Raw genomic sequence first — 72,089 nt, 5'->3', positions numbered from 1 at the left:
CGAAATGGGTATGTAGGCAGTCTTGGGACGGAGTTGTCCCTAGTACTCAGGCGTTCGTGGGTGGGGTCTAGGTTTGGTAAGAAGAAGGATTGAGTAGAATCCTAATTTGGAAGATAAGTGTAATTAAAAAGGAAAAAGTAATTCAATGCATACTCGAAAGGAATTCCGTATGGATTCGCTTGACTTCCCGAGGCTTTAAGCCAAATTCCAAGGTGGAATTCAAGCTTGTATTATGTTATTTAATTACTCCTAAGGACGACAACCTCGATGCACTCCTATTAGAAGAGTGTGGTACTTAGTGAGTGCCTCGGGACCCGAATGGTCCCGATGAGTCTAAGTCTCTAGCTAGAGCACCCACTATCCTAATTGGATAGATGCCTACCTCATATGGGTAGATGCCTATCCCGTATTGGATAGATGAAACCTCCTGTCCCGGATGGACAAATGCCTAACCTGTATGGTTAGATGCTCATCCCGAATGGATGAATTCCTAATCCTAATGGATGGATGCCTAGAGTATGCGATTGAATCAAACACAACTGATTAAATTAAACAAAACAAAAAAGAATGGTCAAATTTTGTTGGGTTAAACAAGGTGGGTTATTACGTGGTTATATTTTATAATTTGTGTTATGGGTTGAGCCAACCTTGAAATATAAGGTGATGATTTGTATAAATATATGTAATATTCATTTGAAAGATGTATCTGCATTGTATCTATGAGTGCGTGATCGAATAAATGTGCGAGCAAGTGTTTTGATCCTTCAGAAGTGTGAAGAAGAGTTGCAGATTAGACTGTGTTTAACCGGAACTGTATCCAGGAATTAGGAGATGTTATTTACTCAGTTCATAATTCTTTGGATATAATCCAATCTTTCTATAAGACAATGAGTCTTCCTCAGGGTTGTAGCCCTTCTTGTTTTGTGACTTGAGCAATGAGCTCTAGGCAGTGTGCTTGAATGCATGTTCATTCCCCTTATGTAATATTTATATACTTCTAACAAAGTATATTAATATTGTGGGTCTCAATCCCACTGTGGTTTTTCCCTTAACCGAGTTTCCATGTAAAAATCTTGGTGTTGTGGTGTTGTGAATACCTGCTTTATGTTTTTACATCTTTTCTTTCTTCATATGTGTTATGTGGTTATATGATTAGTTTAATAAGTTAAAGATTGTGGAACATTGATTCACCCCCTCTTCTCAATGTTCCTTGATTCCAAAAATTGGTATTAGAGCCTAGTTCCTCAGAAGGAGCCTAATAGCTTGAGGGAGGTCCGAGAAGGTATGCCAATGAAGTTCGGTAGTTTGAAACAACAACTTGTTGTTGCTCTTGATGATCTTGATTAGTCTAAAGCTCAAGTTTGGGAATTAAAAGGGAAACTAAAGGATGCTGAGAATTCCATTCAGTCACTGAAGGATCAGTTAAACAAATCTAGAGAAAAGAGAGAAAGGAACTTTTTGATCAACTAAAGCAGAAAGAAAGTCATAGCATGGATGATGAAGCCTTGAAGGAGAAGATAGAAGAATGTGAGAAGCTTTTTGAAGACAATGTTGTCCTAAGGCATGAGATGGAATCTATAGTGATGAAGCTGACCAGGGAGACTGAGGCTAGAAAGAATAATGAAGAGAAACTTACTCAATCCTTGAATGATAGATCTAATGAATGTTGTAGACTTAATTATGAGAATGATCAGTTGAAGCTTGAACTGCTACAATCCAAGAACAATGAACAAGAGCTTGAAAGGAAGATTATTATTCTTAGGGATGAACTTGCTATTGCAAATGAATATAAGGAGAAGTTCAAGATTAGCTCGACTAAACTTGATGTAATGCTTGAAAGACAAAAGAGTGGAGATGACAAGCAAGGTCTTGGATTTGGGAAAGGTGAAATCTCTAGATCTAGTCAAGGCAATACAAAATCAATACAACAAAAGAATAATTCAAGAAGGCCATCGGTAAGGCAAACTAATGCTCATAAGTTCAGTGGTAACTATTTTGTTTGTAATAAATTTCGTCATATGGCTAGTCGATGCAAAAATAGAGTGAATCATAATGGTCCATCCTACTCCGGTCAATGTTTTAAATGCAATAAGTATGGTCACAAGGTAATTGAGTGCAGAAGTGTGATGAACAACTTTAAAAATTGGAAACGTCAGATGCCATGCATGTGGTAGATTTGGACATGTTGCTAATCAGTGTAGATCAAGAGAAAATCAGATGAACTTCAAGCCTATGCAAGGAAATGTTGTTTTATATGCTTGCAATAAACCTGGTCACATTGCAAGATATTATAGAAATAGAAATGTGAATAGGAGAAGTCCGGAAGACAAGAGCAAGAATGTGAAGGCAAATGAGAAAGGTAAAGTGAATTTTGAAGAGATCAAATATCAGATGAAGAAGACATGGTTAAGAAGAGCGATAATGATGTAGGGAATGGGTTCGCACCAGATTCTGGTGTTGGAACTACATCTGGTAATTGAGCTAAGGCATCCAGCCTTGGGGGAAGTTTTCATGAAAACCTTATGAACCCCCTCTTTGAGATCTATGTCTGATTCCAGTAGGTTGCAAAAGTTGTATTTGATGATTGATAATGTATCTGAAGGATTATCAGAAGTGTTTGAACAAATTTGAGGGTCCACGAAATATTTTTGTGCGATTCAAGGTTTCCAAAAGGTTTAGGACATAATGTATTCAATGTGTAAGAAAGTTAAGTGTGTAGAAGATATAGAGGTACTCTTACTTCTCACTTCTCATTTTTCTTTCTGAAGAGATGCATCTGAGTAAGTCTTGTGAGATTTCCAAGCAATCAAGTTTGTGAAGGTGATTTAGTTGAGGAACCCTAATCCAACATATTAGGTATTTTGTGAATTTGATATTTCTGAGTAAGACGATCTCCAGTTGTGGAAGATGTCAAGGAAGCCAGGTAGAAGGAAGAGCAAGTTGAGGTAGTCAATATTGAGGTATCTCGTGTTGCTGAAGGTGTTTCTTTTGTTTCTATAGAAGGAAAGTTTTTTTGGGGTGGCTGATAGTTCTGATACTTAATATAAGTACAGATCCAATAGCCAACAAGATGAGAGGGGGGGGGGGTGAATCATACAAACTTAATCATCCATAAAAACATCATATTCAACCTCGGTAACATATATATCAGTCATATAACCAAAAATTGTCAAACATGCAAACTCAAAAGCATATGAACAATATAAACCTCATAACACCAGATCTAACGTGGAAACCCAAATTGGGAAAAACCACTGTGGGATTTTGGACCCACTAAGAAATATACTCTTCTAGAGTATGCTCGGTTAAAAGAAAATCCTATTAAAGATTACAAACACATTGCTAGATGTGACCCGATTAAGGGATTTCCCTCAGATCTCTTAGGATCTTCACTTTGTTAGAAGTGACCTTGTCAAAGGATTTCAAACACTCAATCAGAATGTCACCTTGCTAGATCATTTACATATAAGACTGTTAAGTCCACTCGGTTAAGAGATTTCCTATCACTTTCAGAAAATAACAGTAATAAAAATCTATCTACAACTTCACATCTAAAATGCTAAAGTAGATTCCTATTTGTTCAATATAATCTAGACATAGAACTAATCTTGTCTATCTGCTGGGCATCTACACTCTGTTATTCTAATAGGTCTTCAAGCTTCTATGCTCAGTGATCACTATGTAGCATCCCTGTGCATACACTTGCCCGCATACATTGTTTATCAACAATTTCCTATTTATAAACAATCTTCTAACCGCTTAATCTCCTTGATCACATTTCCCATGATCAATCATAGCCATCAGATCTTCAATCTTGTCCAAGTTCAATGTATCTTTCGATCTGAAAATGTTTTACCCCGCCTTGGAACTTGCATTTTCACCTTGGAACTTGTGTTAGGGTATTGCGGTTCAATCTAAGCCGTAGATCTTCATGTCGACTTTCCATTGCCTTAGATTTGTTAACAAACTTCTTCCACGGCTTACCAATCATTGATCCGCTCCAGCTCATTAGCTTCTTTCATTAAATATCACATGTAAACATTTAATGCATTCTGTTATAGCTTGGTTACAACTCAGTGAATACTAAACTTCACTCGGTAGACATTCTACCTTCATTAACCGACAGCGATAACCTTAGGGTTTACTGACTAGGTTCCTTAGGGTTTACCAACTAGGTTTTTTGCCTGATAACATAGTGTAGTATTAACCTTTACATTTTCCAACATATGTATGATGTTAAAACAATCTAAAACATCATGATCTCATCATTGTCTGACTCGGTAGTAGTTGCCCATTGAATAACTTATCCCCTTATTCATCATATTCTTTCCTGTGTCTTTTACCGACTTCTTTATAATCTTCATATCATACTTCTCAAGATATGGCAACATCATACTGAAATAGTAAATCAATTTCTTGACATCAATGACAAAATAATAATATCAAGATAGTAAAACATCTTTAATCAGTTATGTCCATAATCATCAACAACCTTCTCAATATCCTTATTGAAATGTCAACAATCTTTCATTGTCTGTTATACTGTAATATTGCCAACAGTGGTGATGAGTTTGAGGTAGTGGATTTTGTTGAGGATACTTTGATCCTCTAGATCACTCTAGAGATGGAACTCCTATGGAGTCTGAGGCCAATGTTGAATTGACGATGGAGCAGAGGAGATTGAAGGCATGACACCTATTCCGAAGGACTAGAGACACTATAGGGGCAGTGAGAGAGTTCATGGAAAAGGACCAGTAAGAATCATTGAGTTGAAAAATCTTATCAGTTTGATAAGTGCTCTTTTTTAGTCTCTTGTGAAGACTACAGAGGTTCAAATATGGAAAGGAGTTAACTGCAAATGGATTCAGTAAATTGATGAGTATGATTTGCTAATAATAGAGATTTGTTATTCTCATAAATCTTCATGGGATTATCTTCAAAGCATGTTTGTCATATGAGGATTTAGAGAAGTAGGTTATGATATTTGGAAAGTAGTTAGTAGATTTATTTTGGAGTGTCTGAAGTAGTTGGGATAACAATTTGAGTTCTTTTGCAGATGAATTCAAAATTTGTTGAGTCAGTTTATGTAGCCATTATGTGTGCCAAAGAAAGAGAAATCAGTGTTATGGTTCAGATTTTTCAGTTTTTCAAGAAGGATAGAGAGAGAGAGAGAGAGAGAGAGAGAGATACGTTGGATATTGTTGAGTTGTGTGCGTGATCTAAGGGGGAGTAGTCAGTGTTGTGGTTTAGGTGTTCAGATTTGTGAATTTGTCTCTTTGGCATTGCTATAAAAGGGGGAGAGAAGCATGTGAAAAGTTGCTATATCCTGTGCAAATCTGAGATGTTGTCATCAATGCCAAAGGGGGAGATTGTTGGATATTGGTGAGAATTTTGCTGGAGTTTGTGTTGTCATTGATGTCAACATATTCTTTTGTGTGTTTTAGTGTTGCAGTCAGATTAAGTAAGTTGGTTTGATCAGTGTGTTGCAGTTGAGTTGTTGTGGTTTAAAGGGTTTTGAGATGAGTATCTCTATTTGATAAAGCAGAAGTTTATGTGGTTTGCATGGTGATTTGATTGAGTTGTGAGGTTCAATATTGAGGTTGGTTTTTTAGTTTTTTGTGTTATTTGGTGTTCTAGTTGTTGCTCCACATTGATCCAGAATTTTAATATCTTTGTTTGCGGATTTAGCAGTGTGTTTGGGATGTTCTTATGTGTCCTCAGTTCACATGGTTCATTATTTGGAAGTCTACAAGTCTATCTTTCGGTTTGGTAGCTAGTTGAGTTGATGTTCTTGAGGTTCGGTATAATGATGATAAAGATTCTAGTAAGCATGATGTTTCGATTGTTGTTGTGGTTGTTTATGGTCTTTGTCTGCCAGTCTCTTGCTGGCTCTGTGTTGTCCTTTTTCCTAGCTGTTGTGTTTTCTGCTGGTCTTTTGCAACTTTTCTGTCTTTGTCCTATTTTCTCTTGGTTCTTTCATGCCTATCTTTTCATATTGTAAGCGGGTTTCGGGTCCCTTAAAACCTGATTTTCCTTAATAAAAAACATATGAATATTACCTAAGACAATGCAAATCAATGAAATCACAAAGATTATGCCATCACATGTCCAATAGGGTTTGAATCTCCATTCTTCCTATCTCCATTGATCTTGCTTGATATATTTGCTCTCATATTTTCTGTGTGCACAAGAGCTCAACAAAGAACAAAAATATGGTTGCAAGTAGGCTTGATCGCATATGAAAGTTTGAATGCTAGAATGCTTGGGAGCTTAGAATGCATAGGAGCATTGATAATGAAAGAAGCATCTCCTTATATAGAAGACACTATAAGAAATTGAGGGATAAGATTGAGAGGTGTAAAAGATAAATGGTCGGCTAGGATTGGAGGGTAGGTAGAAGAAATAAGAAAATAATAAGAGGGTAGGTAGTGTAGGAATTAAGAGATGAATGGCATGTGTCATGGGTAGAAAAGGTTAATGAATTAATTAAACAAATAAAGATTTATTTAATTAATAGAGGAAGTGGGTCAATTAAATAAATGAAATATTTATTTAATTTAGGAAAAGGGTAATTTAAATAAATAAATGTATTTATTTAAATGAGAAATAAGGCTAGAAGAGGATAAATGAATTAATTAAATAAATAAAGATTTATTTAATTAATAGAAGAATTAGGCTAAAATAATTAAATAAATAAAAATATTTATTTAATTAGATAGGACAATTTTAGGTGTCTACAGTGGTAATTCATGATTCTTGTGGATGTTTCTAGATTGTGTTCTATTTGTGTTGTTGGTCTGCAGTGATCGTTGTGTTCATTGTTGGTTATTTCTCCAATATGTTTGTGTTATGCAACATTCTTGGTGATTGGATGATTGTAGCGTGTTGAGGATGTTTGAGGCATGTTTGTTGATGGTGTTGCATGTTCAAGAAGTTGATTTGGGTCCAAACTATGTCTTAGCTGACATTGTTTTGGTCCACATATTGTTTTTGTAGCGTGTGTGGTTATATTTTATAATTTGTGTTATGGGTTGAGCCGACCTTGAAATATAGGTTGATGATTTCTATAAATATATGTAATATTCATTTGAAAGATGTATCTGCAAGTGTGTGATCGATTAAATGTGCGAGCAAGTGTTTTGATCCTTCGAAAGTGTAAAGAAGAGTTGCAGATCAAACTGTGCTTAACCAGAACTGTATCCAGGCATTAGGAGATTCTATTTACTCAGATCATAATTCACCGGATGTAATCCAATCTTTTTTAAGATAGTGAGTCTTCCTTAGGGTTGTAGACCTTCTTGTTTTGTGATTTGAGCAGTGAGCTCTAGGTAGTGTGCATGAATGCATGTGCATTCCCCTTATGTAATATTTCTATACTTCTAACATAGTATATTAATATTGTGGGTCTCAATCCCACCGTGGTTTTTCCCTTAACTGGGTTTCCACAAAAAAATCTTGGTGTTGTGATGTTGTGAGTACCCGCTTTATGTTTATGCATCTTTTCTTTCTTCATATGTGCTATGTGGTTATATGATCAGTTTAATAAAGTTAAACATTGTTCTTCTTGTAACATCGCCAAATTTAGTCCCTTTCATGTTTTCCAAATATTATACATTACAATTATTCTCTCAATACATATTCTCATTCAAACATATGAAACATAGAAAGAATATATAATCAATTTAAGGTATGAAGAAAACATCATAGACACCCTCTTATTTTTGTTTATTGGAGTCATTTTAGTCTTTCCTTTTTATTTGTTTGTGACATTGTGTGAAAGAAAAAAATTGATTCTTCTTTGTATCTAATTTTTTCAGATTTATTGTCTCTCAGGGGAGAGGACCCAGTACCTAAGTGTGTTCCAATGTTTGTGATAGCATTTGTTGATTTAATATCCAATTTTTTCAACAACTTTACACCAATAGTTGTGAATTTGAAATTGTTATTGCTGATGATTACTGCCCATGATTGAATGAAATGTATCCTTTAGTTGTAAAAAACAACCCATCATGTGATGCCACATCAGCTACATAAGTATGGGTCTCCCTTTTGCATGACCATTGGTCTCACCTTTCTTTGGATTTTTTTGGACACCTTGGCAATGAGCATGCTAATGTGGCCCTAAAAATTTATAATAAGGGAACTTTCCAAGTAAGTTGCTATAAAAATTTGGGAATGATTTGAAATTTCCACATATGATTTTGAGAAGTGTGAAGCCAGAGTACTCAACTTCTAGGTCCTCTCCCCTAGCTAAGAAACTCACCACCAACTCTTGTGTGTTGATATATCTTGAAATATTTTGCCAAATAATTCATGGGCCATATGTATGCTTTTACTTCTTAAAGATATTTTTTCAAACATTTTGTTTGCATATCCTATAGATAGATATTTCTTTGAGGGCCATGTTATCAAACAATTTGTAGGTATGGTTAATGTTTTCATATTTTACATGCATATCTTCTAGCGCATGTTTATAACTACATCTAAAACAAATCTAATTTCAAATGTACATGATGACTTTTGCCTCTTTCAAAATTTGTATGAGCACAAGTTATGAGGGTGCTAACAAGGGTCAATGAGTTATAGTTTTACAATTATCAAATGCATGCATTGATGTAACAATTTCTATGACCATTTTATTCAATCCATTCTGTATGTAATATGTAATCATTGGAATCCAAGATCCCACATTTCAACAAAGTGCTATGTGAAACGGTTTATGTATAATATTGTGTTTGCACATTTTGTATGCATGATTGTTGGGATGTGTAGATCCAATATCTAATAAAACTTCCATTTTAAATTATGTTGAAGTAGATTTTAACGAACCATTCTAAATCTATAATATGTTCAAGTACGGAGGATGCTAGGCACCAGTTGAGGGAACTAGTTTTATACTTGGAAATTTTTTATTTAACCATTCTCAAAACATTCTTAGGACATCAACATTTTATCAACATGTTATGAATGAAATTATCTACCCTCGTATGCTTTGATTTATGCTTGTTTAAAGTTTGTAATTTAACACAACCAAGAAGAATCTTAGAAAAGGTGATGGAATTCAATTGTATAGGTGTTGATTGTAGTTGCATAAATTTCAAAGAATTTGAATAAATCTATTTTGTGTGTCATATAATCCATGTGTTCCATGAGATCACATTTTTGAGGTATGATTTGTCTATTATTTCACATTCTTTATATATGATTGATGAGCACTTGCAACTACAATATGTGATTAAAATGTTTCTAGTTATTTTTTTCAATATATCCACATTGTAGATATTTAAAATTTCTCATGTCCTAATAGCACATTGAACATCACAATCTAAATACTACTTTTGACACCATCATTAGCCCCTCCTAACCACATTTACATTATCATAACACTAATTGATCAGATAGATTATATTTATTTAATTAACTAGAATCAACCCTTTAACATTCTCTCCATTATCAAATTAATCAAGTGAATTCTATTTAATTAATCCATCACCCACTAACCCACAATATTTGTCTAGATTAATTAAACATATGGTATCTCACCAAAAATAAAACTAGCTTTACATATTAACCATCTATTAAAATAATACTCTAGATCAATCAATTTGAACCCTCCAACTTGCCACTTTTCTTCCACCAATCATTTAACAACCCTTTTCTTGCTCAAACTCAGCCCTCCATCACCATGATTAGTGCCAATCATTTATCTATTATCTTTTTTTTGGATTATAAATAGAGCAAGCTAACTAAAAAATATCTTCAAGGGTCACCTTATCACACGCCAACAAAAAAAAAGACCCATATAATACTGCTACAACTATACAAAATGTTGCAGTCAAAAGTCCCTAAATTGGTTGTAAACTGAAATGCATTGGACTAGATGGTTGATTGCTTAACAGATAGGTCCCACTAAACACAATATGATCCCGCTATAACTCTAGGAACAAACTCTTTTCCTTTATCTTTAGTTCCTACTTTTTTTTATCGTAGATGTTTTGTTATTCCATCATCTCCATGTGGAAAGTATGGTTCTCACATTGTTGTATGCCCAAGTATGACTATACCTCCTCTCCTATCTATTCATTATGAATGTACCTTCTCCAAGTAGCTTCGTGAGAATCACATTTGAGTTTCACCTACACCTATCATAGTACCTATCACCTACACAACAATAATGGAATATGTGAGTTTCTTATTAAACTCGTCCCCTAAACTTCTCATCATTCCTTGCCTTAAATCTTCAGTAGATAAAGATAACCAAAACATATTGTGATATTTATCAAGAAATTATATAGGACGAGTAAGAATTTCCAGCCAATTAGCATAATTATTAATATTCAAATTAAGAAAACTAGCACAAAAAAAAACCAAATTTCCTTTGCATACAAGCACTCCAAAAAAAAATGTCTAATGTTCTCAGGCTTTCTACAAATGGAGCACAAGTCAATTTCAATGTCTTTCATTTTATAAGATAACCACTACAAAATGAACAACCACCTAAAACAAGCTTTCTTAGGTTCAAGCATATTAGGCTAGACTGATTTAAAATGTTTTTACCACTTCTTTAATCTAAGTTAATATTTCATTTATTATTTATATAATCAGACATATTGCTATCATTAACAAGTATTTTATAAACATCTTTAATCTTAACATTGCATAACAGGGATCCATATTCCCATCGAAAGTTTTTAAATTGCTCAATATCATTAATGCAAACAAGAGGATAACGAAAATAGTTACATGCATCTCTTAAGGGGATTATGTTCTCCAATTAGTCCACGGTAAGTCGTATTTATTACTAAGAGAAGCCTAGTTAATAAGTTGTCCATTTTATATAATGTCATTGAAATATTATACACCTTTTTGGTTCCACTTATTGGTTGATAAATCTTAAGGAGTGTAAGGGGCTTACCTCTATGCTCAAGGTTCCACCAAATGGACCTTTGCCCAATAATGTTATTTTTATCATTCTACAAGATGTTATAACTAATGATTTTATTTTTTTTATCAACTCCCACTCTTTCCAAAGGCTCATATAAACTAAGCATCCTGTAGGAGCAATATCACATTTAACAAAGAGTAGATCACTAATAGACAATGTTTTCCACCTCTTAGCATGTCTAGGAACAAACATCAATATATTGTTTCTCACAAGAACCTTCCAATGTTCTTTACCCTCAAGAGCTCTGACAATCCATTTCATAGCAAGTGCATTGTCATACTTCCTTAGATCTTTCAATCCCAAACCCTCATAATTCTTGTCCATGCAATACCACTCCCACTTAACCCAATGCGTCTTCCTCTTTCCTTTGCTATCAGACCATAGGAAGCATCTAATTCTTTTTTGGATTTCGTTAATTTGATAATTGTTGTAGAGTAAAACAATTGCATGATATAAACTATAAATAGACATAATTTTTTGGCAAATCTACAATGTGCTTCTAGGGATAGATGTTGTTTGTTCCATCCGTCAAGTTTTTTTCACAATTTTGATGTTTATTTAAGACCACATTTCTTTAAAATTTAGATTGATAGAAAATGGTATCCCAAGATACCTTACCTGCTTATTGAGTCCTCCCCACTGAAAGCCCACTTAATTGAACTAGCCTCGGTGGTCTTCACTCTAGCCCAACATAATGGATTTAGCATTCGATAGTTTAACCCCTGAGGCTAAACATAAAAGCTCAAGTTTTTGCATCAAATTGATGACATTTAGAATTTTTCAGTTCCACAAAGATGGTAGTACCATCTACAAACTACATGTTTAGCAGACCATTATTATCAAGCAAAGTATGCCTTTGATTCTTGGGATGCTCTCTTCTTCTCTTAACAAATAATGGAAAACATCTGAAGCAATCATAAACAAGGCATATGCTAATGGACACCCTTGTCTTATGGATATTTCAAGGCTAAAAGTTTCAATCTTGATAGCATTGACCTCAACTTGGGCCACTATATCACAAAGAAGAGTATTAACCATACTACAAAATCCTTTAGGGAAACCAAAGGCCTCCAAGGTCATCCTAAGGAATGAACATTCCACTCTATCATACACTTTTTCAAAGTCAATTAGTAATATAGCAACATTCTGATTAGATTGTCTAGTCCATTCCATAGCTTCCCAACGAGTAGTCAGATTCTTTAAGATGCATCTACCCTTTATGAAGAATGTTTGAGTATTGTTAATGAGCTTAGGAAGGATGCCTACCAACCCGTTGACTATCATCTTAGCCAAGATTTTGTATGAGATGTTCAAGAGAGTAATTAGTCTCTAACTCTCACTAAAGTCTTTTCCCCTTCCTTAGGGAGTAATTTGATGGCCCCATTATTATTCTTCTTTCCCTAAGACCCTCTATTAAGGACTTATTTATACACTTGCAATGGGTCCTCATAAACCCACTCAATGTTGCCTTGTAAAATTTAATAGAGAAGCCATTATCTCCTAGGGTTTTTGATAGGGTTGCTAGGCAAGTGCTCAAAAGGCCAATTTTGGTCAAGAAGTTACAATAGGAAACAAAAGTATTGTTTATGTCTACTCCTTATGTTTGAAAATATCAAGTTTAGTTACAATAGTCAAGTCTCTCTACAAGTCTTCACCAACAACCTCCCTTTTTGGTGGAAACTCACACCCTTGCTCAAACTTTCTCCAATTTCTCACTCCACCCATCTACACATTTCTCAATCCCTGGCTTACTGGACATTCAACTTATTGCTTTTAGTGTGCATTAGGTAATTCCAACATGGTCATGTAGAGAAACAAGGTCTTCTCAAGGTTTGATGATCACAACTTAGTTTAAGGCCCATAGCCTTTAGCTTACTCAACTCACCAACCAAGGGTCAAAACCTAAAAAAGGGATTACACATTGTCCAACATCCTATATGACACTTGTTTCACTATTTTAGGATGATCTCACAAAGTTCCATGAGTCCCAAAGTCCTCCTTGCAATCGGGTTCTTGTAAAGTGTGTGTTATGCAGTCAAAAGGGCTACTAGCTCGTGGAGGGGTAATTGACACTTTTTTGCTTGTCCTGCTCTACGATGGGTCTCTCATCCAACAACCTTCATTTGGATGGTATTTTTAAGGTATATTCTAGTGGATTTTCATGGTTTAGGCCACTGTTAGTGCAAAATGAGGACTCTCCACTATTTGTGGCATAATTGTAGGGTTTGGTAGGGTTCAGACCAAAGAACATAGAGAAATCTTCCCAACTCCACTAATCAAGCCTCCAAATTGGCTTAGAACTTCTGCCACACCAAAATGAAACCTTCCCTTGCTACTTCCCTGCAATCATTAGACCAAACACTTGGCAAATAACTGGAAAAACATGTATATGACTGTCATAACCCTGTCACTGTTAGTTCACTGTTAAGTCTGCACTTTTAAAACATTAATACTTCACTCCAAACACTTCATGGCATGGAAAAACATCAAGACACTCATAAAATTCCCTGTAACACTGATTTTGAAGAGTTTTCAAAATTTGAAAGGTATTTGAAGAACTTGCTGCACACAATATCAATAAATTCACAAAAACAGTGAACTCACTGTTTTGCTTACAAACTGAGTATGCCTAGTAGAAACAAGTTGCTCTAACCAACCAAGGTGATTATCAACACCATTGGCCATATGACCAGACCTCTGTCTCATACATTTGTTCACTCCAAATTACTTTTGGGTGCAAATTTTGAGTTTTTGATCATGCTACTAGCCGAGTAATCAATACTTGCCTAGTATTCACTCAAATCCTTCTTCCAAACACCGTTCTGGCACAAGATGAAGCATATGTACACTATATACATGTGTACCAATTTGACTAGATCCATTTTGAGGGATCCCAGACCTGGATCGGTCAAGTAGTGGAATTTTGTAACCTCAAACCCTTGACAGGGTAGAGAACACACAAAAGTGAAATAATTTTGTACAATCAATTTGCCAAAGGAAACCAGAACAAAAATCACTTAGAGAGAATTATACAACTACTATGCACACTTTCCAAGAGGTACAGTATGGACTAGAGTGCTACAGTACAAACTGTTACTCCAAGGAAGAAAAAAAAGTCATAAAAGCCAAAATTTCATGATTTCTATTAAGTTTCTCTTGTTCATACAATCACCAACCTTTATTAAGGAAAAGGGAGGCATTTTTATAGTGTTCCCAATTAGTTACCAAGCCCTTTATAGACATGAGGCTTCCACAACTGTATTTTACCAGAAAAACCCAAAAATGACAACTTTGACAACTTTTGCAAGCCCAAATGACAACATTTCTTGCTCCAAAAGACATTTTTTACAATATAACCTTATCAACTTGTCTAAAAACCTTAGAAATTCTTAAAAACACTTATCAAACATGTTTCAATGCTTTGGAAAGCATTAGAAGACCTTTTTGGCAATTTTGCACATTTTTGCCAAAAATTGTCAACTCAAAGCCTGAAAGGCAAAACTTGACCTCTTGAGCCCAAAATGAGATCAAAACCACTAGACAAGACACACAACAACCTAAAACAAAATTATAAACTTGACACAAGACATTACAAACATGAAAGCATTAAATACTCGAAAAGGAGAGTTTTGCTCAACTAGGTGCTCCTGCACCATACTCCCCCAAAAACAAAGAAGTCATGTGACTCCTTGAGGCAGCAAAGAAGAAAGGATGCCAAACTTTTGAAAGTTAGTTTTAGGTATCCATGTGGCCTTTGAGATAGGCTTATCCTTCCATTTGATGAGATGCTCCATGTAGGTGTGATTCCTTGTCTTTTTGAGAATCCTGGAGTCTAGAACCTGTTCTACTTGGGGAATAGAAAGAGAAGGGAGAGATAGATCAGAAAGGGATTGTGCAACATCTGAAACTCTTTGAATCTCCTTAGGTGGCTTCCCTTTGAAATCAATCAAATCCGCAACATTAAAAATGGGAGACAAAGAAACATCAGTAGGCAAATCAACTTTGTAAGCATTAGACCCATACTTAGCCAAGATTTTGCAAGGGCCTATTCTCCTCATCTGAAGTTTGCTTGGAACTCCCTTTTGTAGCCTTTCCTTGTTCAAATGAACCATCACATAATCTCCTATGGAAAATTGAACATCTCTCTTTGTAGCATCCACTCTTGCCTTGACTTTTTGGGAGGTATCTTGAAGAGCTTTTCTCACTTGCTCATGAACCTCCTTCATGGATTGAGCCATGTCATCTGCTATTCCACTCTTAGGCTACAAATTAGTGATATCCCTCAACTCCATTATACCCCTTGGATGCATACCATAAAAAACTTCAAAAGGGCTTTTACCTGTAGACTGGTTGACACTATCATTGTAGGCATATTTAGCTTGATGAATGAGCTGATCCCAACTCTGCCCATATTCCTTTGTCAAGCACCTAAGCATGTTTCCAAGTGACCTGTTCACAACTTCAGTTTGGCCATCAGTTTGTGGATGATAAGCTGAACCAAAAGAGAGATTAGTACCCAATCTCTTCCACGATGTTTTCCAGAAATGACCAAGAAACTTAACATCCCTATCTGAAACAATGCTAGTAGGCAAACCATTAATTCTAACAACTTCTTTGAAAAATAAGTAAGCAATATGAATTGCATCATGTGTTGTCTTACAAGGAATAAAATGAGCCATTTTGCGAAATCTGTCAACTACTACAAAGATGTTATCAAATCATGCTTGAGTTCTAGGTAATCCTACCACAAAATCCATACTAATGCAATCCCAAGGCCTATGTGGAATGGGAAGAGGCTGATATAAACCAACATTGGAGGAATTACCTTTTTCTTTCTGACATACCAAAGACTGCTCCACATACCTCCTAATGTCTCTCTGCATCTTGGGCCAATAATAGAACCTTTGAACCAACTCTAAGGTCTTTTTGAGACCGAAATGTCCACTTAAGTACCCATTGTGATTCTCTTGAATGAGGTTCTCCCTCATAGAACCTTTTGGAACACATAAATGTCCACCCCTGAATAACAAACCATCCTGCAAAGTGAAATCAGCATATGCACCATGGAAATTATTCTCAAAATCTTGACAAACTTTATAAGCTTCAGCAAAATCATCATCAGTAGGATACATATCTTTAAAACTATCAATACCAATGCACTGTACTTGAATCTCATGAATAGTTAACAACCTTCTACTCAAAGCATCTACTACTTTATTCAACTAACCCTTCTTATGCTTAAGAGTAAAAGTGTAAGCTTGCAAGTACTCTACCCATTTAACATGCCTATGATTCAGTTTATCCTGTGAGTTCAATAAACTTAGTGCCTAATTATCTGTGTATACAACAAACTCTTTAGGAAGGAAATAGTGTCTCCATTTCCTAAGTGCCTATACTAATGCATAGAGTTCTAAATCATAGGAAGAGTACTTTTTCTTGGCATCATTCAACTTCTCACTAAAGACTACAATTTGTCTATTTTCCTGACTTAAAACAACTCCTACAACAATATTACTAGATTCACATTCAATAGTAAAAAGCTTATCAAAACTAGGTAAAATGAGCACTGGTTGAGTAGCAACTTAGTTTTCAATAATTCAAACCCCTTATTGGCTGCATCTGTCCACTAAAATTTTACCTTTACACCCCTTTTGATGGTATGAAGTGTTTTATTTTATAGAGAAGAATCGCCATTCTTGCCTGGCGTCACTGCTGGGAATTGCCCTGGGGTTCGTGAAAAATAATCTGTTGGGTTAATGTTTGATTTCTTGGTATTGGTTGGGTCTCCTCCTTCATAGGAAGCCATTTCTTTTGGTTTTGGGTCATTCGGACTAGTATTGAGAGAGTAATGAGCATTTTAGTGATTCCATGTGTTGCTGGTTAAGCATTTCACATGCAGGTCTGTCATAAATCAGAATATTAAGATTGATCCTTGAGTAGAATTTCTTGGACTTATCATTTTTGTTAAGCCCGGGAGAGCCTTCTATATTGTTACAGCATTGTATAGTCTTAATCCTATGATCTTGGCAAGCATTTACTATCATATTGTAAGTTGAACAATAGTACTGGCATCATTTCTTCTCATTTTCATTTCACGCTTGTTATTTACATTTAATTTCATTTCTAAGTTATTAGCATCTCTGCCATATGGTAGCTCCATTCCCACCCTAGGTTTGAAAGCACATGCTTGGTGTCGAGTTTTCCTTTCAGCAGTTGTAATTGTAAAGATCCTTTGACCATATGTTAGTCCATCTTGGGCACATTCTTGGTTAGAGTTGCTTTCAGCATGCACCAAGATCCTCTGACCATATGTTAGTCCATCTTGGGCACATTCTTGGTTAGAGTTACTTTCAGAATGCTTTAAGACCCTCTGACCATATGCTCACGCCTTGCTCAACCCGGGATCCTAGTGTACATTCTTGGTTAGAGTTGTTTTCCGCATCATTTTGGTTTAAGTGCTAACCCTAACGGATGTGTGTTGCATTACTCTTTGTAATTGAAAAATTGAAAAAATTGGTCTGGGATATTTTAGTGGTATCAGAGCCTCACATCCTGCCATCCTGTGAAACAAACCTTCTATGAGTGACAGAGAAAGAAGATACTTAGCAAGGGAAGATAAGAAGGCTGCAAGTCAGTTTCAGTTTTAGTGGTATTAGGTTCCTGAAGGTTAGACAACATCAGAGGTTTTGAGGGCTCATTAGGAGTCTTCTCCGGAAACAGAAATGGGGGACAGTGAAAGGCCAGTGGGTGGTACTGAGAGGTTTACAAGCAGTCGAGATGAAAGTGGAAAAGGAAGGGAAAGAACACCAAGTCTAGGAAGGAGGTTCGAGAGGAAGATGGATGCCTTATTGGATATGGTATCTCTCATGATGGGGAAAATGGGTCAGAGTTCTAATTCACAGAACAATCAAGGGCACACTGGAGAACATAGCGGCTCCAACCAGCATAGTGAACATGCTATTCCACATACCTCAAATAGAACAAACATTTCTTCCAGGCCTTTTAAACCTACTTCTTGGCACCAGTAAACCCTCGACCCAATCTGGGAGAGAATGCATCATTTGTGGAACAGTTGAGACTTGATCGTGCTAAGTATGAGTCTCTTCCTGATGAAATCAAGTTAGACATGTCTTACAATGATTTCGTGGACCATAAAAGGAAGAATAAAGGATGTGGGAGACATCGTGAACATAGGGAAGCAACAGTATAGAGGGATTTGCATCAAGCAATCAACAAGGTTATGCTTCCACATTTTGATGGGAGTGACAGTAGTTCAGCTAGAGCTTGGATACAGAAGTTAGACAACTTTCTAGCTCTTAGACCCATGACAGAAGAGGAGGCAATCAAGTTTTCTATGCTTCATTTAGATGGGGTAGCACACGAATGGTGGTACCATGGTCTAGTCACCTTGGGGCATTGGTCGATCACTACCTATGATGAGTTCACCAATAGGCTCACAGAGAGATTCAAGAAAAAGGATCTAGAAGTGCATTTCAGAGAATTGGCACAACTTAGACAACATGGCATAGTCGATGCTTACATAGCTGAATTTCAGAGGCTTTCAGTAATGGTCACGGGAATCACCGAGAGGCGGTTGGTGATCCTATTCAGTGAAGGGCTTATGGAACCACTCAAGGGTTGGATTAAAGCTTTCGATCCACCCTCCTCACAAGAGGCAATGAAAAAAGCAAGAAATATGGAGTGGGTTGCTCCTAAGGCAAAAATTCAATCCAAGCCATTATTTCACAAAAAGGATAAAGGAAAGGGACCTCACCATAAGGAGTTCAAACATCGTAACACTCATGTCACAAGGCTGGATCCAGAGACACTTAACAAACTCCAAAGAAAGGGGTTATGTTTCCGGTGTAGAGAAAAATGGTCCCAAGATCATATTTGCCCAAAGGGAGTCAAATTTCATCAAATTGAATACTATTCAACTGGAGAAAGCGATTCCGATTCTTCAGACCAGCAATCAGATTATGATGATAGCAAAGTGGAAAGAGTTCCCGAAGAATCTGAAGGTGAAAAAGGAAGTGGGGGTACCTTGGCTCAACTTTTGAGCTTTCAAAAAAATGAATCCTTCAAGGTTGGAGGGATGATTAAGGGGCAACGAATATTTGCTTTGATTGATACTGGAGCAACACATAACTTCATTGATAAAGTGGTGGTGGCAAAGAAAGGGCTACAAACAGAAGATTTTGAAGGCTTCAAGGTTATGGTTGTTGATGGGTTTCACATTTCTTGCACCAAGAAGATCCCAAATATGTCTATGCAATTGGGCAACTACGAAGTCAAGGATGACTTCTATGTAGTCAACATTGGAGATACGGATGCCGTCCTAGGCATTCAATGGCTGCGCTCACTTGGAGAGATCTCCCTAAATCTGCAAACCATGGAGCTCAAGTTTCAATCCGATGGGAAGAAGGTGGTGTTAAGAGGAATGTCTAATGGTGGACCTCGGATCATGTCATTCAAGCGAATGGCAAAGCTGATTCGGCATGATCAAGTTGAGTGGGCTGTGGAATGTATGATTCTCCCAGCTAGTCCAGTTGAAACAAAGAGGGACTACCCTCCTGATATCCAGTCCTTACTCAGTAGGAAGAGTAAAGTGTTTGCTGATTTACCTCTTGGGGCCACCTCCCGAACGAGGCTCAGAGCATGTCATAGAGCTCAAGGAAGGGGCTAAACCAGTTATCACAACTCCATATCGGTACCCTAAGAAGCAAAAGGATGAGATTGAGAAAAACATTAAGGAACTCTTGGAGATGGGCTTCATTTGTCCAAGTAAGAGTCATTTCGCTTCAACAGTTGTTCTTGTGAAGAAGAAGGATGGTACCATTCGCATGTGTGTGAATTATCGTGCTTTGAATCAAAGCACCATCAAAAATCGATACCCCATTTCAAGGATAGAGGAGCTCATAGATGAGCTACATGGAGCCAAGTTCTTCTCAAAGATTGATCTGAGGTCGGGCTACTACCAAATTCGGATGAGAGGCTCTGATGTTGAGAAGACAACATTTAGATGTCACTATGGTCACTTCGAGTTTTTAGTCATGCCATTTGGGTTGACTAATGCTCCTGCTACCTCCCAATCTCGTATGAACAGAGTCTTTCAGAAGCAATTGAGGAACTTTGTGTTAATCTTTTTTGATGACATTCTAATCTACAACAAGACATGGGAAGAACACCTCAAGCACGTAGAGGAAGTGCTTAGCATCCTTGAATCAGAAAGTCTGTTTGCTAAAGAATCCAAATGTGAATTTGGAATGATGGAGCTACTTTACCTTGGTCACATAATCAGTGCTGATGGAGTGAAGGTTGATCCTGAAAAGATCAAGGCAATAGTTGATTGGCCACCCCCAGAGAACTTGACTCATTTGAAAGGGTTCTTGGGTCTTTGTGGTTTTTACAGAAGATTTGTGAAGGGCTATTCACAAAAAGCTGCTCCTCTTACTAACCTCACGAAAAAGGGAGATTTTTGTTGGACAGAAAAGGCTCAAACTAATTTTGATAAGTTTGAGAAGATCATGAGCTCTTGTCTGATTTTGGCAATTCCAGATTTCTCCAAGCTCTTCGAGCTACAATGCGATGCATCTGGAGAAGGTGTTGGGGTTGTTTTGATGCAAGACAAGCATCCCATTGTGTTTGAGAGCAGACAATTAAGAGGTGTTGAAAGGACCTACTCCATCTATGACAAGGAAATGCTTGCAATCATGCATGCATTAGCTAAGTTCAGATAGTATTTGGTGGGGAGCAAATTTGTGGTCAAGATTGATCACAATAGTCTCAAGCACTTCATGCATCAGAAAGATTTGAACGAGAGACAACAAAAGTGGGTGAGTAAGCTTCAAGCTTACGATTTTGACATTGAGTATGTCAAAGGGAAAAACAATATTGTGGCTGATGCTCTATCTAGGAGACCTCATCCGAGTTCATTGTGTGAGCTCACTGCTGATTGGAAGGACATGTTGCTCGCTGATTATGCCAAAAATCAGTTGGCAATCAACATCATTGAAGGTACTTTTCATGATGAAAGGTACAAGGTGGTTGATAGGCTGATACACTACAAGGGTAGAATCTTTGTGTTGGCTGATTCTAAGCTCAGAAAGAAGATTTTGATGACATTCCATGACATTCCACTTGCTGGTCATCAGGGTTTCTTCAAGACATATAGGCAGATTCGGGAAAGATTTGCTTGGAAAGGGCTGAAAGGGGAAGTTCAATGCTACATCCAAGAATGTCCTACTTATCAGATGAACAAGAATGAGCACACTCTACCTGTTGGTCTACTGCAACCTCTTCCCATTCCCAACCAAAAATGGGAAAGCATATCAATGGACTTCATCACTGGGTTGCCAAAGGCCCAAGGCAAAGATTGTATCTATATTGTAGTGGACAGATTGACAAAGTTTGCTCACTTCTTTGCCATCACGAGCTCTTTTTCAGCAGCTCAAGTTGCAGATTTGTTTTTTCATGAGGTGTTTAGATTGCATGGGTTGCCAAAAAACATTGTGAGTGATAGGGACAACAAGTTCCTAAGCACCTTTTGGCAAGAAGTCTTCAGGATGAGTGGTACGGTGCTTACTCCAAGCACTAGTTATCACCCCCAAACTGATGGACAAACAGAGATAGTGAACAAGTGGTTAGAAGGCTATTTGAGAAACTATGTTTTGGAGCAGCAAAGAGCATGGGTGAAATGGCTCCACATAGGCGAGTATTGTTACAATTCTTCCTTTCACATGTCGATAAGGATGTCTCCCTTCATGGCTCTCTATGGTTATGAGGCTCCTAGCTTTGTTGATTTGGTGTTTGGTGATAGCAAAGCCCCTCAAGCCAGGGATTTGTTGCAGCAAAGTCAAGACATCTTGAAATCTTTGAAGAACAACTTGCAGATTGCTCAGAATCAACAGAAGATGTACGCTGATCAACGACGCATTAAGCGCTCTTTTGAGGTTGGAGATATGGTTTATCTTCAACTATAGCCATACAGACAGTCTACTCTCAAGAAGAGTGGAGCTGAGAAGCTCAAGCCTCGTTTCTATGGGCCATTCCAAGTCATCAGAAAGGTTGGAGCAGTAGCTTATGAGTTGGAGCTACCTTTGAGTAGTAAAGTGCATAATGTCTTCCACATGTCTTGCCTAAAGAAGGCACTTGGACATAATGTTATTGCTTCTTCACAATTACCACCTTTGGACGAAGAAGGGCAGTTGATTTTGATTTTGGAGGAGATTATTGATTCCAGAGAGCGTTCTTTGAGAAGAAGGACAATCAAGGAATACTTGGTGAGGTGGAAGAATTTGCCCTTGGAGGATGCAGCTTGGGAGAATGAGGAGATTTTGTAGCATCCAAACTTGCAATTGCTTGAGGACAAGCAATCTTGGGGAGGGCGGACTGTAATGTCCCCTTCTCAAACGTAATGTTTTAGTTGACCGATGGCCTATTTCGGAGACCCGTAGGCTATTCAATGGGTAAAATTAGGGTTTCCAATTTTGGAGTTTGTTGTTGCTCATGAATTAGAGTTTGGATCATGGATTCTTTCTGGGTTTTCAAAGGGCTTCGCAGTGGTATGTCTAGCTTTGTGTTCCGAGCACTTTTTGGAATTTACTATTTTTAGTAAATTCTATTTCTGGCAGTGGTCCTGATTATTTCGACACAGTTGGTTCTCTTCTTCAGTTGGTTCAGTTGGCTTTGTCACTTTTGGCCTTGGGATGTTTTTGGAAAGATAAGTTCATTTCATTTAAATAATGTTATGTTTTAATGTTATATTTTAAAGTTGACCCCTTGGCCTAGCTTCATCACTTCAAGTTGTTTTAAAAGGTAGTCTTCTAGGGTGGACGCATCATGGAAGGGATTTAATATTTCCTAAGGTCTAAAATCTTGCTTATGAAAAGGGGTGCCAACTTTATGAAGAGAAGTGAATTAAAATAAAGGTTAATTAAGCTTTTAAAAGTGGCGCCATCTCTTGGAGGAAAATTCAAATGTGAAATTAGGGCGCACTTTCTAGAAGCCTCTAAAGATCCCTTGTTAAGCTTATAAATGGAGGCCTCTTCCCTTCATATGGTATCTTATGTCTATTGTAATGTTACTCTGTCGGACTGGTATTGGGGTTGCTTGGAGGAATGAATGCCTCCTAGCCTTGGCATTGCTTCTTGCTTGAAAGATAGCAACTAGTGGTGATTTAGTGTAGTTGCGAGAGTTTGTAGTGGGGATTGCATTGTAGCTTGAGTTGTGCTTGAAGTTCAGTTATTTGCATTTAATTTCATTTTTCGGGAGTCGCGGTTAGTAGGGCAGATTTGTAGTTTCACTCATATATTTCAAAATAAAAACATATTCATTCTGAGTATTGCATATTTCCTCTTGTTTTGGTTGGGCGCTCCTTTGTGCAAATTTGTAGATTCTAATATGAAGTGTTTTATTTTATAGAGAAGAATCGCCATTCTTGCTTGGCATCACTGCTGGGAATTGCCCTGGGGTTTGTGAAAAATAATCTGTTAGGTTAATGTTTGATTTCTTGGTATTGGTTGGGTTGCCTCCATAGGAAGCCATTGCTTTTGGTTTTGGGTCATTCAAACTAGTATTGAGAGAGTAATGAGCATTTTAGTGACTCCATGTGTTGCTAGTTAAGCATTTCACATGTAGGTCTATCATAAATCAGAATATTAAGATTGATCCTTGAGTAGAATTTCTTGGACTTATCATTTTTGTTAAGCCCGGGAGAGCCTTCTATATTGTTACAGCATTTTATAGTCTTAATCCTATGATCTTGGCAAGCATTTACTATCATATTGTAAGTTGAACAATAGTACTGGCAGCATTTCTTCTCATTTTCATTTCACGCTTGTTATTTACATTTAATTCCATTTCTAAGTTCTTAGCATCTCCTCCATATGGTAGCTCTGTTCCCACCCTGGGTTTGAAAGTACATGCTTGATGTCGAGTTTTCCTTTCAGCAGTTGTAATTGTAAAGATCCTTTGACCATATGTTAGTCCATCTTGGGCACATTCTTGGTTAGAGTTACTTTCAGCATGCACCAAGATCCTTCAACCATATGTTAGTCCATCTTGGGCACATTCTTAGTTAGAGTTACTTTCAGAATGCTTTAAGACCCTCTGACCATATGCTCACGCCTTGCCCAACCTGGGATCCTGGTGTACATTCTTGGTTAGAGTTGTTTTCCGCATCGTTTTTGTTTAAGTGCTAACCCTAACAGATGTGTGTTGCATTACTCTTTGTAATTGAAAAATTGAAAAAATTGGTCTAGGATATTTCATCTAAATACACAACAACAAACTTGCTAATGAAATCATGTAAAACTCCATTCATGAGTCTCATGAATGTGCTAGGAGCATTAGAGAGTCCAAATGGCATGACAAGCCACTCATAAAGACCCTCATTCATTTTGAAAGCTATCTTCCATTCATCCCCCTCTTTGATTCTTATCTCATGGTAACCACTCTTCAAGTCAATCTTATTGAAATATTGTGCACCCCCCAAACAATCCATCAAATCCTCTATCCTGGGTATGAGAAATCTGTACCTGATGGTGATCTTGTTTATGGCTTTGGAATCTGTGCAAAGTCTCAATGTTCCACCCTTCTTAGGTGCCAACACTATAGGTACTGCACAAGGACTAATGCTCTTCCTAATCAGCCCTTGGTCTAAGAGTTCTTGTATTTGTCTTGCTACCTCTTTATTTTGTTCAGGGGTCATCTTATAGGCTGCCTTATTTGGTAAAGAGGCTCCAGGTATGAAATCAATTTGATGGCTAATGGCTCTAGGAGGTGGTAAGGCTCCAGGTGTACCATCATTGATTATTTCTTTGAAGTTATCAAGGATTTACTGCACCTCATATGGTATCTCAACTTTCTTTTCTACATTTTCTTCCTTGGGTTTCACTATGAGTGCAAATCCCACTCCTTCACCTTCTTCTAGTGTTTTTATGAATTATTTCTCATTCACTAACAAGATGTTAGATATGTTGTTGCTGCTCTCTCCTTCTTCAATGAGGGATTGAATCTTATAGGTTACTCCATCTTTCTGAAATGAGTAGGAGTTTCTTTCCCCATCATGTTGTGCTTTTTTGTCAAACTGCCATGGTCTACCCAACAGTAGGTGGCAAGCATCCATAGGGAGGATGTCACATAGGATCCTATCCGTATACCCACCTATGTAGAAATCTACCCAGGCTTGCTCATTTACCAACACATGTTGTCCCTTATTTAACCATGTGACCTTGTATGGCTCCTTGTGTTGTAGGTAGTTTCAATTTACTTACTGCTTCCTCTGATATGATGTTATCTATGGACCCTGAGTCTATGATAACCTTACACACCTTTCCCATGATTTTACACTTAATCTTGAATAATGCTCTTCTTTGTGAGACCTCTATACTGTGTGGCTTCTTCATTAACACTCTCTTGATCATTAAACTCTCACCATCTTCTGAAGCTAGGTTCAATGTTGAAGTTATGGTATTCCCTCCATCTTCTTGAACATAATTTACCCTCTTTTCACCACCATAGGATGAACTAGGCTTCTCTAGGCATCTATAGGCAAGGTGGCCCAACTTTTGACAGTTATAGTACTTCATGGTTGAGAAGTAGGACCCTCTCCCTGGTCCATTAGATCTACCCCTACTTGGGTTGCTTGATCCCCTACCCCTATAGTTGGGTTTGCTCCGAGAATCCCCACTTTTCTCTATAAGTTTAGACTCTCCCTGGGATCGTTGATCTATGCTCCTTCCCCCAAAACTGCCTCTATGGCCTCTACCATCTCTTCCCCTACCTCTTCCTCTATTATTTTGTTCTTTCTTTCTCCTACTTTTCTCTTCCACCTTAAGTGCTAGTTGATAACACTTGTGTACTGTTTGTGGGCATAACAAGCTCATCTCTTCCTGGATGTTCCATCTTAACCCATTCAAGTACCTTGCCCCTTTTATATTCTCATCCTCTACTACTCTAGATCTCATGCACAATTTTTGAAACTCCTCAGTGTAGCTACTAACATCTAGGTCTTTTTGTCTCAAATTTTGTCATTTCCTGTGAAGTTGGACTTCATAGTCTTCAAGAAGGTAGGTTTCTTTTATTTTGGCTACCATTTCTTTCCAGGTGGCTATTGGTTGCTTACCTTCTTTCACCCTTTCCTCTTGGATTAACTTCCACCAAGTTAAGGCTGCCCCTCTCAACCTTTATTTTTCTACCTTAACCTTTTGTGCTTCAGTTACTCCATCACATTCAAAATGGTTTTCTAGACCTTCAATCCACTCTATAAGAGCATCTAGATCCATCTTTCCACTGAAAAGAGCCACTCCCTCTAAGGTTTTACCACTCATAGCCCTCAAAGCTTTCAAGAATGGTTCTTTCTCAATAACAGGGTCAGGTATGGGAACCTCATCTTCTATGGCCACCATTTTACCCTAATCTCCAACATTATCATGGACTTCTTCAGTTTTGACTTCTACTTCTGCTAGTTTCATTGCTAGTTGATCCAATCTTTCTTTGAGTGCCCTATTTTCCTCTTCTTGGTCTTCGATCTTCTTGGCTAACTCAACATTAGTCACCATGTTTTCCTAATGATCCTTTTCTCCCGAATCTTTTGTTGGCTTTAATACCACTATGATAGGGAGGTTGCTAGGCAAGTGCTCAAAAGGCCAATTTTGGTCAAGAAGTTACAATAGGAAACAAAAGTATTGTTTATGTTTGATCCTTATGTTTGCAAATATAAAGTTTAGTTACAATAGTCAGGTCTCTCTACAAGTCTTCACCAACAACCTCCCTTTTTGGTGGAAACTCACACCCTTGCTCAAACTTTCTCCAATTTCTCACTCCACCCATCTACACATTTCTCAATCCCTGGCTTAATGGACATTCAACTTATTGCTTTCAGTGTGCATTAGGCAATTCCAACATGGCCATGTAGAGCAACAAGGTCTTCTCAAGGTTTGATGATCACAACTTAGTTTAAGGCCCATAGCCTTTGGCTTACTCAACTCACCAACCAAGGGTCAAAACCTCAAAAAGGGATTACACATTGTCCAAGGTCCTATATGACACTTGTTTCACTGTTTTAGGATGATCTCACAAAGTTCCATGAGTCCCAAAGTCCTCCTTGCAATCGGGTTGTTGTAAAGTGTGTGTTATGCAGTCAAAAGGGCTACTAGCCTGTGGAGGGGTAATTGACACTTTTTTGCTTGTCCTTCTTTGCGATGGGTCTCTCCTCCAACAACCTTGATTTGGATGGTATTTTTAAGGCATATTCTAGTGGATTTTCATGGTTTAGGCCACTGTTAGTGCAAAATGAGGACTCTCCACTATTTGTGGCATAATTGTAGGGTTTGGTAGGGTTTAGACCAAAGAACATAGAGAAATCTTCCCAACTCCACTAATCAAGCCTCCAAAGTGGCTTAGAACTTCTACCACACCAAAATGAAGCCTTCGCCTGCTACTGCCTTGCAATCATTAGACCAAACACTTGGCAAACAACTGGAAAAACATGTATATGACTGTCATAACCCTTTCACTATTAGTTCACTGTTAAGTCTACACTTTTAAGACATTAATACTTCACTCCAAACACTTCATGGCATTGAAAAAAATCAAGATACTCATAAAATTCCCTGTAGCATTGATTTTGAAGAGTTTTCAAAACTTGAAAGGTATTTGAAGAACTTGCTACACACAATATCAATAAATTCACAAAAATAGTGAACTCATTGTTTTGCTTACAAACTGAGTATGTCTAGTAGAAACAAGCTACTCTAACCAACCAAGGTGATTCTCAACACCCTTGGCCATATGACCAGACCTCTGCCTCATACATTTATTCACTCCAAATTACTTTTGGGTGTAAATTTTGAGTTTTTGATCATGCTACTAGCCGAGTAATCAATACTTGCCTAGTATTCACTCAAATCCTTCTTCCAAACACCATTCTGGCACAAGATGAAGCATATATACACTATATACATGTGTACCAACTTGACTAAATCCATTTTGTGGGACCCCAGACCTGGATCAGTCAAGTGGTGGCATTTTGTAACCTCAAACCCTTGACAGGGTAGAGAACACACAAAAGTGAAATAGTTTTGTACAATCAATTTGCCAAAGGAAACCATAACAACAATCACTTAGAGAGAATTGTACAACTACTATGCACACTTTCCAAGAGGTACAATATGGAATAGAGTGCTACAGTATGGACTGTTACTCCAAGGAAGAAAAAAACAGTCATAAAAGCCAAAATTTCATGATTTCTATTAAGTTTCTCTTATTCATACAATCACCAACCTTTCTTAAGGAAAAGGGAGGCATTTTTATAGTGTTCCCAATTAGTTACCAAGCCCTATATGGACATGAGGCTTCCACAACTGTATTTTACTAGAAAAACCCAAAAATGACAACTTTGACAACTTTTGCAAGCCCAAATGACAACATTTCTTGCTCCAAAAGACATTTTTGACAATCTAACCTTATCAACTTGTCTAAACACCTTATACATGCTTAAAAAAACTTATCAAACATGTTTCAATGCTTTGGAAAGCATTAGAAGACCTTTTTGGTAATTTTGCACATTTTTGCCAAAAATTGTCAACTTAAAGCCTGAAAGGCAAAACTTGACCTCTTGAGCCCAAAATGAGATCAAAACCACTAGACAACACACAAAAAAACCTAAAACAACATTATAAACTTGACACAAGACATTACAAACATGAAAGCATTAAATACTCAAAAAGGAGAGTTTTGCTCAACTAGGTGCTCCTGCACCAGTTTTATTATTGTTCAAATTCATATTGACTTTCTTGATTTATTCTCTAGTGATCACAACCTTAAACTTCTCTTTATCTTCTCTTCCAATTTTATTTGGAACCATATGATTGAAATAGCCTCTCAAGTATCATTAGAGGTGAATAAGTTCTTATAGAACAAGAAAATATACTTACTAATTTCTCCCTGATCAATGATTGTGATACCCTCATGGAGATTTTATGAATCTGCTCTTTAATCCTCTTGTTCTTAATGTAGTTGAAGAAGAACTTTGTACCTTTATCCCCATTACTGAGCCATTTCAATTTGGCCCTCACTTTTAGCCCGTTTATTTTATGTTCTTTTAATCTCCTCAAAGAGTTATTGGCTAGGGCTAAGTCTTCATAAAGTTTTTCATTTAGAGGGTTAAGTTGAATGCAAGTTTTTGTTGGACATTGTTGCTACTAGGATATGTTGTTGTCAACATGTTCCTATGACTTATTGCAACCACTGTTACAAATTGGTTTATTGGGATCATGGTTTTCTATATGGAGTATTCCTAGTGTCATTACATCTTTTCGTATTGGTTTTGGTGACCCTCATATGATCTAGTTTGCAGTTTGGTCTTTTTGATCAATGCTTTGTAGAGTTCGGTATGTCCTCCGATATATTCTAGTGTGATCATATCTTGAGCTGAGATTTTGGGAGATTGTTTGGGATGTTCCTTTATATCTTCATTTCAGATGGTTCGTGATTTGGTGCTCCGTAAGTTATCTTTCTTCATGACAGCTATTGTTGTTTGAGTGTTCTTGAGGTTCAGATGTTGATGGATGAAGATTTGATAAGTGGTGTTGGTGCAACTATTACTGATCATTCTAACATGCTTGCTGGTGTTTCCCAATTATGTCCTATTTGTTTTGATGGTCTGCATTGATCGCTGTGCGAGTTTTTGGTGATTTTCATGATTTGGTGATGTTCTTCGTGTTATGCAGTATTCTCGGTGGTGTAGCGTGTTGCGGTTGATCTTGGCGAGATTTATAGTGGTGTTGCGATTTTGGAGATTTGGTTTAGGTCCATGTTATGTCATGTATATCATTATATTGGTCTGATGGTCAATATTTGTATTGTGTAATGTAATTTTGTAATTATGAGTTGAGGGTTTAGCCAACCTTGTATTCAAGGTTGATGAATTATATAAATAGGTGATTAAGTCATGTAATTTGGTTGTTGGTGGTGTGTCTGCATTATCAGAGATTGGAAAAGGTGTGAACAAGTGAATACATCTTTTGGTAGTGTGATTGAGCAGAGTTTGGAGGGTTGATGAGTAGACATATGTGCTTAGCTAGAACTATCATCAGGCATTTGCAGATGCTATCATTGCAGTTCATTCCTTCTGGATTGTAGTCTGAATCTTGTTGTAAGTTAGTGAGACTTCCTTGAGGGTTGTAGCCTTCTAGATTATTATATCTTGAGCAGTGAGCCTGAATGCATGTGTATTCCCCATTGTAATATTTACACATACTACTGCAGAGTATCGTCTTATTGTGGGTAGGTTCCCACCATGGTTTTTTGCTTAACCGGGTTTTCCATGTCAAAATCTTGGTGTTGTGTTGTGCTATCAATTTTCTTATCTTTTTTGTTATTGCAGTTAATCAAATTTGTGATTGTGGTTAAGTTTGATAATCCAGTGAAAACTATTTCACCTCCTCTCTCAGTTTTACTTCATTGTTGTTGCAAACAGTTTTAGCCTTTAATAGCTTCTCTTGCAACTCATTTTCTTTTTCCATCCATCCATAACCCACTTTTCCCTATAGTTTGAAACAACTTTTTCCACCATTCCATGCTTTGCTCCTATTGTGTCGTAAATTGTACACCCTTAATTAGGGTTATCTAATTTCATGCTTAGGTTAGCAATCACCTTAGTGTTTTTCATTTTTCATTTTAAAATTCCTTTAAGTATTTAATTATTAATTTAATTAAATCTAAAATCATCTCTCATCATTTCACACATTATAAAATTGGGCCCTTAACCCTAAGTGTGCCCCTTTTAATTTTATATCCTTTAATTAATTAATTAAGTCCTAATAAAGTCCTATTTTGACCTTCAAGGCTCATTTTCGCATACCTTGGATTGACGCACTGAGATGGATATGACTTTGTAATCACGATATCTTGCATCCCTAAAAATTTGGAAAAAAAGTTGGCTGGACCGGTTTGACGCCACCACACTAGTCCTGACTTTTCGTCCTTAAATTCAAGGAGTTTAATTTGGTGGTATTATAATGTTCAAATCCTACTTTGTGCAAAATTTTATCAATTCTAGGTTGGCCTGTGATCAAAATTGAAGTTAGGGTTTCATATATATAACCTTTTCTTTTCTCATTTGAAGGATCCATTCACAAGTAATAGAAGGAAACCTCTTATGAAGTGAAAGTGTAGGTTTATCTGGAGTCTACAATCAGAAAATTCATCATCAATCAAGTCTTCATCAACTATTTTTCATCATCAATGGAAGCTTATGAGATGTTGAAGAATAATAAGGATATCACTGACTATTGATTGGCTTGTACCTCTCCCTTAGTGTTTGGTATGGTTTCATGTTATTTTCATATCTCTATGTGAGTTTTCCAATCTACATATGATCATTCATTTTTAGATTTATATTATTTCTTTAGATTCATATTGCATTTGTGATTCGAAGCATTTACATTATGTTCATTTAGGGTTTTTACTCCAAACAAAGGGTAGAACTCTGGTTTTTCATTCTAACTCATTAGGATCTTACAAACACATGACATTCTAGGGCACAAACACTTTTCAATACATTATCAACTATTTGTGGAGGTGGAAATCACCAAAACAAGGGGTTTGATTAAGGCAAAACCCTACATAGCCACCCATACACCATTTTCCAGCTTGTAGGTACATTTGTAAGTTTTTGTCAAAGACAACAATTTTTTAGGAAGTCTCAGCAACCAAGTATAGATCTAGATTCAGAAGTAGGACCTATAACTTTGGGACCGGAGTGCCTAACACCCCGGTCCTCTGCATCTGGTGGTAATTTTTGGTAGTTCAGATATTTGCTGCTTCAATTTAGGAACAAGGACCATAGCACCCAATGCCCTAGTCTAGCTCAGTCAAGCTCGGATTTTAGTGATAGGTGCACATCAGAATTCCCTAGTTAGGTATGTAGTATGTGTCTTAGTTTCATCTCTGTATCTTTTGGTTATTTCAATTAATATAGTTGCTTTCATACATTTCATTAGCTTAACCTATCATTACTTAGCACTTGACTTATTTCCCTTTTATGACAGCAAAGGAATAGAAACCCCAAAAGTATTCCTTGACTCTCTTTCACAAGAGGAATTTAAAGCAAATCACTTCTTTGGGATCTTTCATATTCCAATGTGTGAATGAGAGTGGGATTAGGTATTAGTTTATCTGATTCTATTTTCACCCATTACATTTTGGTGAACCCGATGTTTCCTATAGTTACTTCTTATTTTCATTTTCAGATTTGATTCATATTTTCATCTTTAGATTTGATTTGTATGCACTTAAAATTCATTTTTCAATCTTAAACATATAGCTCATGCACTTTTATGCTTGCATTTAGTCAATCACATAATTGCTTCATTGCTTAGACATTTAGTTTACTTTCTTTACTTGCATTGTTTCTTTCATTGTATTTTGTTAAAAAAATTATATTTTCAAATCTTTTCATGCCAAAAAAAAATATGTCATCAATTCTAGGATGATACGTCGGCCTCTTTGCATCATGATAGTTTCTTAAAACTTCTTATGACTCTTCACCCCTCTCCTAAAGATCTTACTAAGGACATTTTGAGGCAAGAGGATGAATCCAATAACACATTTATTAATTATCTCCCTTCTAAAGATGAAGCATTAATAAATAATGTTATTTCCTCTCCCAAAATTGGCCTTACCCATGAGGACATCATAGTGCAATTTGATATTTTTAACACTCCTCTAACCGATCTCCCTCTTTTGGACGAACCATTGGAGAATGATATTGATTACTCTCTCACTATGTATCTCCCCCATGAGAGTACCTTGGTCAAAGAAGATGATATTATGGTAAAAGTGGGTGATATGATTGACAATTCCCTTGATAACACCCCACCTTCTATTCATTTCAATAACATTCCCTTTTAGGGATGAAGAATTAATACTTAGTGTTATCCCCCCTCCCCAACTTGGCTCTACCCACGAGGATACCCTAGTTCAAGAAGAGATTGTTAATACTCCATTCAAAGATCTCCCTCCCAAGGATGAAGGTTTGCAGAGTAATGTTGATCCTTCTCCTATAGAGTACCTCCCCCATGTGGATCCTTTGGTGATAGAGAATGATATGATTAATACCTTTCCTAGTAAAACTATACCTTTCAATGACATTCATTTTAGGGATGAATGATTAATGACTAGTGGTAATCCCTCTCCAAAAATAGATCTTATCTATGATAATATTTTGGTGCAAGAAGAGACTATCAACACTTCTTTCAATAATCCTTATCATATGAATGATGTTTATCCTTCTCCTAAAATGCATACCCCTTGTAAGGTTACTTTAGAACAAGAGAATTCTCTTAGGTACAAGGGCTATCATTAACAATCCCCTCTACGAGGATATCCCCTTCATTCAATCTAAAGCAAAACCTATTCATGAAGAAAATTTTAAGGTTGATAATCCTCTTTATGAACCATCTGATGATTTTAGCTCTACTAGACCTTCCTCACATGTTCCTAAACCATCTTCAATCAATATGATAATGTTAACAAAACACCTAATAAACCCCTCTTCATGGTTCAAGGTGCTAGTCCTTCTCCAAATTCTCAACCTCTTAACAAGTCTCTCTTTTTGGTTCAAGGTGGTTATAGTAATGATGCCTTTTGCACTCCTAACAAACTAGTTATTACTGTGCAAGGAGGATATCCTACTAAGATTCCTTATGAGTATGCTAAACAAATTACTCGAGAGAGAGATAATTCAGTTACCCACACATATAATATGCAAAATAATAGGCAGCCTATTCCTCCTCCGATTATTCCTACTTCTCAATCTATTCTTCCACCAACAACCAGGCACATATCTAGATTTCAAAGTAGGACCCAAACCTTTGGGACTGGAGCACCCAGGGCCCTAGTCCTCTACATCAGGTGGTAATTTTTGGCAATTCAAATGTTTGGTGCTTCAATTTGCATACCTTTAGTTTTTGTCTTAGTTCGGGAACAAGGACCAAAGTGCCCAACACCCTAGTCTGGCTCAGCCAGACTTAGATTTTAGTGATAGGTGCACATCATAATTCCCTAGTTAGATCTATAGTCCGTGTCTCAGTTTCATCTCTTTATCTTTTTGTTATTGTAGTTAATATAGTTGCTTCATACATTTCAATAGCTTAGCTTATCATTACTTAACACTTGACTCATTTCCTTCTCATAACAACAAAGGAATAGAAACCCCAAAAATATTCCTTGACTCTCTTTCACAAAATTAAGTCAAAGTGAACTACTTCCTTAGGCTCATTCGTATTCCAATGTGTGAATGAGAGTGGGATTAGGTCTTAGTTTACCTGGGTCCATTTTCACCCATTACAACTCCCACTTCTCAATTTTCCTTTGGCCTCTAAGAATCCATTTGTTAATTTTCCTTAGGGTAAGAATAGCATCCTTGTAGTCCTTGTCTTTAAGTAAACTAGTGTTGAGGATAAGTTATTTACCCTTCATGTTCCTCTTAACTAGATGCCCTACTATAACAATCTTGGTCTTCATGGGGTGATGGTTAGAGAGGGTGTAAGGACAAACAATGACCTTAGCCATGTCCTCAAGCTCAAAGATAAAGAAATCCCTATTAGCATAAAATCGATCCAACCTACAGTATATTCTCCTCCCTCCTCTTTGGGCATTACACCAAGTAAACCTGATACTTTTTGTGATGGTAAAAAACGAGATCAGGTATGTTAAGACGTAATCCCACCTTCATTCATACATTGGAAGGAAGTGATCCGCTTTGACTAACTCTTGCGAAAGAGAGTAAAGGAATAATTTTAGGGTTTCTATTCCTTCACTGATATGAAAGGGAATGTGATAAATATGGGACGATGTAAAACTATGCTAATAGGATGAATGGAAGCAACTATAATAGCATTAATTGTAGACACCTAAAATTGTCATGTCTAATTAAATAAATATTTTATTTATTTAATTACTTTAGCCCAATTCTTCTATTAATTAAATAAATCTTTATTTATTTAATTAATTCATTTATCCTCTTTTAGCCTTATTTCTCATTTAAATAAATACCTTTATTTATTTGAATTATCTCTTTCCTAAATTAAATAAATGTTTTATTTATTTAATTGATCCCACTTCCTCTATTAATTAAATAAATCTTTATTTATTTAATTAATTAATTAACCTTTTCTACCCATGACACATGTCATTCATCTCTTAATTCATACACTACCTACCCTCTTATTATTTTATTATTTCTTTTACCTACCCTCTAATCATAGCCGACCATCTATCTTTTACACCTCTCAATCTTATCCCTCCATTTCTTATAGTGTCTTCTATATAAGGAGATGCTTCCTTCATTATCAAACCCCCGCTTACGACTCGACTACACTACGCTTTTGATCTTTCATATGCAATCCTACTTGCAACCACATTTACGTTCTTTGTTGAGCTCTTGTGCATATAAAATCTGAGAGCAAATATATCAAGCAAGATCAATGGAGATAGGAAGAATGGAGATCCAAACCCTATTGGACATGTGATGGTATAATCTTTGTGATTTCATTTGATTTGCATTGTCTTAGGTAATCTTCATATGTTATGGTGGATCTTTGTTGTTGTTAGGCTAGGGTTTTGTGGTTGAATCTATTTAGTCTTTCAATATTGTTGTTATCCATTTTCATCGTATACAGTAATAACATATTGATAATTGAACCAAACTGAGACAATAAGTATAGATCTGAGAATGGAATTCTAATGTGAACCTAATTGTAGATGTCTAAAATTAATTAAATTAATTATTTAATTAATTCAACCTTTCTACATTAATTAATTTAATTATGTTACCCTTTATTCCTCTCAAAATTAATTACTTTTGTCACTATAGTCTAATAATTAATTTATCAGTAAATTAATTATTTATCCATTCTTCTAAAGTCCTTTAAATCATTTATTCCTCTAAACCTCTTTTAGTTAATTAACTTAAGTCATGTAAATCCTACAAATAATTTCTTCTAATCCTCACTTAGCCTAATTAACTTTCTAGAAGCTTGATTAATTCCCCCACTCATTCTCTCTCCTCTTGTCAAATCCTCCTAACTTATCCACTTGCTTTCTAATCTCTCATTAACCCACCTAATATCCCCTCTTAATCATTGCACAATCCTAATCAACATGATTAGGAGCAAGTCAACTCTTTGCCATAAATGGCTTTCCCCTCTCACCTTCCAAACCTTAAATGCACCCACTTCGGTCATGTCAAAGGATTTCAAATCCTTTTTACATCCCCATGCCCCTCTCTTCCCAAGGAATTTCAAATTCCTTTTCTTCTTTATTCTTCCCATGCAATCTTCTATTTTATAATTTTATAATTCCCTAGTCCCTTCCCAAGGTTTTTTAAAATTCCTTTTTATTCTTCCAATGTGCATTGGGATCTCTTCCTTGTGCACCTTGAGGAGTGTGGAGACAAGTTATTCCTTTATGGCAAATCTCTTGGTCTCCACACCATGTCTTCTCAATCCTTCCCATCATTTTCTCTCAATCTCCACCCTTCATTCCAAATCAATTTCAGTCCTCTATTTTGGCCTCTTCAAATCTATAAATTAGGGTCTCCTCCCCCCATTCCCATATCTCAATTTAATACAGTCTTATGCTGTTATTTTATGCTTAGAATCATCTCCATAGTATCACCACTATAGCCAAATTTGCTCCCATACTTAGCCATTTCATCATCCATCCATTCATCAATCAAGTTATCTCTATTGTTGTTGTGTAGTAGAGCACATTCCACATCCAACCTTGGATCCATTCCAAACAAGTGGAGATAGGGCACTATTCCATTTCACCGAAGGCTTAATCAGAGGACCAAGAAGCAACATTATGAAGGTATAAAGGTTTATTTGGTATTTACTTGAGTGTTTATGCTTATTTTGACTTAAACTAACCTTGACCACCATCGCATGTTTTCCATTGCTTCACTAATATCAAAGATTGATCTTGAATTGGTAGGACTAGGGCATTGGGCGCTCTAGTCCAAGTAACTGTATTGAGCTGCAAATTGGGGGACTTGTTTTTTAGTCTGTCTGAGATAATCCTATCAAATCTATAACTAATTTAGGAGGACCGAGGCAAGGGGTGCTTTGGTCCTGAGGAATAGGGTGCCAGGTGCTTTGGTCCTTGAGATCCAAGTCCGATTTCTAATAATGGGTCTACACGCTTGTTCGCTACTATCTTCCGAAAATTGTCCGCTCTAACAGAAACTTGTAATTGCACTTGCAAGATGGAAAATTGTGTGTTTGTCGCTATATAGGATTTTGCCATAGTCAAACCCCTTGTTTTGGTGATTTCCACCTCCTCAAATAGCCAATATAATATTGAAAAGTGTGTGTGCCCTAGAATCTCATGTGTTTGTAAGAATCATATGAGCTAGCATGCAAACTAGATTTCTACCCTATTTTTTGAGTAAAAAGCCTAAAATGCGTGTAATGTAAATGCTTCAAACCATAAATGTATTGCAGATCTAAATCAATAATGTAAATCTGAAAATGAATGATGTGTAGGTCTGAAACTTACATAGAGATATGAAAATAACATGAAACCATACCAAACCCTAAGGAGAGGTACAAACCAATCAACAATTAGTGATCTCCTTATTATTATTAAATATCTCTTAAGCTTCCATGAATGATGAAATTTTTTTATGAAGACTTGATGAATGATGAATTTTTTGATTGTAGACTTTACATAAAACTTGTACTTTCACTTCACAAAAAGATCTTCTTCAATTGCTAGAGTTTGATCCCTCGATGAGGGAAAGAAAAGGCCATATATGAAATCCTAACTTTAATTTTGATAATAGGTCAACTTAGAATTGATAAAAAATCGACACAATGTGAGTTGAACATTATAATACAAACAAATTAAGCTCCCAAAATTCGAGGGAGAAAAAGTTGAGACCGAAATAGTGGGAATTTTGGTCCGATCAAAATTTTCCCAAATTTATAGGGATGCAAGTTATCATGATTACAAAGTTAGATCTAGCACGATAGGTCAATCCGAGGTGTTTAGATATGTGAAAAAGTGCCTTGAAGATGGGAAATAGGACATTATTAGGATTAATTAAAAATAAATAAAAAAGGGTGTGTTAAGGGCCCAATTTTATGATACGTGAATTGATGAGAGAGGACTTTAGATTTAATTAAATTAATAACTAAATGCCTAGAGGAACCTTATAAATGCAAGATGAAATGGGAAACACTAAGGTGAAAACTAACCTAAGTGTGGAATTAGACAACCCTAATTAAGGGTGTACAATTTATGATGCTACATTTATCCCCCACTTTAGTAGTCATGTGACACTACATGCATATGCAAGCTAAAGTATAGAAAAGTAAACATTCATGGGAGAAAGGAAATGTCCATAAGATATCGAATGAAGCTCCCAACGGTATCTATAGTACAATGTTAGGAACCACATCATACAAAACCTTATTGTTAGCTGAAATCACAAAATCACCTAAAATGCTTACTAAGAATGATGTAATTCAAGGGTAGCTATATGCCCCCCTATTTCGGCTTTCTATTTAGTGAGTTGAAACATGGTTTCATGTTTAGCACATGGAATTGTGAAGGAATTTGATGACAAATGCTCATAATGAGGTTTGATACAATATAAAAAATAATGGATAATCATCTAGTAAGAAAGATATCTAGATCAAGGTTCCAACACAATTGACATTGCAAGAATCAAATCTCTCTAACCTAAGATGTGAAAGATCAAGTGCAAAAATGTTGAATTAGGGTTTGACAAGTGTAAAAGGATATTTTTATGGATAAAAGGAGGAAGAGATCATTATCAAAAGACATCCACCTTTGATAATAGAGGGGATCTTTGATAAAGATAACATATTTAAAAAGAGGAGAAAGAAAATAAGAATACACACCTTCTCCAATATTTAGGAAAACAATGGATTCTTAGTGAAGGATTGCACATTTTAACTAAGGAGGGATCGTTCATGAAAGATGCATCCTTGCAAATAAAGAATAGGTCCTAAAAAAGGAACACACATGTTCTATGCAAGAAATGACATCGAATAAAAGATGCACCTCAATAAAACAAAGGTGAATATTTGAAGAAAAGATAGAGCATCGAAATATCATTCTTCCCCCTAGGCATGGAGATAAGGAAACCAAAGAGAGATAATTTATAAAAGAAACATTCTATATTCTAAAAGAAGGAAAGAGATCCTCACCAGGGATTCAATTTCCTGCAAGAGGGATGGGATCCTCAATAGGGATTAGCACGTCCACTAGAAGGGTTCATTATAAAAGATGCCACTCGATAAAGAAAAGGATTTCATGAATAATTATAGACTTCCAACACCAAGGAAAAAGTCCCAACTAAGGATGTGTACTTAAGACCCTCATTAGGGATACTTGTTCCAATAAGAGGAAGGATATCCCCAATAGGGATATACACATCCACAATCAATAAGAGATCCTTATAGATGACACTACTTCACAAAAGGAAAATTTTTAATCTTAAGAAGTAAAGATGTTCGAAATCATTCTTTCCCCTTACATGGAGACAAGAGATGGTACAAAAATAGGCTATTATGTTGCTTCCAAAGTATGTTTGCATGTGAAATTGTACTATCATGAATGACAATGAGCCCTCAATAGGTAGGCTACCAATGTCATGTCCCCCTTAGATGGAGACAAGAGATGGTACAAAAATAGGCTATTATGTTGCTTCCAAAGTATGATTGCATGTGAAATTGTACTATAATAAATGCAATGAGCCCTCAATAGGTAGGCTACCAATGTCACGTGGTAAGTGACAACATAGTAGCCACTAATGTTATTTAAATATATGATAGATTGGATGAAGAACTCAAATACAACATGTTAAATTCTCTATAATCAATGAGAATAAAAACATGTATAAGATGATAAGTTTTGAAATGTCTTGATAAAAAAAGTAGTCTCTGGGAGAATAATAGGCCTCTAAGTCATGTTCGTCTTGCACACAAATTTTCCTATACATAGAAGAAACCTTAGGAGAGGGACAAGTATAATTCATTAGGACCTCATTGATATAAGGGAGTGTATAAATAAAAGGTATAGCCTCATAAATGGGATTGTCAATCTCTTGGGGTGATTCATAAAGAGACTTGTCAATCATCATAATTTCCTTACGAGTGGGATGTGTTGAGATATGTAAAGGATGATCTAATTGAGATGAAGTCATCATCACTACTAAATATGGCATTCACATTGAGAGATGGTCTTTTAGATGCTTTGGTGGGCTCTGAAGGATTATATCCAAGTCCAAATGAGGCCTCACGTATGTTATTTTCTAGAGGAACCTCAATCCCTTATTCATTTGAGCCACAACCATTGCCATTGTATCCACTTTTAGCTAAAATGTGAAAACCCAAACCATAAAGGGATGTCATATCAGAAAGAGATGGTGGGGCCTCATAGGTCTCAATGCCATAATTAGATGAATTAGAAGAAGATTTTGAAGAATGTTTTGAATTAGAAGTAGCCACAACATTGTTACTAAGTTGTTTAGACAAAGTAGGTTGCTTCTTAGTTTCTACCACATCATCGTCCTTTTTAGTCTTAAGCTCTCTTGGGGGGATAATATATTCTCCTATAAAGGTAGGTGTAAAATATAAGGACCCCCAATCATCTTCTAAGAGTACCTCTTTAGATGAAGAAGTATCTTTAGGAGGAGATGATGTTTCAACTTGTGTGGTAGAAGAATTAGAAGAAGGTGAAGAAGATTTAGAATCAGATGAAGTTTTCAAACAAGCTTGTAAATCAGTATCAGCATGCTAAGTATACATCTAATTGTTATAAATGAATCTGAAATCATGATGAAGAGTAGAAGGGGCAACTTGCATACTATGAAGCCAAGGTCGTCCTAATAGAAGTTTATGAGTAAGACTATCAGGCATGACTTGGATAGGCGTAGGTAAAATAAAAGTTTCTACCTTAATAGGCAAGGTTATAGTACCTAAAGATTGTTTAGAAACATTTCCAAAGCCATGAATAGAAAGAGAATCAGGTTGAATAAGAGAAGGTTCCACATTAATCTTATGCAATAAATCAATGTTAAAAATATTAAGTCCAGATCCACTGTCCACTAAGGTTCTTCTTATAACATTATCATTGATAAGAACACCAATCATAAGAGGCTCATATTGATTTTGAACTTCCTTTGAAGCTAACTCATCTTGTGAAAACACAATTTGAGATTTAGGTTCTTTCATAGGATCAATCAAAGAAGTCATATTATTAGGTGTCATTGTAGGTGGGACATCTAAGTTTATTAAAGAATCTTGTAATATTCCATGATGTGTGGATGAAGTTTGGATTAAATCCCATAGAGATATCTTTGCAAGAGTGTCTTTAAGTTGTTCAATCATATCATACTCTTTACCGAGATGTTGTGATAAATGAGGTGCCGGTGGAAGAATAGGTTGAGTAGTAGGAAGTGAAGAAGGAATAACTAGAGAAGGATTAGGTTGCCTATTATTTATTGTGCTATATGTGTGGGCAACTGAATTGTAACTCTCTTGTATGATTTGATTGGCATATTCATAAGGACTCTTAGTGGGATAACCCCCTTGCATAGTGATAACTAGTTTGTTAGGAGTGCAAAAGGTATCTTCACTATAACCACCTTGAACCTCAAAAAGAGGTTTATTCAGACCGATTGAGAATTTCAAGGAGGACTAGAACCTTGAACCATGAAGAGGGGTTTATTAGGTGTTTCATTCACATGTATCATATTGATCAAAGACGATTTGAGAAAATATGAGGAAGGTCTAGTAGAGCTAAAATCATTAAGTTATTCATAAAGAGGATTAGCAACCTTAAACATTTCTTTGTGAATAGGTTTTTCTTCAGATTGAATGAAAGGGAAATCCTCATAGAGGGGAGTATTAAGTAACCTAAGACCATTCTCTTGTTCCAAAGTATCCTTACAAGGGGTGTACATTTTAGGAGAAGGATCTATATCATTTATATGAGGGGGATTATTGATAGAAGTGTTGATAGTCTCTTCTTGCACCAACATGCTATCATGGATAGTATCAATTTTGGGAGAGTGACTAGCATTGGTCATTAATGCTTCTTTAGAGGGAAGCTTATTGAAATAAGGTATAGAGTCACTAGGAAAGGTAGACATCATATCATCTTATATCACTAAAGAATCCACATGGGGGAGGTACTCTATAGGAGAAGGATCAACATTACTCTTCAAAGCTTCATCCTTGAGAGGGAGACCTTTGAAAGAAATATCAATAATCTCTTCTTGAACTAGGGTATCCTCATGAGTAGAGCCAATTTGTGGAGGGGAGCTATTATTAAGGGAATTATCAATCATATCACCCTCTTTTACTACAATATCATCCTCTTTCACCAAGGTACTTTCATGGAGGAGGGACATATTAAGAGAATAATCAACATCATCATCCAATGATTGATCCCAAATAGGAAGACCATTGAGAGAAGTGTTAAAAATATCTTCTTGCACTATGATGTACTCATAAGTAGGGCCAATTTTGGGAGAGGGAATAACACTGTTTATTAATGCTTCATCTTTAGAAAGGAGAGCATTAATAAAGGTGTTATTGAAATTGTCCTCTTGCCTCAAAATGTTCATAGTAGGATTGTTAGGAAGGGGGTGAAGCATTAGAACAATGTCTAAGAAACTATTATGATGCAAAGATAAGTTGGTTGAAGGGCGATGTATCAAACAAAGACTGAGGGCATGGAATGGGGTTTGGGGCAATGCATTGAAATTTTTTTTGTCAACATGAAAAGGTTTGAAAATGTACTTTTTTTTGTTTTGTTTACATAATGAAATGAAAGAAACAATGCAAGTACAAGAATTAAACTAAATGTCTAAGCAATGAAACAATTATGTGATTAACTAAGTGCACGCATATGAACTAACCAATACAATTGATGAAAGTTGATAGCCTATATGTTAAAGAGAAAAACACAATTAATGCAAGTGTAAGATTGTTAGGTTTACCAAAATGTGATGGTGAAAAATAGGATCAGGTAGGTTAAGACCATTGGAATATGAAAGAGCCTAAGGAAGCAATCCACTTTGACTAACTCTTGTGAAATAGATTCAAGGAATACTTTTAGAGTTTTTATTCCTTTGTTGATATAAAAGAGAATGTGCTAAATATGGGAGGATGCAAAACTATGCTAATGGGATGAATGAAAGCAACTAGAACAACAGTAACAATAGACTAATAATTGAACCAAACTGAGATAACAAGTACATATCAAAGAATGGAATTATGATATTGAAAATTGAGCTTGAATTGGTAGGACCAGGGCACTAGGTTCTCTAGTCTGAGTAATTGTACTAAGCTACAAATTGGGAGACCTATTTTTGAGTTTGTGTGAGATAAGCCTATCAAATTTGGAGCCAAATGAGGAGGACAAGGGTGCCGGGCAGTCTGGTCCCTGAGATCTAAGTCCAATTTTTGATAATGGGTCTGTGCATGTTCGTTGAGATCTCCCAAAAATTGCCCGCTCCGACGAAAACCTATAACTGCACTTGCAAGCTGGAAAATGGTGTGTTTGTGGCTATATAAGGTTTTGCCTTAGTGAAACCCCTTGTTTTGGTGATTTCCACCTCCACAAATAGCCATTATAATATTGAAAAGTTTGTGTGCCCTAGAGTCTCATGTGTTTGTAAGATTCGTATTGGCTAGCATTGAAACTAGAGTTCTAACCTATGTTTGAGTAAAAACCCTAAAATGAGTGTAATGTAAATGCTTCAAACTACAAATGCAATGTAGATCTAAAGCAATGTTGTAAATCTAAAAATGAATGATGTGTAGATCTAAAACTCACATAGATATATGAAAATAACATGAAACCATACCAAACCCTAAGGAAAGGCACGAGCCAATCAACAGTCGGTGATCTCCTTATTATTCTTCAATATCTCCTAAGCTTCCATGAATGATGAAAAAGATTGATAAAAACTTGATAAGTGATGAATTTTCTGATGGTAGTGTATATGATGAAAATGGAATGGTAAAACTATTGTAAAACCACAAAACATCCAACCACATAAATCCTAGTTCTACAATCAAGAATCCACCATACACCAATGAAGAATCTAAAACATACAAATCACAACAAAATAGAAAGATTATACCACTCACATGCTTAGTAGGGTTTGATCTCCATTGCTTCCTATCTCTATTGATCTTGTTTGATATATTTGCTCACAGATTTTGTATTGTGTGCACAAGAGCTCAACAAAGAACAAATTGTGGTTGTGAAGTCACTTGATTGCAAGAAGGCTTGATTGCATATGTCATTAGCTTTTTGGATTACTATTATGAAAGGATGAAGGAAGCCTCTTGCATAGAGGATACCTTAGAAAATGAAGGGATAAGATTGAGAGGTGAAATAATAAATGGTCGACTAGGAATAAAGGGTAGGTAAAGGAAACAATAAAATATGAAGGGGGTAGTTAAGAGAAAATTAAGAGATGAATGACAAGTGTCATGAAGGGAAAAAGCTAATGAATTAATTAATTAAATAAAGATCTATTTAATTAATAAGTGAAGTGAGACTAATTAAATAAATAAAACATTTATTTAATTTAGGGAAAGGATAATTAAAATAAATAAAAATATTTATTTAAACAGGGAAAGGCTAGAAAAGGATAAATGAATTAATTAAAGAAATAAAAATCTAATAAATTAATAGAAGGCTTAGGATAAAATAATTAAATAAATAAAATATTTATTTAACTAGGCTAGGACAATTTTAGGTGTCTATAGGTAGACTTCACATAAAACTTGTACTTTCACTTCACAAAAGGATCTCCTTCAATTGCTAGAGTTGGATCCCTAAATGAGGGAAAGAAAAGGCTATATATATGAAACCCTAACTTTAATTTCGATAATAGGCTAACTTAGAATTGATAAAAAATAACACAAAGCGAGATTTGAACATTATAATACTGCCAAATTAATCTCTCAAAATTTGGGGAGAAAAAGTTGGAACCAGAATGGTGGGCATTTTGGTCTAGTCGACTTTTTTTCTAAATTTCTAGGGATACAAGATATCATGATTACAAAGACAAATCTAGCACGATAGGTCAATATAAGGTGTTTAGATATGCGAAAATGTGCCTTGAAGATGGGAATTAGGACATTATTAGGGTCAATTAAAATAAAATAAAATGGGCGTGCTTAGGATTAAGGGCTCAATTTTATGATATGTGAATTGATGAGAGAGGACTTTATATTTAATTAGATTAATAATCAAATGCCTAAAGGAGCCTTATAAATGCAAGATGAAATGGGACACACTAAGGCGGGTTCTAACCTGAGCATGGAATTGGATAACCCTAATTAAGGGTGTACAATTTACGAAGCTACACTTTGATTATCCTTTTTACGTCCTTCTAGAGGGTCATGGAGGTTGAGTTTGGCCTTCATTCTTAGCCAAAAATGCTTCTCATTTCCTCTCTAATCCATGTTTTTAGCCTCCACTTTTGTCTTCCTTGTTTTCTTCATGTTGAAGACTCCCCCTAGGATCGATGGATTTTTATTCAAATTGCATACCCAATTCTAGAGAATGTTTTTCTCCCTATATTCATTAGATACATAGATTAATCATATACCAAAATTGAATTCATCTTTATCAATAATGACCCATACAACCCTATTTTAGGGAGAGTTACCATATTCTAAGGTATAGTAGGCCTAGCTATTGGAAAGTAGTGTGGTTACCCCCCCTTTGCCCTTCTTATGATTGTAACAAACATGGAGGTGTCTTTCTAGATGTAATTTAACTTGTTTTCAAGCGTAAATCTAGTATATTTCACCTCTTGTAGAATTATTGCATCCTTACCCTTTTCCATATTAATAAACCTCCTTACAATATGCTTCCTATCTGAGGATTCTAGTCCCCTTAGAATCCACAATATACATTTAAGCATCACTATATTATATTGAGATTTCATTACCTTTGAGTTGCCCCTAAAGCTATTGTAGCATTTATGGTGCCTATCTTCTGATTCTAGCCTTTTGGAGATTAGCTGTGAGATACCGAGGCACATTTTCTTTCTTTTATGATTTGTTGGGAAGTTCAATTTCCCTTTCCCAAAAGGTATACTTATTGATATTCTAGAGCTTCTCGTAGCATGGGGTGAGTGAGATGTAGGAAAAACTTGTCCAATAGTAATCACTTTCTTACTAAATGTGTTCCTTGCTACTGTAGGATCCTTGGTTTAATCAAAGTTGATGCCTTCTTCAATTTTACTATTAGAATCCTTAGGTGGCTCATAATTGGTAAGTTGGTTAGGAACTACTTATTCTATGCATACCTCCACCATATAATCCCTACTATCTCTTATGTTAGACATATTCATAGATTGGTTCTAAATTTGGTTTTCCTCATATCTAGTGTCAGTCATAGACAAAGAAGTGTGCTATTACATAAGAGAATATTGAGAAGGAACAATAGAAGGAGGAGCTAGAGAAGCAGGTTGAATTGACATCGATGTTAACTCCTCATTCTTATATTTATATTAAGCCTTATAAAATAGATCATTTTAGGGTAGCATGGATCCAATTAGAGAAAGCCAAAAATGGTCTAAAGAGAAGCCCCTTTGTGACACAAATGGTTTATATCCAATATCCTAAATAGCCTGTAAAGTGCCATCATGAGGAAATTTTAGACACTTGGGGACAATAGAGGCAACATAATCCATGGGAACTAGCCAAGAAATGCATAGCTTCACTCTGAAAAAACAAGACTCTATAGTCATGACAAATGCAGTAGAAACAACCTTAGTTCCCATAAGGATTGAAAAATTAACATACCTTAAAGGCAAAAGAGAAGGAACATCATGTGTATGAATGGTGGACTTCAACTCATGATATCTAACCCTATGCAATCCATTAATGAAAAGGGTCTCCCCTATGATCATATTGACTTTACAGATGGGATCAACCATAACACCAATAATAACATTATAATTCATTTGATAAAGAATGTATAGAGGAGAAGGCTCTCCATGAAATGACTAGTCATTAAGTGTGAAAGATATATCAAGTATCTTAACCTTCTAACTCAGAGGGGAGATCAGAGTGATAGTCACCATATTTATATATGGTCAATCATTAGGTGGAGGACAAGAAGATGTAATGATGAAGTTGGAAGAATGAGGAGGAAATGGATGTGTACATAAATTTTCAATTCACTATTAGCTTGACTACAAATTTCTTAGAGTTTTGTTTCCTATCATTGATCTGGATAGTCCCATTTTCTATGTAGTCTTGGATGATATGTCTAAGACACACAATGTTCAGTGTCATATCCTAGCACATAATGATATTTCCAAAACTTAGAAGAGTCACACCAAATAGGATATGCCTTATTAACTAGGAGCAATCTAATCTTTGGAAAGGTAACTAGGGGTTCCTTTAGCAATTTTTTAGTATGCTCAAATAGGAATTAGATAGTTTTGTATAAACTCGATTGTATTGTGTCCCAAGTATGCTCGTCTTAGTTGGCTAAGGAATAGTTGTCACATTAGCCACTAATTTTTTTTTCCTAGACCCTCCAAAAGAAGATACAACTCCAAATTATCAGTATGAGAGCTTAAAGAAAAAGCTCCAAATTGAGTCAACATATGCTAATAATCTCAAAGTGCAATACATAGATTCACAAAGGTAGGATAATTCACCAAAGATGCTTTCTCTCTTAATTTCAATTGCAAACTATCAATGAACATCCTTTGAATGTCATGGTCAGAGAGGGCATAAGGAATCTTATAATAAATAGATTAATATCAAGAGACAAAGTTAATGAGTTTCTTGTTGGGTTGTTGCTTGCAATCAACAAGGTCAACAATGGTGACCTTGGAGCCATTATTTTCTTGAAACCTTTGCAAGAGTTCTCATTCATAAATTGGTGAAAAGAAAATATGGAGTAGGGGTGCATTTAGGTTATGTAAGGCAAGATGGTTGCAATGATAATAGGAAGCAAGTGAAGATTGTGTGGCCATATTTTGCAATAGGAAATTTAGAAATACATTACTTGGCGGGGGAGGTGGAGAAAAAATTCCCATACTAGAATAAAACTAAGTTGAGGAAACATTGCCCATGGTTGCATTGAATGCAAAAGCATGAACTATGGAAATGGGAATGGTGGAGTTAATTGGAGGAGGAGGTATGTGGCACTTCAAGGGATTTTGAGAAACATTGATTCCAAGAATGAGAGGACTCACATATGCATTAAATATTTACCAATAGAAGATAGATGATTATTTGTATGATTAATATCAACCATACATACGTATACCTTGAGCATCAAGACAGTCAAGTGGGTACTAGTGATGTTCAAATGGGTATTCTAAGGAGGAGGAAAATAAATTGAATAAGAAGAAACATATGTCTCAACAATATGTGTCGATGCTTGAAGCAACTCAATATCCTTGTGATTTGAAATGAGCAAGTCTCTTAGATTTACAACTAGAGGGGTGTCTTGAGGTATTATGTTAAATTGTGATTAAGAGAATCTTCAAAATCCCTCAAGTTATCCTCTAGGTAGTGTATCCGATAAAAGGAGATCCTAAGAGCATATTCATGGTCGAAAGGAGGAGACTCAGGAGGGGTATTCCCTTGAGAGTTAGGCTTAAAATTTAAGGTAGAAGAATTCCCAATGCCTGGTTGAGAATTGAAGGGATCATAATTTCTAGAGAATTTCAAATTGGTTCTAGTGGGACTATATCGGTTTGGAGGAATACTAGCTTTCAAACTCCTTTTAATTATGTACCCAAAAGTAGACTTGATCGTAAAACTCACATAAGAGTATCACAATGTGCAACCAACTTAAAAAATGAGAGAAGAGGAGAGGACAAAAACTTTTAAAGTTAAAAGTTGTTTGAAAGGACCAAAATGTTTTACAAGGTTTTGTAGAAGGTGAGTTTATTCGAATTTCAACTCTCCATTTTAGAAAAATCTTCAAGTAACTATGGCCTTTGAGTTTGTCAACTACAAATAACTAAATATTAGTTTTAACTAAGCATGTACAAACTGTCTAAAGTATTTAGACACTAGAAAACAAAAAACATAGACCACATAGGTTTCTTTGGTAGCTTAGGAAGTTCTCTACCAAAGACAAATAGTCAAGGATGACAATGTGACACACTAACATCCTATATGTACAAAAAACTAGAGTTGTCTCAGAGAAACATAGAATGTTCAAGCATCGAAGACTATAAAAAAGGAAATACACAAGGACTATGAAATACTGAAATGAAAATACTAAACATAATTCAAGTGATTAAATGAGAAAGAAGAGATAGAAATATGTCACTGAGAGATATTATTGAAGTTGGACAACAAGATCAAAAGCTTCTTTGTATCAACACCTACCCATAGAAGATGAACTAATTTTTTTCGGGCAAATGTGTTAAGAGGTTTGCCTTAGTCGATCTCTGTTTTGGGGTTCCCACCTCCATAGATAACCTTAGACAAGATCATAGAAATAGACATAAACTAAATAAGAACAACATGCTGATAATATTAAGACATTATACGAAATAAAATCTCAAGGTGTTGCTTCCCTCAAAACCAAAAGCAAGATAGCTTGTTGGAGTGATAAAGAACAACAACCCTTAAGACAATAGTGACCTTTTGAATGATAATAGAAGAGTTTTGCAAGAAGTCACAATGCGAACAATAATGACATATTCTTTGAATGAATAAAATGCAAGAATGGAGTTATAGAACACAAAAGACTGCTCAATAATGAAAACTAGCTAGAATGAAGTTCCCAAATTGTCAAAAGATTGAAAATATGGAAATTGAGGCAAAATGAGAGGGTTTAAGCAATAACCTACAACCCTCAATATCAATGCAAGTTGGTAGAGGTGTTACACTACCAAATTTCAATAAGTGTAATGTCCCAATGACTAGCATATTCACATATATTTGCAGGATGTTGGCACGATACATGGGATGTCTTTGCGACACACATACGTCCAAGCACCATCCATACCTAACAATTGACGAATTGGGCATGCAAGGTGGCAAGGGGCATTTTAGATCAAGATTAAGGTTTATGATGCATAATTGTCTTAATTACAACTAAAGGAAAAAATTGTGTAATGTGAAATTGCACGGGATGCAATTTACAACATCACAACACCATTTTTAAATTATTGATATTTATTTCATACAATTGACAAAATGAGTTGAATTTTCAAAATTATTGATTTTAGTGAACTAATATGCTAAAAATTAGGACACACTATTGTGTTTTCACTTATTTTATTAAACTTAGTGTAGGCTAATCCAATTAAATGCACACAAATAAAAATAATCAACTTAGACTAATCAATTTAATGGGTTGAGGTAATGATAATTTACACTAGTAATTACATGCAATAAATGTAAATAGAAAATAATGTACTTGGCTTAATAATTGATAAATACACTAAATTTGATGTAGATCTGTTAATCTTGTATGTCGTGGAATGAGAAACAAAGAATAGACTTAGATTGGTACTCACCTCTAAATTAAATACTCTTTTCATTTTATACAAATATGAGTTCGGGGATCAAGGATGAATTTGTGATTTTGGATTTATCTTGTACTCATGAAATTATATTGTGATATTTGAAGAGTTATTTTCTCCACCTTACCAATGCAACTAGACTTCTTTTTTGTTTTATGATTCTTGTGCACTAATAGTGTTTATTAATATCTTAGTAGGGCCATCTATATGTCATAAAGGACCATATTCTCCTAGGTCAACTTGCATAAACGTATATAAATATTTGAAATAACAATCTTCATTCATGCACATGCCTTTGAGAATACTTATGTAGATCTAGATTCTTTTTATTGCATGCATCATCTGAAATGTAAAGTGAATGAAAATCAAATAATGCTATCAAATTCTGATTGATTTTCATGTGTTAAAATGAATATATTGAATGCCTTTAAATACAAGGACGTAACAATAAATTGCACAAATTTGTATTTAGTTATATCTTGGCGAAAAAGATAAAAGCGAGAGTTGACTAAATTTGGACTTGGGTATGATGAATTTACAACCATGACAATGTCCCCAATGAAGACATCTAACACATTTTCATATTTATTAATTAATTAAAAATAAATTAAAATGCAATGTATTTTAATTTTTAATTAATTAATAAATACAATCAAATGTACGTTTTGATGTTTGGATAGATAGGATGGTTCTCAACTATGAAGTAATCTTGAAACATGAAATAGACTAAATCACATTAAATAATGTGTGCATAAAAATAAATACATACATACATATACATGAAGAATTAGTAAATATGGATAATATATAAGAATGCATTATAATAAGAATGGAAATAAGAATACATGTACTAGATAATTAATGTAAGAGGAGAAAATTATACTATGTATTGGATATGTTTTCATAAAGATAAAATTAAATAGAAAATAACATAAATATACAAATAACTCCTAATTTAATCTCAATTTCTAGTTGACCAACCAAGAAAAACTCGTTTATTGAATCCAAAAGGCAAAAACAAGTTTTTGGTTTCCGGCAGTTAAGCCAAATTTTTAGACTGAAAAGAAAGAATACGCTCAACTGATTCACTTGGGCCACCATGAATGCTTCAACGATCCCACCTGAACAATGACAGTGGTCATTAATTGTCTTTATTCAATAAATATTCAATGTCCTCGTCAACAAACCAGCAAAAGCCAACTAACACGGAATAATTATAGCTCAGTGTATACACCTTTTCTTTAATATTCCATCACCCTTAACGTGTTTGCTTTGAATGAAAATCACATACTGCCAATAACCTAGCATTTAGGTCTTATATACATACCATGACAATAAAACATGAGGAGGTCAGAATTTCACTGTTAATGAACACAATCAAAACTGTATTTTGAAGGGTATGGATGGTAGTGACAGTTTTGACACATGGCATACATTGTTGGTTGGTGTTTTTGCATGGAGTGCAGTGTTTGTTGTTCTGAGGAAGATAATGTGGAATAGGTCATTTGATTTCTGCAATAGACTTGTGTCTATGCTACATGTGGGTGTGGCTCTTTGGCTTTCATCAGCTTCTATTAAGGATTGGAGGCATCCCATACACCCTTTGGCTTCTCCTTCTTCACCATTGCAGGTATGTATCCTTTAAGCTTGAAGTTTTATTTATATTTTCATTCAACAGATTAACAGAAGCTTCGTGTAGTCTTAATCATTAAGGAAGCGTACCTTTTTAACCTCCTTTTAGGCCAAAATAGTCTGTATCAAAGTTAATGCACTTCTTTAGTAAAGATCGTTGCTTAGTTTTAAAAATTATTTTCAAGTTTTGTTTATCTTGGTTTAAGATTTCATCTTATGGGTCAAAATCTACATATCTCTGTTATATTTTTTTAACCTTAATGGTTGGTTCATATTATCTTTTACAACTTCTTGCTCTGTCATACTTATAATTGATCTGAGAATAGTTTTTTTCATATCATTTTCTGCATATATAAAAGAAACTGGTCTTAGTTGTGATCTGCTTGCTAAGTTAGCAAGTCCATCAGGTTTTATTCCAGTTGAATGGTCAGAATTTTTTTTATTTGAATTGTTATTTAAACTTCATATTTTAAGCTTTGATTTGTTTAGATGATTTATCTGAAACCAAAATCACGGTGACACTGAACCCTGAAGAACAACTTTTTAAAATAAAATTTCATAATTGCTTTTTAAGCATGTATGGTAGTCTATGGCCACCACAGAATATATATGATTTTTCATTGCCTTTTGGTCTAATATTCTTATATGTAAATACCAACAGGCCAAATGATTGCATGAAAGTTTGAAACAGTATGCAGGACATATTATTACTTACAATTGACCCCCACAATGATGTCTCGTTATTTATTAAACTATAAAGTCAGCAATGAGATGCTTTTTCACTGGTGAGATGCCTTGAAAGCCTCTTCCAGGGTTGAAGTTTTATGGAGATGCCCTGGCATCAGGTGGTTTATCTGTACTAAGCACAAGTCATTGGTGAACTTGATGCAATAGATAACCACTTATCATGGCTTCTTAACCATATTGCAGAGGGTGGACCAACATGTATATACCATATGTAGGGATCGAGTAATTCTTCCTCAGAGTAAGTTTAATCCTAGGGTCATCAAGACTGCCTTCTTCTGTCTATCAACTTATATGCTCCACACCGAAGAATATCTCCACTGCCAAGATCAAACTTGAATACCCCAATAATTGTAGTTTAGCAGTTTGAACCCTGAGTCTTCATCGCCTCAAATTAAATTTTTTTTCCAATTATCTTAGGGAGGCCCTTTGCCATCAAGTGGCACAATGTTGTGCTAGGTTGCATGCACTCGGTCAATCTGATGGAATAGGGTGTATGTTGAGAAAAAAGAAAAAGAGATTTTATTCTCAAAATCTGCCCCCAGTATTGAATATGACTGAGATACTTGATTAGCTAGTATCTCAATTAGATCCAGTAAGACCCACGAAAAAGAGAAGAGTGAATGTATTTCAACTACGTGCACTCCCTGTGGCCTCCTGAAAGTCTGTCAAAGACTTCTTCAAATTCAGATGAGATTTTGAAGTGGGACATGACATACAATTTGCAAGTTCAAGATAATTCTGCAAAACATTGTGATGTGCATCAGGGCTAGCCATTTCCTCTAAAGGTTTACACACAGTCTTCCACGACTAGTGTTTCTTTCACCATTTCTACTGACTTAATGCACTTTATAGAATTCTAATGGACCTCCATTCAGAAAAGTTAGTACCTGCCTTCGCATAGGTTGACATGAAGGCTGGTTTGTGAGAAGTCTGATCCTCATAATCAAAACCTGAGAAAGGATTTCCCAGATAAAAAACATGAACGGCAGGAAGAGAATTGTAGTCTATCATGGCCCTGGAAAAGTAAGTGCTCTATTTATATCTTATGGAACGCAAACTTGAGACAGTGCTATTACGTCAATCTGTGGAAATCAATCATATTAATGAAAATTTCAACATTTGAAAAGCAAAGTCTTATAGTTAGACAGCTCCTTGCAGATAGAATTTTCAAACCTTAGATTTCTTTTTCTTTTTCAAAGAGAAAGCTATTAAAATCAAACATATTCACAGCTGCATGTATAAGTAGCCATTTGTATGTTTCTTTTATAATCTTAAGTGCTCACATATTCATTTCCAAAGATTTCCCATTGGACAAATACGGATTGTCTCCTAATTTATTGCAATGTATTCACTTCGTATGGATGTCAAATGACTCTATTGAACAAATTTAGGTCTTTGGGAGCCTCACATAGTAACGGAGGATCCTATTATTTACTGTTTTTATGGCTTTGAGTCAGTCTCTAGTCAATAAATCCTAATTCTGTACAAAATTTGAAATTGTGGTCATAGATCTTATCAGTGTTCTTTCTTCATAACTTTTAAGATTTATTTATTACTGAATTTTCGAAGTCTGATAAGTAGCGCCTATTGAATTGCAGATTCGAGCATTAGCAGTGTCTCTCTCTTATTTCATGTATGATTCCATTTGTTGCCTCTTTGAGACTCCCATCAGCATTTCGAATTGCATCCATCATACAGTCAGCATATTGGGTCTCCTTGGAGGAATATATTATGGTGTAGTATGTTCTTTGACCAAATTTATCTAATCAATTTTTCATCATTCTGATATAGAATGCTAGAATACAAAAATCAAAGATTTATCAACAGAAAACTTGCCAATACTAGATGATTTCATTAGTGATTGTGATGTTTTCTTATGTTTGAATTCTTTTAATTACTATTTAGTATTTTGTTAGTATAGAAGTTTCGATAATGTATCAGTGTTAGAAATATTCTTTTGTATGTGGAAGAATTCTCAATGATTTTTGTGGTTGTGAAACGAAGATATTGCCATAGAGGAGTTTATACCTGTATGAAACATATTAACACTCACCATACCTTATCCAATCTGGATTGGATGGACAGAAACAATTGCAACTCCCAAAGTTGTATCTATTGTCATTTGAAAAAAAAGATTGATCCACTTCTCTAGGTACTCGGTACAGTCTTTCAAGAGATTGTCAAAATTATCAGGTAATTATAAAATTCATTTCCTTTTACATCAGTAGAATAACCTACGTTAAGCCTTGTGCAGCGTCTTCTTTTAATAGGAATCTTAGATTCATATGATCAAGAACTGTACACTCTTCTTTTAATAGGAATCTTAGATTCATATGATCAAGAACTGTACACTCATAGCCAATTAGTAAACTTCAGCTAGATTATAATCCCCCTAAAGATATTAGCCAAGTACTTCAGGATACAAAATTTAAACCAATTAGTAAACTTCAGCTAGATTATAATCCCCCTAAAGATATTAGCCAAGTACTTCTGGATACAAAATTTAACATATAATTAGATGGGAGTTCCATATCGAATATTGCTAAACATTTCAATACAATTAAAAACATTAGATTTCCACAATTCATATTGTTGACTGTTGTTTCTAGATTTGATTGTGTGATAGTTTTTACATCAACATTTCAGATCACCCTACAATGTACACTCATGTTGTAATCGATCTAGCTCATTGGTGGGATACACCATATACCTTGAGAATTTTAGCCATCATTTACTATATTAAAAAGGAATAGGAATTATCAAAAAAGGCGATGCTTGGAGAGTACTGTGCAGAGAAGACCTAAATGGCATACCTATAAAATAGTTAGGTGTTAATGTAAATGCACCTTCCAATGATGATTTCTAAAATCTGTGAAAATATAATTTATGAGTTTGATTATTTTACAATCTTACAAGTAAAATTCCAAAAAAAAAAAACAATTAAAAGTATGAAGTTTTCACAGTTCATATTAACAATCTATCACAAATTCCTGAAATTGGGTGTAAAATTATTATGATAGACATTTTAGATAAAACTTCATGATCAAGATTTTGTTGAACAGTTTTTATGGAGATGTGACTCTTTTTGTTTATCAAGTATTTTCAATTTTTTTCTATTAAGACCAAGACTTTGTTCATTTGAAAAAGCCAAGTTCTATTATGACATAATCAAGAATCTCATCTCTTCTGCCATTGTTTCAGTGTGGGTCAGAGTTGGTTGGATGTTTGTGGCTGATGGAGATATCAAACCCCTTTATGCACATGAGGGAGCTTCTCAAGGAGCTTGGTTACAAGGACTCAGATTTGAGTCTCGTAAATGACGTGAGTACCTTGCTAGGAAGAGTATATATTACATTAAATCATTGCCTTACAATATGTACATTCAAACTTCTTATGGAAAATAGTCTACTGTTCAAATTCGTACTGAACGGTTTATGAATTGCAGATCTGCTTTGCCCTCATTTTTAGTATTGCTAGACTCATCATGGGGCCTTATCTTACATATTTGACATTGACTGCAATCAATCCCTTCATTATTAAGGTAAGTACTAGGATGGCATGTATGACTTGGGCACCCTAATTTACTATGGATGAGAGCTTGAGCCCTTAGTCTTACCAACAAAAAGTTATCAGGTTTTTCTTATGCTAATAAATTATAATTGTTGTTTAATGCAGGCAACAGCATTTGGCTTACAGGTGGTCAGTATTTTCTGGTTCTACAAGATAGTCAGAATGGTGTACTACAAATTGTCCAAAAGAAACAGGATGGGACCGAAAGTTTCATGACTAGATGTAAGAAAGTGCATCATGGTTCAGTCCTTTCTACAGCCAACTGGTTAAACTTTTACACAATTGTTCAAAAATTGATCTTGCCAGATGGCCAAATAAATAAATAAAAAATAAGCAACTTTAATAGAAAATGTTCAAATATAATTGTCACTTTGCCAAATTAATAAGAACTTGCAGTAGTTCCTACGTTCCTTGATGAAAAATAACATATTAATATTTACATTTATTATTAGTTGAACTGGAAAGTTTCTGCAATGAAACTCTAAAAGGTTTACATTGTACAACTATAGCATATTTGTTTTTGCTGACACGAGATGGTATAGTGGCATAACAATGCATGCACGCTGCAATGTTGACATTATGCCTAAATTGATTACTGGGTTTTCTTATATTGAATGAATAATCTTCCACCTTGCCTTGACATATATTATGCCGTTATGTTAAGTGAGTCAATAAGCACGATTGTAACAAAATATAATGTCATAGAACATTATTATATTAGATTCTCTCTGAAAAAATGTAGCAGTTTTTGATTACACTAGCAGATGCAAATATATAAATTGTAGATACAAAGTCTGAATTTTTTTTCTAGTTTAATCATATCTGTTAAGTTAGCATTATAGCCAGTCAGTTTTTATACAAGTATTTCGAGGAGGATGTTTCAATGCTTTTTTTTTTGTATTGTAGAAGATTTGAATTCAGTATCATATAGGTGCCTACAACATGTATTTTGCCACTAAACCAAGTGTTTTACAATTTGCATAACTTGTGAGGTTCAATGTTCAAATCTATTCGTATTTTGACATATTGCTCATTTTAGGTAGAACCATGAACCAAGAAGCAATCATCTATTTGAATGAAAAATTAATTCAATGCAAATGAAGAGTCAAATATGTTAGTAGCTAAGTATGCATTGAATCAAAAGCCTCTTATGACAAACATGTAAAGAAGTAAATCAGTCTCAAACCATACTTCAGTATTTTTCAAAATTAATGACATCATTGTTATAAAAAACATATAGAATTCCTTATAGAACTTATCTTATTCAAATTGTGTTTCATGAACTCAAGCTTGAGGCCACTTTATATCTTTAATGCCTTGGCTTAAGGGGGATGGTGACAAGTTAAAAAAATGGTCACTTTGTTAATAAACACTCTAGCAAGTAAGGTGCCAAGAAAATAATTACAAACAAGAGAAAGAGATGTGATCTTTGTGGTCCACCTTAGAAAATTCTAGGCCTTGCTTGAGTTGGCCTCACTTAACACTCTAGCCTCTAGCATGAATTTGGCAAAATGATTTAGGAAGACTTTTTCTTCTTAATTCTAATAAGAATCTAGGTTATATTATCTTCCAAATTCTCAGAAAAAAGGAGAAGTGGGGGGCCTCCCCCATAGAGATCCCATTAGTGTGTGAAGAAATACAAAGAGAATGATAAGGCACAAGGAGAGCTTCCAGTGCCACATTAGTAATCTAGTGCTAATATGAAGCTGAAAGCAAAGCAAGCTATGAAGTCAAGTTAGGAGGTTCCCAATACAGTTTGGAGAGCATGTCAAGGCAACACTAGAAGCAAAGGAAGCATCGTCATCCTAAAAGGGCCATTGGACAAAGAATCAAAGGCATGAAGAATCAAGAGAACTTTATTAGCACTCATCCAACAAACAATGCTCTTACAATAAGAAAGAAGATAATTCATAGCCAGATGACCAATGGAGAAGTAATGTCTGCATCAAAAAGGGATGCCCTTAGTCAAATTTCTTTTCCCAACCATCAAAACCACATCCCCATTAAAAGAGACTTAGAAATGTCAATGTCTACTAGAATGCTTGTTAGGTATATGTTTGAGATGGGATTTATTTGTGATTAAATTTAATTAGCAAATTGTTGTTAATTACATGAACAACCCAATAGCTCACATGAAACATTAATTATTTAATCAGTTTAATATGACTATAACCAAATCAATTTTTAATTATACGTAATCACTATTTTTCTAGGTTACCAATAGAATTATAATAAATGGCTTTCTTGGTTATAATTGTGATCTATAAATTATCAAATTAAAGGGAAAATTTATGACATTGAAATTGGGGCATTCTTTTTGACTTCCATTGGCAATGAGAGAATCCGATTATTATTATTTGACCAAGCACATTGAGTCAAAGATACACTTGCATTTATTGGGAATGCCAATAGTTAGAACAATATAGTTAAGACATTGTTTCTAGATCAATATCCTTAAAATGCACACTATCAAATGTGAATCTTGGTAACCAAATGTTTGCATGATTCTAGATAAATTGGGTCTAAGAAAATATGCTAATTAATAATCTTGGTGTGATTAATTTTGGTGATCCGAGGATAAAAACTTTATCCTAGCTTATGAGTAGTGGTTGTAAATATTTTTATCCAAAAAAGTTATAATCTTGAAAAGGATTGCATACTCATAATTCTTGTATTTATATCTTAATTGTCATGAATAGTGAACACCTTAATTATGGGATAAATTTAACACCACATATAAATAATGAAAACCATTGATAATGATTAGAATTGAAATTAATTGCAAAGACAAATTAGACAATCCTCTAGAAGAACCACATTCTACTACTTTCCATGTATGAGATAAGTGGTTCATGATGGATTGTGTTACATCTAAGACCTATCCTAACAATTTAAAAGTATAAGATTATATCTATTATTTCTATCATGGGAAAGAAACACAGAAACACATGTAACATGACAAACAAATATTTTTTATAAATAATATTTTTGAGTTAATGCATGTATGTATTATAATACGATTTTTATTAAGTCTTTCAAATATAATTTTCCAAATTCCTCTATTACAGAATACAATTAATTATTAAATAACATAAATAAACAATAGGTCACTAAAATAACTTAAAGATTGTTAGGATAGGTCTTAGATGTAACACAATCCATCATGAACCACTTATCTCATACATGGAAAGTAGTAGAATGTGGTTCTACTACTTAAAAGTATAAGATTATATCTATTATTTCTATCATGGGAAAGAAACACAGAAACACATGTAACATGACAAACAAATATTTTTTATAAATAATATTTTTGAGTTAATGCATGTATGTATTATAATACGATTTTTATTAAGTCTTTCAAATATAATTTTCCAAATTCCTCTATTACAGAATACAATTAATTATTAAATAACATAAATAAACAATAGATCACTAAAATAACTTAAAGATTTGAACAATTGTTATGCAGATATATCATCTTATGTCAGAAAAAACAAAGGTGATAGTTCTGAACCTTTTAGAATTTTTACTTGCAGATACTTTCCAGTTAACAAATAATAAGTATAGATATTTTTATGTTGATTTTCAGCAAGAAAGGTAGAAACTACTGCCAGCTTTTATAAATTAGTTTTTTTTTAAAATTATTTTAATTAAACAAATTGGCTATGGATAGACCATTAAATATTTAACAATAGGACCGTGCCATAATGCAATTTATTACATCTACTTATGAAACTTTTGGTTCCCTCCTGTTTCTTTTGGACAATTTGTAGAAGACCATTCTGACTATTTTGTAGAACCAGAAGATACTGACCACCTGTAAGCCAAATGCTGTTGTCTGCATTGAACACCAATTATTATTTATTGTTAGAAGAAAAAACAGATTAATTTTTTTTGTAAATTTAATCAATTGCAGCTTGTTTTATCATTAGATAAAAAGCAATTTATAATAAACATGTCCATGTAAATTTGGTGCCATATAAACATTTATAAAAAGAAAACCTATCAATTTAATCACTGCTCTTGTGAAATGTATACTCTGATAATGTTTTTCTATTTTATCGGATCAAGCTGTAAAGTTTTTTAAATAATCAAAAGCTACAAAACAGCTATAGCATACATGAGAGAATTTACGAAGTTAAGAGAGCTGCACCAAAAACTAGGTCTGCATAATCATCTAGGGATCCCTGCAAATGGCATTGTTAAAACAAATGTTCATTTATTTGATTGTTTAGTGTATGATGAAAAAAAAAATTGTATTAGTGATTCAAGCTTTTACTTACGATGTGTAGAACTCTAGCAATTGGGGCTTGGCAGGATTAGCAGGTGTGGATTTTCTAATGAGAAATGAGGTGGGTGTAGGAGTGAAGATGGTTGTAGATAAGGGTTGTATATTTTAATTTAATAATATATTTTAAGTTTTTATTGTTTTATTTAAAATCATATTATTGGATGGATTTTGCTTAAAGACAAGTATGAATTCAAATAAGTCAGTTAAACAAAGAAAAACTTAAAATGTTGACGAGGGGTGGTCCCTTTTTGATGTCACCCCAAATCCAATTATGTATGGGGCAAGGCAGATGACCAGGATCCTCCTTTGCCTCTTATTAGTAAATTGCTCTTGCTACTTAAGTAACTTTTCTGTTATTTCTGTTAGCTTTCCAGACTCTGTCTGTGTGATTCTGAAGAGTGACCCTATATCCCTCTACCTTTCTGTGAATATATGTATATTATTTTATATCAATAAAATCTAACTCATGTATTCATAAAAAATATACTATTTAAATCCAACCAACCAACTTTATTAATGTCATGACAACCAATGTACCTGACTATTCCATTCATCAAAATTCAGCTGCTTCCATCTAATTGAACTTTATCTGTGATATATTCTATGTAAACATAAATGAGAATTGTTAAAGAAAAACTGTTCTTGCACTTATATTTATAGCAAAGGAACTATTGATATCAAGGATCACAATAAAAAAAACAATTCCATGTCTATCACTGCCAGTCTCAAAAACTTACCACATGACCACATTAAGGCTAAAGTCAATTAAAAGTATGCCTCATGGGCATAGAGAAAATCTCAAGGGTATGGGGAATGCTCTGCTCTTATCTTGCTTGTGACTCTTGAAAATATTTTTTTGCTGCTGCAACATTAACCTGGTTTGGTATACATCTTTATTACTAAATGCAGGTATTATCCAAATGCAATCTTTGGATGCACCAAGGCAACTCAAGACAAAGTCTTCTTCACAAAGCAGTTCACTAAAGGGTGCTTTGCCCCATCTGCAGACACACACCACTTGCCATTGACAAGAAGCCTCATCCAATTCAAAAATAAACACAAAATTCCTCCCAATAGGTGGTTTCCAAATTGCTGCTTTAACATTTTTTCCCATCACAAGTCCTCTCGATCCTCCGCCATGTTTTTGGTTTGCATGAACAATTTCTCCACATAGATTGTAAGAAGCCTGAGCATGCCCCTGCAATGGAAAGCAGTGAACTGTTTGGTTGCCCACTGTTTTGTAGGGAGTCCAATCTGTAATCCTCGCAGCTTTATAACTGAATTCGACAAGTTTAATTTCCCAAGAAGATGTAGTGGATCTGAATATCAAGAGATCTGAAGTTTGATTCGAACCTCCAATCACAATCACCTGATAACTCTTAGTTGTTGAGTCAACAATAAGATCAATTATACCTAGTTTTATCTTCAGATAAAAGAATGGATTTTCTTCTCTCAAGATTGGATTAGGCAACTGCCGAGCTTCCATTGTTAATGGATTGATTACTTGAAAAATTCCATCAGTCTCGTTCAAATAAAGCAAAAGACCCCCATTTGCAGCTTTGAGAATCCATGAGGAAGAATCAAACATCTTCTTTTTGAAGTCTCGATTGGGATTAAAGATCTCAATCCCACCATCACAGTCATCCATAACAAGCCATTGCTCACTATTCTTCTCCTCCCAAAGTTTGTGAAATTGGGGAAAAGAGCGAATAATGGTTCGCCATGAATGACAAACGCTTTGAGCTTGAAAAACATTGGGAAGAGGCAGCCTGGACAGGATTTCAACATTGATATCCTCTGGAAGACGTTCAAAATAATTCCCCCGTCTTTTCGCTGGAGCAATAGATTTTTTTAACGCCATAATTACAGAAAAAAATTCTCAGACTGCAAATTCTGTTTGAAACATTCTGATTTGAGGTCGTCTTGATATAAATGTCTGAATTCTAAAATTCTTCAGTCCAAAATTAGAAAGCCGACATGCAAAAGTCGACAAAAAAGTGTTTATTCAATATAACGGTAGCGAGCCTTTCAAAATGTATAATTAAATTGCATGGACGGTCAAGATCACTTGGTTGGAATTTCTATTAAATTTGGTTGATCGTCGTGTCTTTCATGCAAATTTATTTGTTAAATTTACTCCTTTCAAGAGATTAAATCTATAATAGTATATTTTTACCTTAAATATGTGATATAATGTAAGGGTTTATTATTGAATGCAGCTGTATGAGACTAAATGTAATTGTGAAAGTAAATAAAAGTCTCTTCTAGGTGGCATCTTTAGATTTGGGGCTAGATTATTTCATGATAGATTTTTATTGCTATCAATTAATTTTATTGCAAATCAAACATCATGAATTATCTAGACCCAAATCAATAGAATCATGAATTATGAAGATAAAATAAAAGGCCTTCATGAGTTGGTCTAGTGGTGGATAATTTGTGTTCTTGAAAGAGAGGTCACAAGTTTAAATCCCAAAAGAGGGTAGGAATGCTTAATGCCTCAACTTGATCTATATGAGATCTATGACAAGATAATTTGAATGCCTTTCATTTATATATTATGTATAATTTAAATTAACTAATTAAAAATTTTAATTCTTAAAAATATCAATAAACAATAAAAATATAATAATATAATATAAATATTTATATAAAGTTTCTAAATTCATTTAAAAAAATAAAGACATTCTTGTTAAAAAGATCTTAGAAATAACTTAACTAATTTTTTTAAATTCAGTTTAGAAACTATTCTAAAAATTCTATATTAAAAATATTATAAAAATTAGAAACAATTATATTCTATCTTTAAAAATATTTTAAATCAATTCGTATTTTTATAATAAATATTGTAAACTTATATAGATTAACATTATAAATTAGTAGTGTTAAAGCATGAAATATTTCATACATACATGTGAGTGGGAGTAAGGTTTCATCCAATGAGGGCAAAGAGGACTAAGTAGACGATCCAAACACCAATGAAGGAAGTATGGTTGTTCTTGTGGTTTGGTTCAATGACTTTTAGGATGATCAACTAGAATGATCCTAGTCTAGTTGGGGTGGGTCAAATATGTCCTAATTAGAGTTTTAATATTTGTAAGAATGTTTTCAGGTGATTTTGTAGGCACATGGACTTTGCTTCAATTTCTTATTGTGATAGTTGTTGCCGTGTAGAAATATTTGTCTTATATTAAATGTAACGATATTTTAATAAATCTTCTTCTTTTTTTTTTCCAAAAAAATAAAACTTTGGAGGAACTCTAGACTCATGTTTTGCATGGAAATCACAAGTTTGGGGTTTCCAAACTTAAAGGCTTTGCCTTTACAAACTAAATTTGTGTTAAAAATACAAGCCTAACAAAAATTAATGATCTTGAAATTGTCTCATTTTATCTTATCTTCAAAATAATTTTTTCCCACTGCCACCATTTCACCCATCATTATATTACATTCACCGTATCAAAGACACATATTATCCTTAACCTACAAATCTATTTTATCAATCAATTGAAATTAGAAACCGCCATAATAAAATAAGGTTCACTTTTTACATTTTCTAACCTATATTTCATTCTATAGTTGTTGAAATACAATCTATATATTTGAGTTCTCGTTTGGTAGTGGAAAATATTGATGAAGTCATAATGTTGCTATTATATATCTTTTCATTGTTACCATGGAAAATAGAATCCAAGGAGAGTGAATAAGATGACAATGTGTAGATAAGCATAAACTCAAGATAGTAAAGTGAATAATATAATGAGGTTTGACTATTATATATATGGCTTATATATTTAGTTTATTTAATTTAAATTTGAAATATTTTCTATTATAATTAGTAAAAAGGAAAATAAGATATTTCAAAATAGTTAGAATTTTTTTTCAATCAATAAACTAAATTTCGAAAGAGCTCTTGGTATAATATATTTCGCCTCAATAAATATATATCAAGTTCAAATATAGAACTTATGATAATTTAAAATGTGAGAGACCCTGCCTCGATAAATTTATATCATTCAAAAATAAAACTAATAATAATAAAAAGTGAGAGAAGAAAACAAAGAGGATAGATAAGCCAAGCATAATGCGAAAGGATGGGTTAGATTCTTAATAATTATAAAGTTCAATAAATAATTTTGAAGTTATAATAAGGAAACTAGTCTCACTCATCAATTATGTTTAAGCATTCATAAGCAATAGTGGATAGAGTAATATGTGAGGAGGTAAGAATCAAGAGTGACTCTTGAATTTAAGAATACTAAGGCCCTAAGGCATCATGATTACCAACAATGTATTTAGTTTAATCATTTTCAATCTAGCATTTAGCAAGCAATTGTAAAATTAACAATATAAAATATAATTTAAATATATATAACCTTTGTTAGTCCAATAAAGTAATAGAAACTCCTTGTTAATGGGGTCAATGATGCTAAGACCCAATAATATAGAGCTAATATCAAAAGGAAACCTCTATAGTTTGGTTGACTTAATTTAAATTTTGGCAATGCCTCATGTGGCAACCTAAGTTACTTACAAGCTGGTTGCATCATTCAAAACTAGGAAGGCAAAAAAAATTGAATTTTTTTGAAACCATTATCGAGAGGAACAAACATTTCAAGTATTAGTCCATTGATTGGAACAATGTCTTGATATTAAAACCCAAAATATGGAAATAGAAGGGGATTTGACGATTTTCATCAACTTTCTTAGGAAGGAGTCTACCTCAAGTTGGTGACTATAAACAATTTTTGAAATAGACTTGGGGCTTTTAAAAGACTTCAATTCTCATGTGGCTAATCATATATACAAAGAGGAAAACATTGAGGAAAACCAATTGGCCAATTTGGTGATAGATGGTATTGAAAAAACCCTTTTATACTAATGTCACCACCTTAGCATCAATTATGAATTCACTCTCAAGCTTCTAACAATACTTCCACCTACCTCGAAAAGGATCATTGAGGACACATGAATCAACTAGCTTGTTAAGAACACAAATATATTGAGAGGGGTTGGCTCAATGTATATGAAAACCAAGAAGGGAAAAACCACAATCAGAATAACTACTTGGATCTATTGCCAAAATCTAGCCTCACAAAACAATAAAGAACTTATAATATTTTGTGGGAACCAACCCAGATAAATTACAACTCAAGATGGAGATACCAATCCCCAATCAAATTTTTAGGCTCTAACCTACAAGAGAGACCAATCCCCTAATCCAAAGGATTGAGCACCAACTCAGATAATGAAGCACCAACCACAAATACAATTAAGAAATATAAAATATATATAATGTGAACCTTCACAACCCAATATTCAACTTTAGTCTTATCTAATTTGAATAAGAAAACTCTCACAATGTGCATAGGATATGTATCATATGTAGTTTGCACACTTCATCACATATTTGCCTTTCCTTATTGAGTATACATCGTGCACAACATTTGCTACTACCACAACAAATACACACATTGGAATAATCCCAATGAAATTATATATGCATTCTAATGTTCAATACATCTTCATGTTAGCCTAGAACATATTTACAATATGCAAGTCGATCATAAGTGCATTTCGTAAACCAAACATGTATTCAGCTTGGTCCTAAAGCCAACATGTTACACCAAGAGTAGGATTATAACGTGTTATAATCCTGTTGACGATATTAAGATTGACAATATTAAGTGGGGGAAAATGTACTCTGAACTTTAAAATAGGATAGAACCCAAATAAGCTTAAAATGATATAGGAAAAAGGGTTCACTTAAAGTAAGGGCCCGAGTAGGAGCATGTTGAAGTTTTAAAATAGGACAAGAATACTTTTCTTGAGTTGAGGATTAATTTGAAAGGCTATAAATAGCCCAAAAATTTCAGTTAAGACTTACTATCCTTATTCGAATTTTTATAGTGAAAACATTCTGAAAGCAAACAATTATTCTCATGCCATAGCTCACTTATTCTCATGAATATCAGTGGTATATTAGCAAGTGAGCTTGAAGGACTGCAACCTGAAGCACATGTTTTCATGATTCTGGCTAGGCTTTTCCTCCTAGGAGGTTTTCCCAGGGTAATTGTGTATTGTTCTTATTTGTTCATTTCTATGTTATGTCTTACAATGTTTCCAGCTTTTGTTCCAACTTCGCAGTACTCCAGTTGAACTTATTTATTGAGGCATGGAAACAGCCCAATAAATTATGTACGGCAAATACTGCACGTGGAACATTGCATGACATACAGTAAAGCCGTACGATGCACAAGGGAAGCAAATTGAAAGAGATCGTATGACCACGATACATGTACGACAACCCAAGCCAGAAGGCGTACAACAAGCAAAAGTTTAGAGTGGCTATTTCTATATATTTAGCCATCCTGGTTAAGGGATGGCTAAATACCCAGTTAGAGGTTAAAACCCTATTAAAGGTTACCTTGTAAGAGGATTTGAAGAACTCAATGATTTTGAGTCACCCTGTTATTGAAGTTATTTTGTTTCATCCACGAATTCTTCATTTTGCTTAGCTTTTCCTCTATCACCTTTTTAAACCTATTCTAAGCTTTGTCTTGCCACTTGCCAGAATCATGAAAAGACACAACAACAAGGCTAAGAAAATCATAATTGATGCTGTTAAATATCACTTTAAGGAGTGCAAACCTATCCTAACAAAAGGTTTCATATTTTGGTGGTGTTAATTTCATTTATCTTTTTAAATACCCTTTTAGGTAAACTTATGACATTGAGTTGATAAATATATAATTCAATTCATACTTTTGCATTGATGAAAATTAACACCACCAAAATATGAAACATGGTCTATTTCGTTACTCCTTAAAGTGCAACAGAAATAACATAATAGACCATTTATCAACTCAATGTCGTAAGTTTACCTAAAAGGGTATTTAAAAAGATAAATGAAATTAACACCACCAAAATATGAATCATGGCTACCCAATAACAAGTCATTTAGGAGAAAACCCCTTTTCACAAACCATTTTTCTAACCATTTGAGTAGATGGAAAATCCCTTTATTGGGTAGCTTTAACAGGCTTTTTATAAATCCTTTAACAGGGTGACTCAAAATAATTATATATATAGGATCAAATATGAATAGCATTATACCACTGATATTCATGGACAAAAAGAAGAGAAAAGTTTATTAGAGATGCCTCCAAGAAGGCCCAAGAAATCAAAGAAAGTGTCATGAATATTAGTGGTATATTAGCAAGTGAGCTTGAAGGATTGCAACCTGAAGCACATGTTTTCATGATTTTGGCTAGGCTTTTCCTCCTAGGAAGTTTTCCCAGGGTAATTGTGTTTTGTTCTTATTTGTTCATTTCTATGTTATGCCTAAATCTAGAATTAAAACATTCTGAAAGTATGATTTAGGTGTTATTATAAGAGTCATGAGAATAAGAGTCATGTGATTATTTATTGTAGTGTACCCTTTTGTCCTATATCATTTCAGTTAAGACTTACTATCCTATATATATAAGGGGAAGGGGTAGAACTGGAAGTAAGATTATTTAGAATAGGTTTGAAATTTGAAGGATAATAAGTCTTAAGCCTTATTTGAACTGCTAAGATAACTTCATAATGTTTTGTTCTTATTTGTTCATTTCCATGTTATGAGTGAGATTTAATTTGAAATGATAAGTGCTTTGTTATTCTGGTAAAGGGTTTAGGGTTTCATATCAGAACAGACAGAGCTTAACCGATATAAAAACTGTATTCTAGCATAGAAGATGTTATCTTAGCAGTTCACTCATTTCTCTAGATTTAAGTTAGATGATATTCAGTTCTACCCTTTTTCCTATATCCTTAAATAATCACATGACTCTTCCAATTCTAGGGAGCTATGACATAGAAGACTTGCTCATCTTCACTACAAGGCCCTTCCATCATTGGAGCAATAACTCTAACATCGCTCAGTATCAGAAGATGTTACAACTGGTGAAACATGTGCTTCAGGTTTTAGTCCTTCAAGCTCACTTGCTAACATACCATTGATATTCATGACACTTTCTTTGATTTCTTGGGCCTTCTTGGAGGCATATCTGATAAAATCGATCACTTATCGCTAGCTCATAGTTTCGGGGTCAATTATGTCATCTTTGGCACTCAAATCGATGCTTATGAGTAGGGACCACCATTTTATTCGCAGAAGGCTTTTTGAATTTTCAAACTTGGAGGGTTAAATGATTTGAAAATGACACTTTTGTCCCATATATAGCCAAAAACCTAAATTTTCAACTTGCTCCGATGGACATGAAAATTGTACCCTTAGCACAGGGGAAGCAAATAGAAAGAGATCATGAGGTTGAACTAAGCATAGTGAGCTATGGCTGATATACCACTGATATTTCCTATATCCTTAAATTTTGATTTCTTGAGGTTGAACTAATCCATGAAAGATGACAAATTTCCTTATTGATGGTAGCTCTAGCAGTGTAAAGAGGGTAAGGAAATGGCAAAGAATTGAACTAAAAATCAAGATTGTTGAAAGCAGAGAACTTCACCATCACAAAATTTGAGTGGCAACATCAGCATAAATATATGCTAAGGCAAAATGCAAAGACAAATACAAAAGATAAGCACAGTTTTCCACTGACATAGCTACCTCCAAGTTCTACCAAAGCATGAAAAATGGTGACAAAATGATGAAGAAAGTATACCAAATTTTGTTGGTGTTGGAAATAAGCCACACTCGGACCGACGATGGACTGGTCCAAGAGGGGCCAGTAGCTCAGTGATAGAGCACTCCAGAAGCATATGGAAGGTCCTAGGACTCGAACCTAGGACCTTCCATATGCTACTGGAGTGCTCTACCACTGAGCTACTATCAATATATTATATGTTGGCTTTGGGAATTGATAATATATTGATAGTGTTAGGTGAGAGGCCAACTTGTTCTAAGATTAGTGTTAGGTTGAACTAATCCATGAGAGCTATGTCATTCTCATGCCATAGCTCACTTATTCTCATGAATATCAGTGGTATATCAGCAAGTGAGCTTGAAGGACTACAACCTGAAGCACATGTTTTCATGATTCTGGCTAGGCTTTTCCTCCTAGGAGGTTTTCCTAGGGTAATTATGAATAGATTTAATTGTAACCTTCATTTCTATGTTAGAACGAGTTGGCCTTTCACCTAACACTCAAGCATGAGTTTTGGGATAAAACCTGGAAAAAAAAAATCTGAAGAGAAGCCACAAGATATACTTCGGGGGTTTGAAACATTGTTACCGATATGTTCCCCCTAAGCTTTTCGAAGCTTAGTTTGCCAGTTCAGGGATCTCCATACTGGTGTGGAAAGTTCAAATGGAGTACTACGATCACATGTTTCACCGGTTGTAACATCTTCTGATACTGAGCGATGTTAGAGTTATTGCTCCAATGATGGAAAGGCATTGTAGTGTAGATGAGCAAGTCTTCTATGCCATAGCTCCCTAGAACTGGAAGAGTCATTTGATTATTTAAGGATATAGGAAAGATATATAAGAACAAAACACAATTACCCTGGGAAAACCTCCTAGGAGGAAAAGCCTAGCCAGAATCATGAAAACATGTGCTTCAGGTTGTAGTCCTTCAAGCTCACTTGCTGATATACCACTGATATTCATGACAATAAGTGAGCTATGGAATGAGAACGACATAGCTCTCATGGATTAGTTCAACCTAACACTAATCTTAGAACGAGTTGGCCTCTCACCTAACACTTTCAATATATTATCAATTCCCAAAGCCAACATATAAATGAGGAGCCTATTTTATACAATTAAGAAATATAAAATATATATAATGTGAACCTTCACAACCCAATATTCAACTTTAGTCTAATCTAATTTGAATAAGGAAAGGCAAACATGTGATGAAGTGTGCGAACTACATATGATACATATCCTATGCACATTGTGAGAGTTTTCTTATTCAAATTAGATTAGACTAAAGTTGAATATTGGGTTGTGAAGGTTCACATTATATATATTTTATATTTCTTAACTGTATAAAATAGGCATGAGGATTACAATTTTCAAATCATTTTAACCCTCCAAGTTTGAAAATTCAAAAAGCATAGGGTACAATTTGCTTCTGTAGATGACTTACCAGTTTGATGGTAGCTCATTTTTCATGTAAAATTTTTCATTTTTCATTTTTCATCTTTCTTGTATTACTGGTGGACATGAATACTTGCTCCGATGGACATGAAAACCGTATTAGTCTTCTATGCCATAGCTCCCTAGAATTGGAAGAGTCATGTGATTATTTAAGGATATAGGAAAGATATATAAGAACAAAACACAATTACCTCGGGAAAACCTCCTAGGAGGAAAAGCCTAGCCAGAATCATGAAAACATGTGCTTCAGGTTACAGTCCTTCAAGCTCACTTGCTGATATACCACTGATATTCATGAGAATAAGTGAGCTATAGCATGAGAATGACATAGCTCTCATGGATTAGTTCAACCTAACACTAATCTTAGAATGAGTTGGCCTCTCACCTAACACTTTCAATATATTATCAATTCCCAAAGCCAACATATAAATGAGGAGCCTATTTTATACAGTTAAGAAATATAAAATATATATAATGTGAACCTTCACAACCCAATATTCAACTTTAGTCTAATCTAATTTGAATAAGGAAAGGCAAATATGTGATGAAGTGTGTGAACTACATATGATACATATCCTATGCACATTGTGAGAGTTTTCTTATTCAAATTAGATTAGACTAAAGTTGAATATTGGGTTGTGAAGGTTCACATTATATATATTTTATATTTCTTAACTGTATAAAATAGGCATGAGGGTTACAATTTTCAAATCATTTTAACCCTCCAAGTTTGAAAATTCAAAAAACATAGGGTACAATTTGCTTCCGTAGATGAATTACCAGTTTGACGGTAGCTCATTTTTCATGTACAATTTTTCATTTTTCATTTTTCATCTCTCCTGTATTACTGCTGGACATGAATACTTGCTCCAATGGACATGAAAACCGCATTAGTCTTCTATGCCATAGCTCCCTAGAACTAGAAGAGTCATGTGATTATTTAAGGATATAGGAAAGATATATAAGAACAAAACACAATTACCCTGGGAAAACCTCCTAGGAGGAAAAACCTAGCCAGAATCATGAAAACATGTGCTTCAGGTTGCAGTCCTTCAAGCTCACTTGCTGATATACCACTGATATTCATGAGAATAATTGAGCTATGGCATGAGAACGACATAGCTCTCATGGATTAGTTCAACCCAACACTAATCTTAGAACGAGTTGGCCTCTCACCTAACACTTTCAATATATTATCAATTCCCAA

The 72,089-nt window shown here is 34.9% G+C and overlaps 2 protein-coding genes across 2 annotated transcripts; one reads left to right on the top strand and one right to left on the bottom strand.

Annotated features, from left to right (window-relative positions):
* Positions 1–51,797: 51,797 nt before the first annotated feature.
* Positions 51,798–57,124, top strand: LOC131056803 (uncharacterized). The gene is made up of 5 exons (XM_057991077.2): positions 51,798–52,161; positions 54,509–54,649; positions 56,112–56,231; positions 56,356–56,451; positions 56,586–57,124. The coding sequence occupies exons 1-5, from the start codon at positions 51,931–51,933 to the stop codon at positions 56,694–56,696; spliced, it is 699 nt and encodes a 232-aa protein (XP_057847060.2). The 5' UTR covers positions 51,798–51,930; the 3' UTR covers positions 56,697–57,124.
* A 4,344-nt stretch (positions 57,125–61,468) lies between these two features.
* Positions 61,469–62,641, bottom strand: LOC131056838 (uncharacterized). The gene has a single exon (XM_057991105.2). The coding sequence runs from the start codon at positions 62,630–62,632 to the stop codon at positions 61,550–61,552; it is 1,083 nt and encodes a 360-aa protein (XP_057847088.2). The 5' UTR covers positions 62,633–62,641; the 3' UTR covers positions 61,469–61,549.
* Between the last annotated feature and the right edge of the window lie 9,448 nt (positions 62,642–72,089).

Source organism: Cryptomeria japonica, chromosome 4 (assembly GCF_030272615.1).
Source record: "Cryptomeria japonica chromosome 4, Sugi_1.0, whole genome shotgun sequence".
Classification (NCBI taxonomy): domain Eukaryota; kingdom Viridiplantae; phylum Streptophyta; class Pinopsida; order Cupressales; family Cupressaceae; genus Cryptomeria; species Cryptomeria japonica.
This window is presented reverse-complemented; position numbering and strand designations above follow the sequence as displayed.

Bases quoted from the DNA above. Each gene is read 5' to 3' on its own strand.
- LOC131056838 (XM_057991105.2), bottom strand. From the start codon at position 62,632: ATGGCGTTAAAAAAATCTATTGCTCCAGCGAAAAGACGGGGGAATTAT.
- LOC131056803 (XM_057991077.2), top strand. From the start codon at position 51,931: ATGGATGGTAGTGACAGTTTTGACACATGGCATACATTGTTGGTTGGT. The intron at 52,162-54,508 runs GTATGTATCCTT...ATTGAATTGCAG, and splicing joins CTCCTTCTTCACCATTGCAG to ATTCGAGCATTAGCAGTGTC. The intron at 54,650-56,111 runs GTATGTTCTTTG...CCATTGTTTCAG, and splicing joins GAGGAATATATTATGGTGTA to TGTGGGTCAGAGTTGGTTGG.